This window comes from Anoplophora glabripennis, unplaced genomic scaffold (genome assembly GCF_000390285.2).
Source record: "Anoplophora glabripennis isolate ALB-LARVAE unplaced genomic scaffold, Agla_2.0 scaffold208, whole genome shotgun sequence".
Taxonomy (NCBI): domain Eukaryota; kingdom Metazoa; phylum Arthropoda; class Insecta; order Coleoptera; family Cerambycidae; genus Anoplophora; species Anoplophora glabripennis.
In genome coordinates this window covers 488284-560372 of record NW_019416550.1, presented here as the reverse complement: position 1 = coordinate 560372, position 72089 = coordinate 488284, and the positions used below count along the sequence as shown (strand labels likewise).

The window sequence follows — 72089 nt, the reverse complement described above, 5'->3', positions numbered from 1 at the left end:
TTTTCTAATAAAAAACGTTCTTTTCGTTTTTTAATATTATCTCGCTTATTGTTAGAGATGGACCCAACAAACCATATATGACTGTGCTCGACAGGGAAGGTTGTATCCAAATGTGTAAAAATATACAAGGTGTTCCATTTAAATTAACAAAGTTAACATCCGCGGCCATTTTGTTTGAACTTCATTTGTTTTTCTACTATCATATTCGAAAATTTTATAAAAAATCGTTCAACTTTTGTATTTCACATTTTTTATAACTCTTAAAACAAAAAAGTTAAAAGAGGTAAAATATAGTGAATCACCCTGTACCTAGTTATAAGTCTGTATAGAAATTTTATTATAAGCAGATACCTAATGTTGAAGTAATAAATTAATAGGAAGAACGCTTCTGTATCTTTAAATTAAAGCTTGTTTTTTTTTAAGATTTCTTCGGTTAAATTGCTTATTTACTATTTATTTAATTAAAAGACTGCATGATTAATGATTATTAATAATTATTATTGGAAGAAAACTACGACTCAGAAACATTGAAATAAACATAATAAGTATATTGAAAGTGTTTAATAAAAAAACAAGTTAAAGGTTTTAAGAAGAAAAGAAAGTTTTGTTACTAGAAGTAGATACATAAGTAATTAATAAAAATACTGAATAAATAATAAATGTTAATGATGATTGTTAAGTATAATAGCATGTTTGTATTTCGCATTGCAATACCAAAATTATGACTTTTTTAAGTTTTAGATATTTCACGAGAATTCGAGAATTCCCGGGAATTCCTAGTCGAGAATTCTCGAGACCCGAGAAAAAAAATAGACCGAGAAATCAGAAACCCTAACTGTAACAGTCTAGCTGTATTAACATTGTTTCTTACTCTTCGGTCAATTATTTGATTTTTTCATTTCGTCGCAAGGTCGCCTTCAATCTTGTAAAGGTTGTATGATCTGGAATGAGGCGCTCTGGATACCTTTCTCGATATAACTCTGCAGCTCTTGATTTTTTTTGTGACTCGCCGTAAATCAACTTTTTCTGACGTTGGTATTGAGTAATGACGAAGTACTCTGTGATACTTATGCACTTTAAACAACGAACATTCAATTATTTTCCAAAGACTACTTAATCCTTCTAACGCTAATGTGATTTTTAGGTCTTTATTGTGATACTCTTTAGGACGATATTGCTTAAAACTTTTAAACGGGAAATAACAGAAAAATTTCTCTAATAAAAGTTTATTAGAAAAAAGGGAGGTTTTTAACAGGAAAAAAATTTGGGTATGTTTCTGCAAAAAATATAATTAATGACGTCGTTTCTGTCAAATCCCAAAGATAATACTTTCGATTGAAAATGGAGCTTACCTCATTCCATTTAACACAATGTGTCCCAAATGTTATTTAAATTTTTGGTATCCTCACAGAAGTTTGAGACACCCTATACAATCGTATACTTCTTCATATTTATTAACCGCCATGTTTCTACCTATCAGCTATCAAAAAATCAAAACTATTCCAGTACAAATAAGAGAAATGGCAGAAAATTTAAAAAGTTACCTCAAATTTGAACACTGTTTTCTTACTTTAAAAGATAGATGCATTTTTATCCAAAATCTGACTAAGCTATTGCATTTTGCACTCAGTCTTAACGCAGTTTATATCCACATTACGTTCATATACACGTGCAATTAGACAGAAATTTGTAACTTAACATTTGAAGTTTTTAATTAATTTTATTAAAAGTGATGCAAACAGCATGAAATTGGTTTTATTTGCACAAGCTGTGTGCACTTAAGAAGAGCATTTCAGAAGGTGGGCATAATTCCAAATCGCGAAAATGGAGACTGGCCTTTTTTATACTCGTATCCAGATTTACGGAAGTTTCTATTATTAATTTGTGACTTAGGACCCGATATTTAAAGCTTGGTCAAGAATTTTAGTTTACTTCCCCTTCCACTACTGCCACTAGGTATAATTATTATAATAATGATCTACGCCACGGAAATGTTTTTTTTTTCGGCATCAATGATCTACTGCACACAATATAAATGGCAAGTCATCGTATTCTATTTTTAAACAGAATATTTTAAACGTATCAATGAAGAGTTAATTTAATTTTGTATGCGAATATACAATTTGTAGGTATACATGTATAGCAACGAACTTTGGTTTACCATGAAACAACATGTTACACTTGATGAAGTTTATTGCTAATTAGTTCATTTTTTTATGTAGTGGCGTGTTTGACCATTTTTTTTTATAAATTACCTGCTTCATTAATTACAATAATATTTATTAATAATATATTTTTGCTAATTTTAGGTTATCTTACATTACAAAATTGTTTTTCTTATTTGTTGTTTTTTCCCTCTGTTCTCTTGGCTACTACTGTTGTAATATTTTAATTAATTAGTTAATTACTTACATTAGGCTATACTTTACTGTAAATATCTATCTGATATACTAGGTAAGTGCATCACATCGAGAGATGGAGCTTGCTGTATCTGCTTGAGCACAGCCTAAAGGTTTTCCTACTATTTCAATACCAGTAGAACTAATTATATATTATTAATAATAATTTATGGAAATTTATTTGTTTTCGGATGCTGTTCTTTTTGCGTCCATAAGTATGCACACAAAATCAACAATTTCCACGAAATGTACGCATACAAGTTTTTGCTGTCAGCAATTCTTTTTTAAATTAATAATATATCTTTACCGTGTTTAATAATTTATTATACTTGGCAACTTGGCAACAGCTTCAATGGCATTCTGTTGGTTTTTAGATTTTGAACAGTGAAAACTGATTCCTAAAAAAAATTATTATTGCAATTATTGGCAATATCGCAGGTGTGACTGAAAAGCTCGAAAATTGGGTGTGTCCTGTGTAGCAATACATTTTTACAATGCAATCGGAGCACTTGGCAGTGACCCCGAATAAAGTGGCGAAATGGTCATGACATTAATAAGCGAATACTGCCGGAAGTACTGAGCATTTTTTTAAATTTCATTACCAAGTTTAAGCGTTTAAATGATTTTGAATGGTGTAATATCTTAGACAGTTCTGTTTCTTGCTAATAGTCGTGTTACTATAATATTTGAACATCGATGAATTGGCCGTCCGCTATTTTATTGTTGAAATGTGTAAGGGAAGAGAGTAGAAAAGGTGTCTCATGTCGTGAGTCAATTTTTTTCATTAGCAACATTGTTTTTTTAAACAATTTGGGTCGAAAATCAGTTTTTGCAATATCTTGGAAAAACTATCGATTTTAGAAAAAAGTGTTCAACAGACGAAATATATGCAATAAAAATGCCTACAAAATGCCGCATTAAAATTGGATAAATTGTTTAAAAGTTATTGCAAAAAAAAAACATGAAAAACGTGGAAACAGCATTTTTTTAATTATCCACAACTTGGTTGTTATTTGTTGGAATTTTATAAATATGCCTAAAAGTTGCGAGTTTTATTGTTCTTCAAAACTGTGCGAAAGATGGGCGATGTGGGCCCGATAGTTTTTGCAAAATTCTATTTATTTTTTATCCCGTCAAGGACAAAAATGCATAACTAACCATCTGTCTTTCCGAAAGTTAACAACAAAAAAGGGTTTAGCAAGTAGATTTTTAAAGCTTAAAACCTAACTTAGTATGTTAGCTATACAATCACACTTTTTTTAATTAAATATAATGTAATATAAAATGTGTGATTGTATAGCCAATCAAAAACCACACATTTAAAAAAAATGTTCCTTTTTGGAGCCGAGTTACACTTTTTTTTTCGGACCCCTGGCAATAAATCAAAATTTCATTTAAATACAAAACTAAGTAATGTTAGTTTAAAAATCGGCTCAATAACTTTCGGAGAGACACAAGGTTAATGCTATACATTTTTGCTCTTGACGGGATAAATAAATAGAATTTCGCAAAAACTATTGCGCCCACAGTATAGTTTTGAAGAACAATAAAACTCACAACTTTTAGGCATATTTATAAAATTCCAACAAATAACAACCAAATTATGAATAATTTTAAAAATGCTGTTTTTCCACGTTTTTTGACATTTTTTTGCAATAACTTTTAAACAATTTATCCGGCATTTTGTAAATCGTTTTATTGCGCATGTTTCGTCTATTGAACACGCAAACAAGCAAATGTTTATACTTTTTTCGTAGAAAACGCTACAAATTATATCTAATTTCTAAAAACAATACATTGGCGTTAATGATTCTCAAAAAACTTCAAACTGACATTATTTTTTGTCAAGACCTAATGGTCTTTTAAATGAACTTGTATTAATTTTTCTATTTAATCTGTTACAGAATTTATCCCTGAATCCAACAATATTCCGATTTTTTAATTTCGTAATATTAAATTTAATCTAGAACTTTAAAGGCAAGAAGAAAAAGAAGTTTATACAGGGTGTTTCCCAAAAGAACATACACAGACCATAGATGCTATAGACTTTGGAAGTAGGGTTTCAAGTTTCGAAAAAAATCAATACCTCACTTGTACTTGAACTTAGGGTTCAACAAAGTATTTTAAAGGGTTGATATAGGGGTGATGCACCGTTAAAATGTGAGAGAATTTTTTAACCCGTTGGTGGATTTAAACAATTATTACTTTACTTTATGGGGAATTTAATTCTGAAACTTTTCTTACTCTTGTTAGTTCTCAAAAAGCTTTGTGGTTTTCAACAGAAACTAATAATACGTATTGTAGTTGTGTTATTTAAAAACATCGAAAATTTAAATCTTAACGATAAGGAAAAACGTTGGAATAAGAATAATTTAATAGAAAAACAAACTTAAACAACAGAAATAACATCACAGAAACCTAACACCAATAGCATGTCGACTTTCTCGCTAAATGAAAACTTTCCAGCCATTTTCAAAGCACTCAGTAAACAATTCTTTAAAATTAAATGACTTTATTTTCTTGATCGTTTCGTTTAAATTCATATTCAACTTTCGAATTTTCGATGACTGTAAATACCTACAATACGCATTATTAGTTATTCGTGTTTTTCTTACAATAAAAATAAAAATTATGTCAAAATTATTCATTTTCAAAATTTTTTGGGAAAACGAAAATAATAATTATTATTCATTAAATATTTGAGGACTGGCTACTTTTATTTAAAAATTAGTAGAACCGTACGAATCAAATTGAGCACTCTGTATATATTTCTTAGGATTTGAAAGCATTGGAAAGGAAAAGGTGTAAAAAATCTTTATTCTGGTTGATTTACTACAGATTTAATTTGTCCATAAAAAATACACTAAATTACTTTAATTTTTTCATTGCAATTATTCTGAATGTCAAACTTTTATACGATCGTATTGCTTGACTCAATGTTACATACTATTTAAAAAACATTTTATTTTTCTATTAATTTAATTATATTTTTACTTACGTCTTGGAAAAAATCCATAAAAATATTTGATTTTTTAGACACACAAGTGATCTATTTCGATTTAATTTGGACACTTCATTTATTTTCACTTGTATTTATGTTTCTGATGTTAAAATGCACCACCGACTATTTTACTGCACCATATAAAAATGCTCCCACCCGTTCTTCACAGCGGTAGTTCACCAAACTGGATTCGCTGCCCCTCAGCAAACCATGACGAGCAAATCTTTAAAAAATACAGTACCTGCTCATCAAAGGTATTCATTGACGGACAATCATGAGCTCTCACTATCTTAATAAAAAAAATAATTTTATACAGGCACCAATATCTTTTTGGTGAAAAAAGTATCAGTAGTCGGTAATTTTGTAGTTTAATACAGGGTGTTCCACAGGAAACTACGTCGATCGATATCTAAGAAAGTACTGATCCGAAAAATTTGAAACGTTGGCAACATGTCAATGTCCTTGAGGGGAACATAACTAATATATCTAGAACTTTCCAGCACTTCCGGTTATACCGGAAGTCGATACCAACTTCGTTATTTTAAATGGGACACCCTATATATTATTGCATTTTTAGATTTTGAAATTTGAGGTCACTGTTAAAATATTCCCTATACCTAGGAGTTATAGAATTTGAGATATTAATTATTAAAGAAAAAAATTGGCAGGTACAAGGGTCCGCGAAGATGCTAGTAATTCTTTTCAGGAGCGTGGTATCAAGTGGATTTTTGGTACTTGTAAAGGGAATAGGTAACAATAAGTTATAGTATACCAATAAATTAAAACATTTATTACTAGGTGTTTCATTTTTGCTGTTACATTTTGATAACTTCATACAGCTATAACTTTGTTAACTTAAATGGAACACCTTATATTTTTTACTCTGTCGTATGCAGATTGAAATTAGGGTTGTTCTTAGGGTTGCCGTAGTAGAGATATATGCAATTTTCTATTTTTTTGGACACTTTTTCTCGTATCAGACCTGTTGTCAAATTGGCCATGACTAGAAACACTCCTAAAACAATTGAAATAACTTGACATTTGTCAAGTTAGTTCTAAAATTATTGTTGTGTATGAATAGCATTGGCCGAAAATTTAAATAAAAATGCCTGGGGATCGTTTAAATTATACTAATGACGATTATTTTAATTTGTTTGTTATTTATGGAAAATTTGACAAAGTACTTTCAAGAACATGTAGAGAATTTACTACTTTGTATAAATTAAATTAGCCATCTCCAACAAATATTTATTAATAAATTTTGAGCAAATTAATGATCCCTAAATAAGAATAATAATAGAGATTCAAGTTTGATTAAGTCACAATTTATAGAATGGGGAAAATCAGAAATTAGTGCAATATTCTTTTTTTATTTAATTACGTGTTACTGAAAAAAATGGTATAATTTTTGTGAAAGAAAATATAATTATAAGTTTTTGAACCCCACATTATTTTACTTTTATTATTAAATAAATTCAGTTTTCGATGACAATAAAATCATATTTTTATCGTAAATGTTTTGGTAGTGATAAATAAGGTAAGTACTTAATTACATTGTCTGAAGAAATTATATAATTTTAGTTTTCTCCCTGTTTATTTGGGGTATTTTGCCACGTGTGGGAAAAATTAATTAAACAAATCTTTACCAACGCCAAAACAGTAATTTTTATTTTTGCCTAATCATGAAAAAGTTAGAATTATTGAAGTTAAAAGATTGTGTTTGGGAAAATGGTCATATGGGGTTCAGTCAAAATTTCGGAAAAGGAAAAATAGAGATTGCAAATTAATCTATTCAAAAGTAATAGGTAGTAGAATAGATAGATATAAAAATAAAAATAATAATAAATTAAAGGAATTGAATCTGTAAGATGACTTGCAAAACAGTAGTATTTGGAATTTCTTAATTTTATAGTTTTGTGTCTGTTACAAATTTAGTAGAACATTTTATGGACTATTATCGTATAAATAAGTCAATACCAAAAATCATAGGCCAAGGTTCTCAATAAAAACATTGTTTATATACTGTTGACATAATGGAAATGGAAATAAACTTTGTTATTCTTTGAGAGTCTCGTTTTTTAAGTAATTATTGTACAATGTGATTAAGTTTACTAAATTAGAATCGACTTTTGCTTAATAAAAAATATCAAATTTTCCTATATGTATAATACTTTAAGGAAGGAATCCCTACTATCCCTACTATCATGAAACTTTGTACACATATTCTTGGAGGTATTAGAAGTAACATAGGATACTTTTTATTAAAAAAAGTATTTTTTACGAAAGATTTTCTATATTTATTGTTTTAGGTTAGGTGTCATTTTTGTGGTTAATTCGTGATTTTACCCTTGATCTCTGATACTTATTTAATGGCTTCAATGCGAGCGAAGCCGCTGGTAGAAACGACGAGTAATAACGAACAATCACATCTGTATTATTATTATTATTTTTATTTGTATAGTATAACTAAAATGCTCTGCTAAATTTTAATTTCCAACGACGTAAAGTTTTCTTCCATTTTGGAGATGGGAATTTTCAAAATTAATGAAAAGATAGAGACAGTTTATTTCAAGTTGCAAAAACAATGTAAGTAATATTTTATTTTGTTCACAGATAATATTATTTGAATTATTCTCATCATAATTTCAAAAATAACTACTTATCTTGAAAACGGTGCATCCTCTTATAATAACGAAATTTTAAATGTCTTGAAATACAAAAAATTACGCTCCTGCATGTAAAAAAATTGTGATATAGGTACATCACAGAGAAAAAAAGAAGTAAACCAACATTCAGACGGATTTGGTGACCACCGCTATTCTCCCTAGAATGTATGCAACCACATAATCGACAGATCTAGCAAACAGGAAGGCATTGTCTGTTTTTTAGTTATGTTCAGGAAAGTGCAAAATGATAAAATAGAAGAGAATTTTCCGCATTTTTCACTTTAAATACAGCAACTGCAGTACTAGATTCATTACCAAAAAAAAATTGACTTTGCTCTACAAACTTTTTTCCTGCGCGACTTAATATTCGAGATACAGGGTGTTAAAGTTTACAAAAATATATACATTTTTTCTGCCATATCTTCATAATGCGCTATAAAGAATTGAATGAAATTTACTACAGAGTATTCGTTTAATTAGACCTTTTATTGAATGTAATATTAACCTTGTGACTTTAACCAGTGGTGTGCTACTGGAAGTGCCGCCCTATTTTCCCAAGAAAAATTTGTTTCTGGTTAGTAAGTAATTAAGCAATTAAGTCCTACAACAATTGTTCAAAACGAGGTATCCATGATTACATTTGATATAAGAATCTACTAAATCTCATTAAAAGATCGTCATTAAATATTTTTATTACCTACCTATCAATTGCGGTATTGCATCTTTTTATGATTTTTATGCTACTAAGAGTTAATATTCTCTATTAAAAATTTTTTGTTAAACATCATTGCAAAGAATTAGAAAACTTCTACAGAACTTCATCACGGATTAATAAATAAATACTCCTCAGTGGTAAAATGAAATAAAATACTTTTGAATACATTTTGAAATTATTATTTTTAGTTAGTTGACTTAACAGTAGCCATAGTGTTAAACTGAACGGTTTACAATAATATTTAAATTTTAATTTATAAGAAAATATAAGAAGTATCTACTGCAAAATATTATAATTTTGTATAATTCATTGATCATGTGGTACGGAACACAAATTTAATCAAATATGTGTATTGTATTGCCTATATTACCTTTGCGATAAATATCGTAAAACTTGTAGCAGAACCTTTTTTCCAGTCATACTAACTTTCCGAATCTTTTTGGCGTAAGGGTTTATTTAATTAATTTTTAAATACCTATTTTTCATAGGTGATAAAATATTAAAATAAATAAAAAACTAAAACTAGGTCACAAAATAAGTATCATTTGACAATATTTTATACTTGTAAACATGTTTTGTTAATTTTTCAAATTCTGTTATTCAAAACATTTATAAATAAACGATAATTTTGTTCCAAATTTGTAAATTACATCATACCTATAAAGTGAATTTGGGATTATATTCTTTTGAAAAGGTTGTAACCATTATTTTCGAGAAATGAATTAAAATATTATATTGTTATATTAGGATTAAAAGTGTTAGATACTTGTGCCAGTAAATTTTGTATTTGCTAGGCGAGGCGTAGTTTAGCCGAGCGGATGCAAAATTGTGAAAAATTGCAATTACATCAAATTACTTCTTACCTGATTTTTTTTACCCTTTACCTATATGAAATGTAGCATTCCATAAAACCCCGATAAAGTCATACTTCATTAAAGTAATTTGTAATCTAAAATTAATATTAATTTTAATAAATATTTCCTATTTTTAAAATGTAATACGATTTTTTTACGTGGAATTTGTCTTTGAAAATGAAAATTAGTCAATAATTTACACTGTTGATTATAATAGATAAATAGTCTACCTTTGATTTCCCAAAAAATTATTCCTAAAAAGTCGCAGTAGGTCGTGGATTATCAATTGCATTATGGCATTTGATTCAACAACAACGTCTAGACAATCACTATTTGTAATAAAAAACAATTCGAATATAGATGTAGGTTTTTAGATTCAAGTAAATAAGTTACATACTCGTAAATTAACTTACCCATTTGGTTCTTCATTTTTCGATAAGAAACAAAAATAAAATATTCTAAGGAGAGAGAATATAACTCATCAATCAGTAGCAGATGTTCACCTACTCAACGAAAACTGTGGTTGGGACATAGAAGATAATTTTTAATCGGAGAGTAATCCTAATCAGTTTTACCAAAGGTGACCGAGTTATTCATTATTATTAATAGATAAACTTTATTTATTTACTTAGTAGAGGTAATATTTGATAACTTCAACGCAATTATGTTCAAAATTATTTAAAACTTAAGAAGTTATAACCTTTTGATGTTTCTAATATTTATAAAATGATACAATTACTGTGACTTGATAAATACAGGGTGGTCCCGAGGCAATGGGCCAAAATTCATGGGTAGATTCCCGAAGCAAAAATATTGTGATTTAGCCGAACTTGCCTTAGTCCAAAAGTTGATAGTTAAAGAGATTCAGGGTGTTAAATGTAAAATATTATTTCAGTTTTTTTTTATTTATTCCTTAACAAATGCAAATATCCTCACAAAATTTTGGGGATCTTTGAGTAGAGGAACTGAAATCTGTTCACATTTTGGTTAAAGTTCATAGAGGGCGCTAGCTGCAGTAGATTGACTGTGTTAAAAACGACATAACTTTTTTGTACTTTAAGGTATCTCATCTTTGGTAACAAATTCTTATTTTTCAACTTTTTTTACACAAAAAGGTATACCTTATTAAAGTAGCTATCTCGCACCGTTTTCGAGATATTTGTCTTTGAAACTTCCAATGTTGTTGCATTAAATTACGATTAAGCACCTACAGTATTATTAATTTAGCGGTAAAGTTTCTTAAGTAGGATTTGGACGAAAATCAAATAATTAACGTCTTCCACTTGTCTTATTGCTGTCATTTGAGAAGAACTTTAGCAGCAGGTTTTAAATGCTGCAAAGTCATTTCGCATTAAGGATTTATACTTTAAAATAAGACAATCTTTTAATAAGTTGATAAATGTATTGAAGTTGAAGCTGGACATTTTGAGCAATTATTGTCAAAAAGGCATATTTTTTTACTAATGTTTACTATTCTTGTTAATTCTAAATAAACCCTTGTTTTTGACTTTTCTAAATTATTTTAATTATTTCAACTATTAGCACTGGAAGTTTGAAAGCCAAATATTTCGGAAACCGTGCGAGATAGCTATTTTCATAAAGTCTAAATTTTTTGTGTAAAATAGGTTGGAAAATAAGAATTTGATACCAAAGATGAGATACCTTAAGTACAAAATTACAAAATATACTACAAAATATAAATAAGTACAAAAAAGTTATGTCGTTTCCAACACATTCAATCAATGGCAGCTGGCGCCCTCTGTGAACTATAACCAAAATGTGAACAAATTTTAATTCCTCTATCCAAAGAATCCCAAACCCCAAAATTTGGTGTAGATATTTGCATTTATTAAGAAATAAATGGAAATAAGCTAAAATAATGTTTTACATGTAAACAGGGTGTTAACACCCTGTATCTCTTTAACTATCAACTTTTGGACTAAGGTAAGTTCGGCTAAATCGCAATATTTTTGCTTCGGGAATCTATCCATGGATTTTGGCCCATTACCTCGGGACCACCCTATATATTTTTTATATAAATTGACATGCATTCGTTTAAAGTTTGCTCCAATATAAAAAAGATAATTTAATTGCATTATGGATTTATAGTAGGTGATTATTACATTTTAAACATTTACTAATCGGCTTCACAGTGTGAATTTTAAAATATATATACTTACAGTGAAATAAGAAGATTAATTTGTCTGGAAAAGTACAGTAGATTTGTTCTTATTTGAGATACACAAAAGTTAGACTGAATAAAAAACTGCCTCTAAGATTATTTTGAAAATAATTTATTGGCGGATATATACAGGGTGTTAATTAAGTATGTACAATAAATTCAACAGACGATTATTTGTGTGATTTTAAGACAACAATTTCATATAAACATTGGTCCGCAGATGCTTCGTTTTAGGGTGTTAAACTTCTGTAAAAAAATTGCTATTTCGTAAATACCAATTACCCAATTTTGTTGTAATTTGACAGTGTTACTTGTAGTGTTAAGGGGCTAATTTAACCCTAACTTGATTAGATTTATTAAGTCCAGTGGCGTCTCCAGTGGTACCTAAACTAACTGGTTCTAACTATACTCCTTGCTAAAACAACATTCAAGAACTGCATGATTAAAAAAGTGTGCTATTTATCAGGATTTTCTTGTTAACTGCAGAGGAAGCTATGATACAAAATCAAAGGCTTGTTTTCTTACTGATTTATGAAGATACACAGGATAGGGTGAATAAATACAAACAGGTGTCTTCTTATTTCTGGCCTTCGCAGTGTACCTTAAGGTTCCTCGACTGTTCATTTTATTTACTAATGGTATTAACTGCAATGGACTGTTTTATGCAGATGACTTCAAGGATTTTTTCAAGTATAACTTTCTCAGAGATTATAAAAGATTACAGGTGAAACAACCATATTAATTCCTGGAATGCACAGCATAGAAATTCAATGTTGGTTTAGATTTTTGTTTCAACGTTTCGGTTCCGAGAAATTGACTTCTTTCTTATAGGCGTCACATTAATTTAACTGCACGTTGAATGGAATATTTATTAGCTTTTTGACGATGTACCATAAACGCAGAAAATCAGTAGCCGAAAAGCGTAAGTAAATATAAGATACTGAATGAAATTAGTCAAATGGTTAATCTGATTCGTTGGAAGAAATAAATAATGTAATATTATCAATTTTCAATTTTTTTCAACAACCTAAGATTTGTAATAATTATAAATCTCTTTGTCTCTTTAAATCTAGCAACCAAAATAAATTGTTTTTTCACTCACCAATATTTACATCAATTTAATCCGCCTCTTTGCAAAAGATGCGCATGCCAGAGTATCCTGCAGAAATTATAAGTGAGGTGTTGGAACACTCGAATAGAACGAACAGATCAGCACAGCACCATGTCCTTGTTATCCTAGTGGATCAATGAATTTCAGGAGAGAGAGAACGAGATATCCCCGCGTAAGAGTTTTCCTGATTTCCTCATCTATTCTTTTCCCATTATTTTAACAATATAGGTTCGCTTAGGGAGGAATATTTAATATAATCCATATAATATAACATAATAGAAGGCAAATTAAGTAAATCAACACATACCAAAACAAAATCTAATTAGTCCAGGCGGTATCTGTTTTTCAATTTTTGCTTTAACGGCTTCTAAGTAACACCAGAAATGTTAATTTTTCTATGCAAATAAAAAAAAACGTGGGCTTAATTGTTATTGCAAAAAAAGTATAAAAAAATAGCAAAAAAATTCATTTTTTTTCTTGGATTTCTCGTCGACAATTTAGCAACTATTCATTTTAGACAAAAATGGAAGAGGAAAAAAGTTTTGTAATTAAATTTTGATCAAGAATTAGTTGCAATTCGAAAAAATAATTATTGTTATTGCAAAAATCGGAAAAATCATTTAAGAAATTGCAAAAAATGATAGTTTATTTGTCAATTTTTTTCAGACACTTGAATAATACCTAGGATCTTCATACTTTTCCCAATTAAACTTCTTAGTGTATAGAATCATCACACCAAATTTCATCCAAATCGGTTCTATAGTTTTTACATAATGCCTAATTGTTTTTTAAATTAAAAAATTTTCAAAATCAAATTGCTAAAAATCTAAAGCCTTTGAATACTTGAAAATTTCACCACAAAAAGAAGAGTTCTCATGCTTTAAAATGGTTTCTGAAAAATTCAAATCGGACGATTAGGGGAGCCGTGGTGATTGTTTAAACATTTTCGCAATTTTCACGCTTATAAACAATCGCAATAATTTAATGTTTTTTTCAACTTTTTTTTTTATTTTAAAATATGGTTTGAAAGACTCGGAAAGACGAATATTTAAAAAAAAACTGATGATCCGTCCATTATTTTCGGAGTTATAGCCCATTAAAGTTAACCCTTATTTACAGCAAAAATATAAGGGTATAAGGGCTGTTTTTGAACTAATAGGTTTGTCCTTCCGAGCAAACACACAGCTACTCCGATTTGAATTCTCAAGTTCAAAACTGCGACGCTCGGAAAAATTTCACTTATCTCAGCTTCTAATGGACCAATGTCGATGATTTTTTTAAATCGATGTCTCGCAACTTAAAAAATTCAATTATCATATTTTCAACTATCTTTTATTATTAATTATTGGACTTTTGACATGCCGAGAAACAGTTACTTTAAAAAATGATTAATTTATTATGTCTATTTATTTACTATGTTAATATTCACGACCAAAATTTGTGCATGTTGCACCAGGTAATACTAGTAAGTTTGTTTAAATATTATAAAATTGTTTAAACAATAATTATTTAAATAAACAACTGAAAATTCGTATTAATTTTTAGTTGTACGATAAATTTCTAAAAATCTTTCAAAAAAAAATAAATTGTGAATAATTATAATTATAATTTTTTCGTTTACTTTTAAAATATTTATCTAAAATTTATGTTTTATTTATATAAAGAAATTATAAGAATCTTTTGGATACTTCAATAAACAGTACACTTTTCATGATTTTTCAAATTTCAAACAGTTTATTTTAATACATATATAGATTTCAATTTTTATTTACATTTAATCTAATCTAATTCTTTTACTAGTTGGTGATTTTTCACATGCCTCATCAGTATTATCACAATCTATTTTATCGTCGATTCCCTCGTCCTGCAACTGCAAAATATCATTTTCTAACGACTCTGAAATCTGATTGCCGAGTTCACTTGCACTTTCTTCTGACATGTCTTCTTCAAAATCCATTTCGAACTCTCTACTTCCACTGTTTTGTAAGCATTTTTACACAATTGCCCTTGGCAATGGGTGCAATACTCAGAGTATTTTTGAACTCGAGAATTCAGATCAGAGTAGCTATGTGTTTGCTCCCCCACCATTGATATTTCATTGATTTCACGCGGTCTTGGATATCTTTGAGTGACATTTTAAATGTGACGCCCGTGACTGCAAATTTTGAGAATTTATATCTGGAAAGTACTCGGAATGACAAACCTATTACTTCAATAAACAGCCCTTATGCCCTTATAATTTTGCTGTAAATAAAGGTTAACTTTAACAGGCTATAACTCCGAAAATAATGGGCGGATTATCAGATTTCTTTAAATATTCGTCTTTCCGAGTACTTTCAAACCATATTTTAAAATTAAAAAAAAATTGAAAAAAACATTAAATTATTGCGATTGTTTATAAGCGTAAAAATTGCGAAAATGTCTAAAAAATCACCACGGCTCACCTAATCGTCCGATTTAAATTTTTCAAAAATCATTTTAAAGCTTGCGAGCTCTTCTTTTTGTGGTGAAATTTTCAAGTATTCAAAGACTTTAGAATTTTAGAAATTTGATTTTGAAAATTTTTTAATTTAAAAAAAAAAATAAAACAATTAGGTATTATGTAAAAACTATCGAACCGAATTGGACGAAATTTGGTGTGATGATTCTATGCACTAAGAAGTTTAATTGGGAAAAGTATGAAGATTCTAGGTATTATTCAAGCGTCTGAAAAAATTGACAAATAAACTAGCATTTTTGCAATTTTTTAAATGATTTTTCCGATTTTTGCACTAAGAATAATTATTTTTTCGAATTGCAACTAACTCTATCTTGATCAAAATTTAATTACAAAACATTTTTTCCTCTTCCATTTTTGTCTAAAATGAATAGTTCTTAAGTTGTCGACGAGAAATCCAAGAAAAAAAAATGAATTTTTTTGCTATCTTTTAGGAAGTAACCCCATTTTCCAAAAAATTGGCCGATAAAAAATTACAGCAAGCAAATGATTTGCAATTTTGAGGAAGTTATAGTTTCCAAATGTGTGCGTTTTAGCGTCTATACATATAAAAACAAAATTACCGCTTTGGAAATAGATCAATGCTTTAGCCAGTTGATTCTCAGACTGACCTTGAGGTCATCTTACATCAAAGTTGGTTTGTGGTACGTGCCAACTCTTTATACATTTTAAGCAAATAACATAATGTTTGACTTTTCAATAAATTGTACACCACATAAAAAAATAAAAGGAGCTTAACGAAATGGATCTTTCAGTTTCCTCCTCTGTCAATGACGAAATATTTTCCCAGGTTGCATTTGACATTATTGGAAGATGGACGTTGGGAGGTAATCGCAATTTTCAGTACGTCAGATACATTTTCTTTAAATCATAGTGACAATCTGCGTAGTCATAGTTATAAACTTTGCAAAGTATCACCACTTTCCCCTCGAGAGAGTAGTGTAAGCAGGATGGTGATATGTTCTCCCCGGGATCCCTAGTATGTCATACTGATGGATTTCGGGTAGAAGACGAGTTTTCAGGAGCAGGAATTTATCTGGAAGGCAGCGGCATCCAGGAAAGCCTTTCACTGGGTATGTATGCAAGGAGGAGGTAAGGAATTGTAAGGAAGGTAAGGAATCGTCTCGGGTCCAGGGGACCTGGACAGGGACCTGAACCAATCTTAGGTATCACACGAGGCAGCATTAATAGGGCCCTCAATAAATGGGCCTATCAAACTTTAGGTAAATTGGAGGAGAAATAGAGGATGTAGGCAGGCCCATAGTTTTATACATGGACCTAGCAAATCCATGACGAGATGGCTGCTGAGCCAGTCGAAGAGCCCCAAACCAAATGGTGGGGGTTCTGACAGGCCACTGCAGACTTAGGAGGCATTTAAGCTTAATAGGAATTGAGGAGGACCCTCTATGCCCGAAATGTGGCGAAGGTGAGGACACCCCTATCCACCTTCTGGGACATTGTGCAGCCTTTGGGAGAATAAGACATAAAGTCTTTGGTGCTGAAGAGCTGCAAGGGGTTGAGGTGAGAGACCTTCCATGGACCAAAACCCTGGCGTTCATTAGGGCGTCGGGTAGGTTCGAGGAGGTTCAGAGGCAGAGAGTGGTTAGGTGATGGGACGGCGGGGTAGGCAAAAAGGGCCCACTCGTGGCCTAATTGCCAGGCTGAGGCCGCCCCTTTACTACTACTACTACTACTACTTGCAAAGTATCACATGTCAAAACCTTATTGTGAATAGTGTTTTTGTTGCCTGAAATCATTTGCCTTGTGGTACTGTGAATGCACCCTTCATCAATACATTCAGTATTAGCTTAATTTTTACTTTATCTGCATATTGCGTGCTATTTTGTGTTCCTTATAATTAAATTAGATTAAATAACAACTATGACCATAACAACAATGACAGCTACCAAAATCGACACCCACAATGACATCGATGAGAATAACGACAATCACGAAAACAACGACAACAGCAAAGTGAGATATAGGTATTGCCTGGCATAACTATTAAAGAAATGTTGATGTTTTTCTTCTTAAGCATGCAAAACTTACTTGATACAAGAAACTGTTTAATAAATGCAATTAAAATTTTACATTAATTCAATCAGTCAGGATGATTCAGTTAATATTCCTTACCGGTTCGAATACAAGATAATTGTGATATTCCGCATTTCTCAGCACTTTAGTAATTCGTTGATCCGTAACCTTTGAAATTTTCAATATCGCTTGCGGGTGTTTGTATCTGTAAAAATGAAATCGTATTTTTTGTATAACAGCTCCCATCCTTGTTTAGAAGAATTTGATGCGAAATATTTTTATAAATCCATTAGTGTGATAGTTTAGTGTCTTAGTTTGGTCTTTACACAGTTATGAAATGACCATGGAGCTAAAGGTGGTAAGTGACATCATTATAATACGAGTTAGGCAGTTCAAACACTTGTACACTTTTGTGGCGTAATATTTTGGTGGCGTAACAGTAAGAATGTGACGCAGGGGTTTTCTTGGAATTCTATCACAACAAATATCGTGTGGACTGTACCTAAGTTTGGATTGTGATTGAAAAGTCGGAAGGTAGACGAAACTATCTATGTATACCCAAAAATTAAAGAACCATAAATAAGAAAGTCATTGGACACCACAGAAAATATTCACAATTCAGAGAATAATGAAAAACGCCCCTTAAATACATTGATATACCTATCGACATGTGCTTTTCGTTCTCAAAAGTCAAGCTTGTGACACTTTAACTACTTTCTGTTTATGTTCTCAGGAAATACGTGAAAATTTTCTATTAAAATGATAAATTCATGACACTGAAGTAAAGTTAATTCATTATTTTCAGATTCTACTAACATTCTATATCTACCTGAGTGTTGACTGTAGACCAGAGGTTTCAATGGATGCTAAAATAGAACGTTACGATTTTAATATACAAGAGCCAGGAAGTTTTGACTTTAGGTAAGAAGAAAGTCAGTAAATATAATATTTAAATTTATAATTGTATATGTATATGGATTAAAAAAATAGAAATCTAAAAAACAATAGCATTATCGTAAATAGTAGTACTACACTTTAATTGTAATCAAGCAAATTCAGGGTGTTTGGCCACAATTTGCCATAATTGAAGCAACACGGATTTGAATCAATTTTGTAATTAATATTTTTCATTAGCAACATTGTTTTTTTAAACAATTTGGGTCGAAAATCAGTTTTTGCAATATCTTGGAAAAACTATCGATATTAGAGAAAAGTGTTCAACAGACGAAATATATGCAATAAAAAGGCCTACAAAATGACGCTAGATAGATTAAAATAGGATCAATTGTTTAAAAGTTATTGCAAAAAAATCATGAAAAACGTGGAAACAGCATTTTTTTAATTATCCACAACTTGGTTGTTATTTGTTGGAATTTTATAAATATTGCTAAAAGTTGCGAGATTTATTGTTCTTCAAAACTGTGCGAAAGGTAGGCGATGTGGGCCCGATAGTTTTTGCAAAATTCTATTTATTTTTTATCCCGTCAAGGACAAACATGCATAACTTTAACCTTCTGTCTTTCCGAAAGTTATCAACAAAAAAGGGTTTAGAAAGTCGATTTTTAAAGCTTGCTTAAAACCTAACTTAGTGTGCTACCTATACATTCACACTTTATTTAATTAAATATAATATAATATAAAAAGTGTGATTGTACAGCCAATCAAAAACCACACATTTAAAAAAAAATTTTTCTTTTTGGAGCCGAGTTACACTTTTTTTTTCAAATGGACCCCTGTCAATAAATCAAAATTTCATTTAAATACAAAACTAAGTTATGTTAGTTTAAAAATCGGCTCAATAACTTTCGGAGAGACACAAGGATTAATGCTATACATTTTTGCTCTTGACGGGATAAATAAATAGAATTTTGCAAAAACTTTTGCGCCCACAGTATAGTTTTGAAGAACAATAAAACTCACAACTTTTAGGCATATTGATAAAATTCCAACAAATAACAACCAAGTTATGAATAATTTAAAAAATGCTGTTTTTCCACGTTTTTTGATATTTTTTTGCAATAACTTTTAAACAATTTATCCGGCATTTTGTAAATCTTTTTATTGCGCATGTTTCCTCTATTGAACACTTCTCCAAAATAAATAGTTTTTCCAATATATTGGAAAAACTAATTTTCGACCCAAATTGCTTAAAAAGTAAACTTGAAAAATATTGTACGCCATCTCAACAATGGATGTCGAAGTTATAGAGCTCTTTAGAATACGCAAATTTAATGTCGTAAGACAGTTTTAAGTAAAGAAAACATAAAAACTGATAATAAATTGTTAATTTTTGTCTTTCGAGTTTAAGTAAGTAACAACTTGAATTATTATAAACACGAAATCAGTTCAATAGTGATTTAAATGAGATTTTTAAACAAAATTATTATTCCAATAGGTAATTGATTTTACGATGTATTGTATTTCCGAAATTTTAGCTTGTTCTATTATTTTCAGAACACTGGAAACAGTTTTCTTTTTCCGACAAATTTAACATTATCTTGAAATCAATAAAAAAACAGAATGCCTCTACACAGGGTCTAACATTGGAAAAACATTTGTCTTTGTCTTCGTTATCGAAATACAAGACGCTGAATGAATATCAAGAAAGGAAACATCAAGCGCAAGCAAATGTTTATACTTTTTTCGTAGAAAACGCTACAAATTATATCTAATTTCTAAAAACAATACATTGGCGTTAATGATTCTCAAAAAACTTCAAAGTGACATTATTTTTTGTCAAGACCTAATGGTCTTTTAAATGAACCTGTATTAATTTTTCCATTTAATCTGTTACAGAATTTATCCCTGAATCCAACAATATCCGATTTTTTTATTTCGTAATATTAAATTTATTCTAGAAGTTTAAAGGCAAGAAAAAGAAGAAGTTCATACAGGGCGTTTCGCAAAAGAACCGACACAGACCATAGATGCTATAGACTTTGGAAGTGGGGTTTCAAATTTCGAAAAAAATCAATACCTCACTTGTACTTGATTTGAATCAATTTTGTAATTAATATTTAATGAATATTCTTGTAGCAGTTCTATCTGATTTCCTAGATACTTAAAAGAACCCCTCCGTAGAAAATATTTAAAAAGGAACACGTACCTCAATTGTTTAATATAGTTTCGACAATTCACAGCCCCACCAAAAAAAAATCTAAATTCTGACTAGACCACTACATCCTTATGTTTTCGAGGTCGCTGAATCCGAATCCGAGGTTTGTTTGACCTTGTCAGGTCAGGTTATGTATGTATGTCGGAGGGGGTGGTGGAATTGTCTTCCACCACGACACTTAGGCCTTATTAGGCCCCTTGTACACCCTCCTTCATTACTCGAGTACTTTTCTTCAAACCATCTTATTTACTACACGGATGGCTTGGTGGCAAAGTCTCGTACAGTTTTAATGTATGATAACATGGTCTTGAGTTACAGAGATTTCTTGCTCTGCTCTCATTACCATTTATCGGGGACCACAGCCACGTCTCCGAGCCTGCCTTAGGTCATCCATCCAAATTCCGGCCCACGTCCGTGATGCTTGACTCGGCAGATCGAAATCCACCGGCCAAGACACCCGGCTAGGCGGTCCCCTTCAGGTCAGGTTATAAGCCATATTAAGGTCAAACCGAGAAAAATCTCCTATGGTGGAAAAAATCGAGGTCCGCACCTTTACTGACACTGATATAGTGAATTTGTCTCGGTTTCACCTTGAAATGAGCTTTAACCTACCCTGACAGGGTCAAGGTCATAAAGATACAGTGGTCTAGTCCGTTGCACAGAATTTTTTTTGTGGGGCTGTGATTATTTAAGAAATGTATATTACAGTGTAGCCACAAGTGACGGCTTTCACCACGATGTTAAAGGACGTTTGGACAAAGCAGGTGGTGAAGATGAATCTCTAGTTATAACAGGAACATATTCATACATGGCTCCCGATGGTGTTGTGTATACTATTACCTACGTTGCTGATAAAAACGGATTCCAACCAATCGGTGACCATATACCACAGTTTAAAGCGACAACAACGGCACCCTATAAAATAGAAGAACTGCTAGAAGATTTCTCTATTGGCTGTATTGCATCGCTTTGTGGCACGGGACTAGGTTAAAATTGTCTTCTTAATGACAAAAGCATATAGTATATTATAATTATCTTGACTTTAAACACTTGATCTGAGGTCTTATGTGTTGTTCCTGTCTTTTTGCCAATAAATGTATAAATAAAATGAATAAACAACAATGTTTTAAAAGAGTGCAATTAAAATTGGATTTCCTAGATTCTTAGAGGTGTGGGATGCCGTATATTGCGTAAAAGTTACTTGACTAAGGACGAACACATTATATATGATAGCCAGCGGAATTACCTCAGTCGTGATTACCTTCAACATGAAAATGGTAAGTATTAGAAACCACATAAAAACAGTCTTATATATTTGTGTCTTCCACTTCGTCGAGAAGGGGGTAAAACAAGTTTTTAATAATGGCCACGACAAAAAGAGAATTAGGTATTTATACTTACTTCTTTGATTACAAAGAAAAAAATTGTAATTAAGACAGTAACTGTTGTTATCGTAAATTGACATTGAACCATTTTTAAGCGTATTCGATTCCTAGTAAATTTAATTTATTTTAATTTAATTTAATTAATTAATATAATTAAAAACAAATGCATTCTTTATAAAAGAAAAAATACTTTTTTCGGTAGACCATTGTGATAAGACACTATCAGTTTATTTTATGTGCAAGACATTTAATTCTATCTGTAACACTTGCAATATAAACGATTGTTCAGTTAAAATGTTATGTATGAGTATAGTAAACCATGATCGTAATTAATGCCTCTCTTTGCTTTAAGATATATGTCTTTGGTTAAGTATATTTCTTCTTTTCTTTTGTTTTTTGTTCTTCTGATATTATTGAGGTTTTCATAATTATATTATTTAGTTATTTCAATGTAATTTAGCTCTTTAGGCTAATAAATTGTTGTTATTATTGAAAAAAATATTCTAATACTATTTCAGATAAAAAAAATTAAATAAAAGTTGAAGGGGATAAAAATTCTATTTCTAATCGTTCTAAATAGGATATAGCGTCATGAACAAAAAGGCTTTATTGTATATGTTTTCAGGTAGGTAGGTAGTATTGTCAATTTTTTCAACTGATTTGGATTCAAGCAATGACACTTTTTATCCAGTGGGCTGTATGCCCGGAAAGGTTTCTTATTAACAGATAGTCTTGGAACAAAAAAAAACACAAAATTTTCTGATGTTAGGGAACGTCGTAGGGAAATTAAAAAATATAAATAAATGCTGATACGTTAAAAAAAATATCGAAAAAATACGAAAAATTTTGCGTTAAATTGTTAATCAATTGAAATACCCTTACGATGTTTTGAATTATGTTATTGTGAAGTTCTGTACAACTTGATTTCTTGAAAACTTTTTGAGTGAAAAGTGGTTTTTATAAAAACGCAACAAAAGTTTTTGTTTCCATTTCTAATCAGAGATACCTGCACCATATAATAGAACTACCTACGCTTTATACATGACCCTATATATTTGAAATTAATTTTAAAATATAGATTCTTTTATCTATCCTGATCTTTATTTGACATCCTTTTTTGTTTCTGAAATATTCGTAGTAAGTTATTCTACAGAGACTTTCACACATTTTACCCCATTATTATTTTTGCTTTATTATAGAAAATAATGGCAAAAACCAAGTTTCTGGTGACCTTAAATAAATACATACAGGACACATTTGAATGTTCCGCTTCAGGCAGAGATGCTAATCAAACTTTTATTTTCTATAAATGAAACAGTCTGTGTATTTGTCGTTTTATAAATCCTTTGTTTTTCTGATTATAATGTAATTTGCTTTGATAATTTGCAAACTGGTTTATTCACTGACCCTCCACAACGGATAAAGTCAAGATTGCTATGGAATCGGTGAATTGTTCTTTTATTGTATATTTCTTCGATATCGCAAGGAAATTTCCTAACAACATTTACCATTTTTCTTCCAGATAAAAAATAAAAAAAGGTAAGGGAGGTAGAATAGGATATGAATATCCCTATCCTTTCATTTTCTTTTCAATCTACGAATCAAAATTTTAGAAATTAAAAAGAAAATATCAGAAATTAAGATGTACGAGAAGTTAGTTTTTATAACGATTTTCTAACCGCCGTGTTTTTGCTTTTAGATATTATTTCTTTGTGCCTGTTTGAATAGTGTATATGCTCAACCCCAAAATCCTGTGCAAGTTGAAGTAATTAAGAACAAATTTGAACTCACAGACACAGGAGGCTTTTCGTTTAGGTATGTGGCATTTTTAGCTTTCAGAGTTGCCACGTCATCGGTTTAGATTTCTTGACGTTGCTTCTCATATTTTTTTCTTCTGAAGAGTTGTATGTCTCTCGAAATATCTAAACCGACGACGTAACGTAGCTACCTGTTTTGAAGTTATTCAACTATGTGGAATTTTTATTTAAAGCTATTGTTTTCAGATATTTTTTCCAATATGTATAGAATCAAAATGTTTAAACTTATATATAGTTTTAAGGTTAATTTAAGGAAAAATTTTAGATTGGTATCTGATTAATGTAAAAGATATATAAACTAAACTTAAAATTAAATTAGGACAGGAACATAGAACAACATTCTTCAGTTTTTAAATTTTTGTACTTTTTCTTGTTCTAACTAAAATTATATTTGTTGCATATTTTTTACTGAGTTCCGGGAATTATTTATTTTTTTTTACTATATCATTTAAAATATGCACACATATATTTTGGTATTTAGGTAAAAAAAACTACAATTTTTTGAAAATTTGGCCGATCAAAACGTTGATGCTAATGTGGTACATTTTAATTGCTCTGTGTAAGGTGGTCCTTAAGTACAGAGATAAAGAGGGTTGTACTATACAGGGTGTTAGGAGTTTGACTGTCTTAATTTTAACAGGCGATAGAATACTGTAAAATAAACAAAAAAAAATCGATTAAATTCATATCGAGCAATGTGACAACGGCGCAGCGGTTTATTAACACGAGGTATTAAGGTGTCAAGCAACCACCATTACGCAATTCAGTTGGTATCTGGATTCGACCGTGTCGGAGTGTTTTTTCGTACCACTATTTCCTTTTCTTGAGGGAGGTGTCGTGCGTGCATTGAAAATGGTGGTGGACATTTTGAGCATATGTTGTAGATTATTTTGTACTTGTGGGTTTAAAAATTACTGAATTTTGCTTTTTGATAAGTACCTAAATTATTTTTAATACGTATGATTATTTGGAGGACGTGAATCTTTGGGTACTTTAATTACATATTTTTCAAATTCATAATTTGATTAAATGTCAAGTTCCTGTTTTAAGAGATTCATAATTACTAAAATTCGAGCTAAAATTTAAGCACAACACTTTCTTCGTACTACAGAATCGATGCATTTTACTTTATTTATTTAGAAGCTGGAAAACAATTGTCTTGAAATTTACTAAATGTTTTACAATAATAGTTGTTTACATTTTTTCCGTAGGACAAGTCTGCGACGTGTACACATGGTGTGCATCAGCAGGTTAAGCGCTGTTGTCACGTTGTGATGAAACTCCCCAATATTAATATTCGCTGTACTTTGAAAACAGTTTTCAAAAATTAACAGTTACTGTTAATCTTACGCCCCTGTAATATACAACTTTTTTGTTGTTGTTTTATGTTCTATGATTCAACGGGCTTATTTTACAACTTGCTTTTACGTTTGCCGTACTCACTCAACCCACTAAATTTATAGGAAAATATCAAGTTGATAGCTTTAATATTAACAATGATAAATCATTTCTAATTCGTAAAATATTTGAAACGGTTCAGAGCATCTGTGACGTCATACCGTTCGACTGGCTCGAACCGACGACTCAGTGTGCTACTAGCGATTATATTAAGTTATTACCGTATTTTTGCAGATGTTTAAAACGTACTCTTTTTGTCTGGTGCAAAAAATGGAATCTGTGGGCTTAATAAGTAACTCAAGTAACTCAACCATAAGATAAATGCATTTGTCTCGTGCCATACTATTGTAAGAACGACACAAATAACATTCGTGCGTCACATATGCATAGTTTTCTGCGTTTGGTATTTGTTCTGGCCATTTATTTATCTTAAGTATTTGTTATTAATTATTTTTTGTAAGCAATAAGTAAATTTGTAGTCATTTAAGATTATAGAAATATACATATGACGATCGATTGTAGGACGCAGTTAAGTATCAGGTTGTTGAAAAAAATAGGATTTTTTGCACTTTAAATAGCTATGACGATATTTTCTAAATACGAATAAAAAATATGCTAAATAAACCCATTCAATGCAGTTTCTTTTATCATCTATATGTGAGGTACAAAAAAATATTCTTAAATATCATATAGGTACCACAAATACGCAAGAACTTACATATTAAAGGGGTTAAATTCAATTTTTTTTCTTAAATCGACCCTTTAACTATTTCTTGTCCATTTCTTCGAGAAATATAAGATATCTCTCACAACTATCAAAATTGGTCTACCATGCACGTTGGCAAAATGTTTTTGATTTTCAGTTTTTCTACAAGCGATGGCATCCACCACGAGGCTACGGGTGAAATGAAAAATATTGGCACGCCAGAAGAAGCTCTAGCTGTTAAGGGAGTTTACTCCTATATTGCTCCTGATGGCACTGCATATGAAGTGGAATATACGGCAGATGACAAGGGTTTTCGACCGCATGTTAAAATTCTTCCACCTTCTGTCCTAAGAATTGCTTCAGCATGCGAAGGGTCACTCTGCGGGACAGGGCTGGGTTAAATTTACTTGCCTCAAAAGTTTTCTTTAAGAACATTAAACGTATTATTACAGCAATTATTTAGTTAATTTATTTGATAAATTTAAGAGCACTTACAATATTTATTTATGAAACTGTTACTTATTATACAGGGTGTTAATGAACTTATGTCAAAAAAGAGGTGAAATGGGAGCAAAAACGGAGTTAGCTGATGTCACAAACTTGTATCGGAAGTTTAAGGACATAGAGAAAAAAGCTAATTAAAAATGTGTTTAAAAGTGTGTAACCTGAGGGGTCATTTCTTAAATTATCTATTATAACCAGTATTATAACGTGTCTCGATTTCACAAGAGTTTACTATTTAATTCTCGAAAGGGAGTTTATAATTATCATTACCTTTTAATTAATACGTGGGAACTTAGAAATGTTGTATGCTCAGAGAATGAATTTCAGGCACTTACCCTCTATTGCTTACGTAGAATGTAATCCATTGGCTGGTTATACAGTTGAGAGAAACAAAAGGAAACACCAAAACTTTCAGAAAGGGTTTTAATAACAATAAACAAAACAAACAAACAAAATAACAACACAACGACTCGAACAACATTATTAATTAATTTATTGACACGCGACAGCGAGATTCAGGAAATGCGCGCTTCATAGCAAAATTTGGAAAAACTTTATCTATTATTAAATTTAATTAATTAGCCCGAGACTCCAAACTAAGTCGATTGCTCAATATGGAACCCAAGGAAGAACTGACTTTTTCGAGATCTTTCCTGAATTCCACCTCACTTCGACACGCCCATTTCTTGGGTTCAGAAGTTTCTGTTCTTATCTTATTGGCGGGGAGCTGAATATCGGGACGCTTGGTATAACTATACTATGTTAATAGTTATCTAATTGACTGATTTTACCTTTATCTAAATAATTTTGAGACTAAACTAACAAATAATCCTAGCCTTCCTCTAGTGACTCCGCGTAGCGAATACGGGACGGATTAGTCGATCTCATTTAACCTACTCTTATAGCTTGGGAAATCCGTCAAAAAAACAGCTATTACTCTCTTTTCGAATTCGATTTCGATTTACAATTTGAATTAATTCTACTTTGGAACCTCTACGCTCTTCTCGTGATTTCGCGCGTTGTTAAAAATATGGGTTTCTACGCTGGCGCCTCCCAGACGCAACAGATGACTGTCACATGGCCCCGACTCTAAGCGAACTTGTTAAAAATATTGGTAAATTTCTCCGAAGGACGACGCTACCTACTCTCAACTTTCGATAATTTGTGTGTTGACGAAAATATTTTACTTTCTGAGAACTAATAAATAAATGACTACGCCTCCCGGCTTTTGTTACAACTGTTTCGGAACTGCTGAAATACATTTGTTTTATCGAGGGGAGTACTTACAAAAAATTCTGTAACACTTTTTACGAATTTGTAGGTTTCTTATCAAGCCGGACTGTATTCGAAAGTAAATTTGTCCTACATTGTTGTAGTGATTGCTGTGCTGTTTTTCGAGTGTACTTTTAATAGCCGTATTTTCAAGTTTTCTTTTGAAAAGTGGCATGTATTTAGCAATCGTAAATATTATGATATGTTCATAATTTATGGCGAAGTAAACGAAAATGCCCACTTGCTTATCGAAAATCCACATGAAATACGACAGTTTTCAGTGAACGTGTGGGCCGGTATCGTTAATGGCACTTTAATAGAATTGCCTAGACGCTTAGATGGTGCCTCATATCTAGATTTGCAAAATCGCTTACCAGAGTTATTGGAAGACATGTAATTAAATGTTTGGCAAATATGTGGTTACTACATGACGGAGCCCCCGCTCACTTTTTCGGAGAGTGCTCGACTTTCTAAATATTACTTTTCTGATCGCTGGATAGGCCGCGGCAGCCTAGTTAGATGTCCCCCCGGTCCCCGGATCTCCCCCTTTAGATTTCTTTTTGTGGAGATATGTGAAAAGTGTTGTATTCCACGGAAGTTCGTGACATTGACCAACTGCGACATCGTATTGCTGAAGCTTATAACATGATTCAAGAGGATGTGGCAATGTTGCAACGCGTGCGAGCGAATTGGATACGCTGAAGCAAATGGTGGGTACATCGAAAATCTATGAAAATCAGCAGTTCTCAAAAGGTGGCTCCTTGCAGTGTTGAAGTAAGTCAGATTTTAAAATTATTATTTGATATAAGTTCATTAACACCCATGTAGGTATTTTTTTGGTTAGTAGTAGCTTTTTTCTGACATATCTGACAGGGTATCCATATTGTTGCCATCATTAGTTTTGTATTTTCTGTATTAAAATCGTCATTCATTTTTTTGACTACATCGAAACTCCATACAATAATTTGTTATAACATTACTGGAAGAATTAAAAGAAAAAAACAGTTTACTATTCACATACAAAGTGGATAGAGTTTTATAGTGATGAGATCTACTTGGTGCGATTTTTTTAAAATAGCCAAAACAAAATGTGAAAAGTAAACTTTGCCTAATGAGTGCGGAAATAAGTGAAAAAAATTTATATAGTAGATAATTGAACATTAAAAAATAAGGCGATTTTTTTGCTATGGATCATTGTCGATCATCTGTCGAATTTGAACATCCTATATCTTGGAACAAAAAGTTTCTGGACAGTCTTTTCTTATATGTCCAAAATTAACTATTCAGATTTTAAGTTTGTCCAATTATCTTGAAACACCCTATATAGAAGTATACAACAATTTACTTGTTTGTTTTTGGGCTTCAACTAATCAATATGGGTTTATGTAAGTGATATATTTTTTTTAATTTACCCATTAACTGCTAATAAGAATAATTACCAATTGTATGTGATTTTTTCCTTTGTTTCGATGAATAATGCTTTTATGATTTGACCGTAAGGAATGTGCAATAAAACTGATAAAAAAAATCATGTGTCTCACCACTTTTTCTATATATAAAGCTGCAATGTGTGAGCTGGACAATTCATCGCCAGCATCTACTCTAGAGTACCTATAATTGCGCTAAAAAAATGAACCGTCTTTTTTTGGTAAGAATTTCATATTATGTAATGTGTTTATAGAACAAATATTTCTTCTAGGTTTTGGTCATTACGGCCTGCTTGACTAGCATCTGTGCTCGTCCGGAGAATGCTGCATCGGGGGATCATGATGATTCGGTAGTAGTACGCTCCTCCTCGTAAGTAGAAAAACAATTGTGTATAAAGTGGGCTCGGTAACTCCCGTAACTTTTTATTTATTGAGAAATTTTAACTTTTATTTCTTGAAAGGGTCTCTAGGCCTCGAAAAAACACGCCGTAATTGCGATCATTTTTAGGGTGCGAAAAGGGATTTTCTTAGGGAAAAAAATCTACACTTGTCAACGATGTATTTTATGAGGGAAGAAATTTTTTGTTGGATATGATCTGTCACCACAATTGTAATTGTAAAAGATTGTCTCGGTTATGCTGTTCGACCTTGGAGATTATATTTTGGAATTAAAATCTCCCTACCTCTTCCTAAGTTTGAGGCCACTGGTTAGATTTTGAAGTATTGTACACAATATTTATGCAACTACCATGAAGCAACTCTCCCCATTTCGGATTCTTCATTTCTAACTGTTTTTCATTAAGAAACTAAAAACGGCATTTCACATTTTATTTGCGATTTACTAATTGTTTACAAAAAATTATATTCATTCCTCAGATGTCTGTACTTATAAAAAAATGTATTCTTCATTTCTCGACGAAAAGTTACTCTTTTCGAAAATATTTGCTTGTATGTTATTTATTTGGTGCATAGTTTTCGTTTTTTTTAGTTTTTGCGTATTTTCACAGGCGGCAAAATGCCCAAAAAATAAAGAAAACAAAATTTTGCTGGTTTTGTAGCTTTGGAAAATAGTATTATAACCCAAAAAATTGTACGGTGTACTCAAAAATTCGACGACTCAAACATACCTCTAGACTAAAATGACGTCGAAACTGACGTGACTTTATTTTAAGAGATTCAAAAAATGATATTAACAAAATTTGTTTCTAATATCGACCAAATTAGTTTTACTTTATAAAATTGCCGTATTTCTCTCAATATGAAGCAAAACTTAATCGATAAGCAGAATTTCCCACTTGTGAAGCATTTGAATGTAAAAAATGTTTACATTTAAATTATTCACAATATTGAAGTGAGAAATTCTACTTGATTTTGAACAACCCAGACATTTTTGGAATTATAAGACTATATTTCTAAATTTCAATACAAGCAAATATTTGTATGAAGAATAACTTCTTGTCAAAATATGAAAATTAAAAATTTATACTGGTATAATTAACCAAAGAAGGGGACACGCCATTTTTGCTGTTTTTATTGTAGAATTTGTTCAGTAGCAACGAATTATGCACGATTGTGCTAATTTAATGCCTTTTTGACTGTAAGATAATTCAACCAGATGGTAGATCTACTTTATCTCTTTTACCTACTTATTTCCTGATTTCCTCTATCCCGCTTTAGAGTTTCCGTTGTTATTAGCTTTATTAGTTTAGGTCTTTACTTAATACAACAAATTTATATAAACAACTAAATTTTGTGATTAATTTCCCCATTTTGCTTATTAGGGGTGATGACCACACAGAAGGAGCAACTATAATATTGGTTGCTGTGGATGGAAATACGGAGCAACCCCCTGAGAGAAAATAATACTTTTGTGCATGATTTGAAGGGATACCAATAAAATGATATGACATTTATTTGTTTTTTTTTTGGGTTACTTAAATGTTATAAAATGATTATTGTTCCAACAGCATAGTATTGTCGAATAGTTATTGGATAAATAACCGATAACTAATGCAGAGATGAATCTTATTCGTTTCTGAAGAATTCTTTGTATTCATTTAAAAATATTTGTTGATATAATTAAAACAATGTTTTGTACAATTGAGTAACACGGAATTGTTCATTAGAATATCTTAAAAGAGTACATTGACTTCATTTGATAGACTTTTTAGAAGAATTATTGAATTAGCAGAACACATTTACAACAGAGTAAAGATAAGAGAGATAATAATATAACAATTTTTTTTTAATCAAGCTAATAGAATGTTTAAATTTTCCATAAAATTACATATTTCCAAATTTTACCCTTTTTTATAACTATGTATATTGTATTTATTTCTTAAAATTTTATTATTATTTTATTAAAATTATTTGTCTATAAAAAGTCATCTATACGTTATACATATTGTTTCATTTGATTCTAAATTTCATTTCGATTGTTTTAGAAAATCGTTCCAAAAAACTTGGCAATGTGACAAATACAAATTAAACAATATCTTTTTTCTGAAATCGTTCGGAAATGTGTACTTTTTGGGGCCAATTTCATACCCAACATGATTGCTGCTCTATCACCTAACCACTCCCTTAGAATACATATTAATTAAGTACGATTATAAAAAAAGGGAAATACAAAATATACAAATGAATTCATGCATGAGAAAAATAAGATTTGACCTGTTTTTTCAAAACTAGAAGCAGATTGAATGGCAGAGCGGAACTTATTAAAAATTATGACTTCTGAAATTGAGCAGTACGATGACGTGGGACAGTGTACATACATATCACGAAATCTGGGGGACCGTTCATACCGCCCTTTGTTTATTAATTTATTAAAAATAATATTATATAAGGTATTAAGGAAATAAGTACATACTCAAAATTGAAGAGTATGTAAAACATATTATGATGAAAACCTTAGTAGAGTTTTTGTCAATTTTCATTGCATAACTGCAAAACGGTCTAATATTAAATCGGCCTTGTATTACTATTTATATGCTTAATAATCAGTATAATATACAAATCAAAATTTGCTACAGGGGCCTAAGAAAATGCGGGATTATGGGAAAAAATAAACGAAACAACGTAAAAAGAAAAACAAAACTTTATATAACATACAAAACAGGAATTACTAATTAGGTAGTACAGTCACCGACTATTAACAGCGGTTGGTGGTTTCCAACCCCCAAAGGCTTTCTCTATCTCCATTGCTACTGCTAACGTTAGCCTATCACAGTTTGGCGCTGCAACGACCTTCAACAAACAATTAATATTATTTCTAACAAAGAAACGTAAAAATTAAGTTAAAGAACAGAATTTGCCGGCTGTTTCGTTAAGATGAGACACAATTGGAGAATCAAAAAATCTTATACATAATTTATTTTTGGGATAAAATGAACAACAGTCATTGAGAAATATCCAGTCTATGTACAAACAACATGTACCTACCTGTACGCCGATGGGCAGTCCGTCTCTGGTAAATCTGATGGGACAGTTCGTTACTGGCAAACCTAAAACGTTGAATATATACAGATAACTGGCATCAAGTGTTTTTCTGACCATATCTCCGTGGTAACAAGCTTCCATAGGACTAGTAGGAATTATGAAGACTCCGTCATTACCCAACAGTTTGACGAAATCACTTTTCAGATCCTTTAATGTCCCTTTGATGTTTTCAAATAGCGATCTAGGTAGGTAACCAACGAACCTTCTTAAGACGCCATATAGGACTACGTTGAGGGTGGACTCTGACCTACCAGTTGCGTATTTGAAAAGCTCTTTGTAACTGCCTTCTCCTCGGCCTTCAAAAAGATTGTCGACGTCGTCAATGTCCAAGAGATTCAACGCTGCTATTTCTGGAGCATGTTTCATTAAAGGTAATTTTACCTAAAAAGTTCTTGTTGTTAATGACTTTCCATAACTAGATTCGTTTGAGAATTTTTCAGTGTCCTTTATTTTCTACAATATGCTCTAAAACTTCTTTTTGTAAAAATATTTGATTTTTGTGTAGATATAGTATAGTACGATCGTAAACGATGCAAAGTAGAGCAAAAAATTGTCGGTCTTTTATCAAAGGAAAATCGTGTCATCATTTTTAGGAGGCGTAAGATGAACCGTTTCAAATTTAAAATGAAATTGAATGTAAAATCTGAAATACCGCCGCATTCGCACTGTGTTCTGGTACTAGCTGTAGTCGGCCAGGTGCATCGAGTGTACGAAGTGGTCGGTTATACGTCAAATACTAACCTGGCGAGCTTGATCGTAGAGCAGGGAACAATAAAGAGAGGCGCGTACAGAGGTGAAATGTAGCACATATGTGGAATTTAAATAACGAATTGGATTTATAATAAATTACATTTAAAACAAATAGTTTATGAGAATAAAGGGATTTTTGTAGGAACAGGGTTCCAGACGTGAACTGATCTCTTCATCGCACCCCATTACGATTCTTTTTTTTATAAGGAGAACGAAGTTTCAAAGCAAAAACCTTGTATAACAGATATACTATAAATATTTACAGAATGGAAACAAAATATAAATCCTATTATATGATTCTATCAAATGAAAACACTAACAACAATTCTCTACCAATCTCAACAAAATAAATTATTTTTCTATCAAACAAGAAATGTTAACAAATTATAAACAAAATATAAATTCTATGATTTATGTACTGTACGCCAAACTGCATTTTTCTCATCTTCATTTAATGTTAATTTCTTCTTTCCACCCTCTTTTTTAGGTTTCTTAACGTCTCCTTCAATTTTCTTCTCTCTTAAAATTTTGAAAACAGATAATTCGCTTACTCCAGTATATCTAGAACACATTTCCACCAAACCAGTCTTCAGTTTCATGGGATGATCCTTTTCTAAAGGGTTATAGACATTTAATATTATCGTTTTTTCTCTGTAACTTAATATAGATTATTTTGTAGCCACAGCAATACATCCGGCTCGCGAACATCCAGGCATCGCCTCCATTTCTCCATATAACAACAACAGAGCAATAATAATACAAAAAACTTCACTTCACTAGCACAGAAAATATAATAGCATTCACGATTCACAAACAACAGCCCGAAACACACAAACAGCACACAAATAAAACACTAAAAACACTTTTGCTACGGAGCACAAGAAATATGATTTCACTCACAAACTCTCAAATAATAGCGCGAAACACACATATAGCCCGAAAGAAATATAATTGCACTTATAACAGTTATAACCTCACAAATATCGCGAGCGAGAAACACGCAGCACCAATACAACCGAAACGAAACTAACCACGCCAGGCCGGCACGCGCGCCGCCGCAAAAAACACAAGACACAAGTCATATGAGGGAGAACGAAGGGAGTAATAAATGTATTGTTGTCCTGCCGCCCAATGTGCGAAGGAGATGCCTTTGTTTTTCATTTTGTCCTTCATAAATATATAACTGTTAATCCATAATGCATAAAGAAATTATTCAATTTCCAAAACCCCATATAAAATGTGTTGCACTGATTCCCTTGACAGGCAATGATTTATTACTTTGCATCGTATACGATCGTACTATAGAATGTATGTAGCTTATTTTTAATTATTTATTTTATTTTGTTTGAAAATGCACAGGTTTACACTCAGTTACAGAGCAGAAGTTGCTCGATTTAAATACTTTAAAGTACTACCTTTTTACAGTTGTTGTAGCAGAGAGTGTTGAAATGATCAATGACCTGATGCAGGGCTTCCAAACAGTCATCGCTAACTTTAGTTGTCAAAGAGGATTCGATATCTTCCATGAAAAATACCCTTATGTCTTTAAGATTCACCTGAAAACCAAAATTAAATTTCTTTTCTCTCATCTAGTCTGGGAGATTTCTTATACATTTAAATGTAAATGTTTCATTAAAATGTAGGTATAGAATGAACATAAACATATAATTCAATAACATTTCTGTAAACTTTAAAGACAAAAGTGAATATGCATAAATTAAAATATTAACTTTATTAAGCGTTTATTACTGTTTGAAAAATTTGTGGTAAATACCAATATATTTTTAAAAATTTTTTGCAATTCTGTTTAATTTTTAACAACTTATATTTTAATTTAAAAGATTAAGACTACTTTTGTGATATAACGGATGTTTTTGATTACGGAGATCACGGTTATCGTATAGAAAACAAAGTTTGTCAAAATGAGGACAAAGTTGAAGAATTCAATGACCAATAACATATCGAAGAAGTTATTCATGCAAAATTGAACAACGTTTTTACTTTTTGACTTGAAATGGAAAAACTTGAATTTTCGATAACTTTTTTATCGGGCGAATTTTTATTATTATCATAATACGTCACATAAATACTGTTTATATTTTTGCTTTTTGCTAGAATACAAATTATCCATGTTTATAAAGGCGGGTATCCATTTGTGTCAAATGTCCCGTAACGTAACACCGAACATGTTACGTTACAGCTAGGGGAGACGGAAAATTGTTACATGGTACGTGTAACAAACTTGACACGCCTAACTAATCCGGGACGAACCATCAGTTATCGGTTTTTAGTCGTCGCATCAAAGGGTGTTACGGGTCTATTTTGTCGCCCGGTATAGAGACGAATGTAATGTAGTGATGGCAATATTTAAAACATTACTGCACGAACCAGAAATGAACGGTTTGAGGTTGAAATTAAATACGAAAAAAAAATAAATAAATGGCTTAAGATTTTCTTAAAATAAATAATTAAGTACTTTTAAATTCAGTAAATTTCGGCAATATATTATAATCTTAATAGAAACCTTTAAAATACACTTTTATCGCCGTCGAGTATAGGCAAAAAGATGTTTAGTTTTTCGCACTGAAATAAAATTGACGATTTACTACGAATTCTGTCTTGAAAGATAGCAGTCATTCACGCAGCTTGTGGATTTATGTAAATTAAAGTTAATTAAAAGTGTGTTGCATTTTACTGATTAGTGTATCTATCGCTGATAGATAGCAGTGTTAATCTGGATTTGCAATTGTACTGTGCAACACATAAAAATTGCAAGAAAGGCCGCCCAATATCCAAGGTATCTAAATACATTCTTTTCCATTAATTCTGTCAAGCCATTTATATAACTTTTGTGAGGTGGATTCAATCACCTGCATTAACGTTTATTTCCCTCAACTACGTTCATTTCTAGGCCTTTTTTTTTTTTCCCCGTGTGGCTGCCCTTAATTGCTGGTAATTGCAAAATATACTGTGGAGAGAGAGAGCCCCAATAGTACTGCAGTACAATACGAGCCCCAGGCACGGAGGCGAACGTGCAGGCGACAGACCAGGGCGAAGGTACCAGGACATCCGACCCAGGCGGCGAGGCTTCGCCCGCTTGTAACCTAAAAACACCGGACACAAGGTCTTATTCATTTCTCTACTCATTAATTAGTTAAATTATTGAACTATTATTTTCCCTTAAAGCCTTCTTTGTTCACTTAGTTACGACTGTAAACCTGCCAGTATATATACTAAAAGGGACTTCATTTTGCATATTTACCCTAGAGGTGTCTAGGACCCCGCGTATTTGTTTATGACCACCCCTCTCGGGGGTATTTTGACCTATTGCAGCCATATATTTGACCAATCTGCTATTCTTGGCTATTTCATGTTTTGTTATAACAATTGTTATTTGATAATTACTTATCATTAAAGTAGTTTGATTATTATCATTCTTTTTTTTGCTATAATTTCTTGTAGTTTTATAACATAGCCTTGGTGCAACCGCAGAGATAGAGACTGCACCTCCACGCCCATCTCCCTGAGCTACTGGACTCTCTGCAACCTTTGCACATTTTGCCATTAAGGCTATTGCATCTGGCAGTCTCGCCATTTTTTTTTAGTATGCTACTATACCCAAGAGTGGGTGGACGTAGCAACTTGGCGCCCAACTTTTGATATTTTTTATTTTTATTGCATTGGACGAAATTCTCATTTCTTTCTCATGAAAGTGCTGGTTGGCTGATTGGTCGAATTTATGACATTGGGTAACCAATTTTGAGGTTATATGCTAACTGTATGATTTTATGTAAACTGGTACTGGAGTAGGCTTACGCATGCGTGGACATTAATGTGCCAATTTCATTGGTTTGTTGATTATTTGTAGTAACTGCAGATTATTGGGGAGCTTAACGTTAATTAAACTTGAAATGTTTATTCATCATTTTTTGTAACACTGCAATAAATAACTATAGAAATTAAATATTGCCATGACAATTACATAGGTGCATTGGTATATTTTTGGGATTTCGGGTTCTGAGATACTTTGTGTATTTAATTGTACATAATACATTTTAGTATTTTTATTAGTTATTTAATTTATTAGTATTAACTAGGTTTTTTACGTGATAATCGACTATTAAATTTAGATAAGGTGGTAATTAAAATAAATTTAGAGTTAGTCGAATCCTTGCGGTTTAGATATTTTGTAATTTAATTGGATTAAACTGGTTACATTGTTTTTAAGTTATTGAAAAAAAAATAGGTTATAATTATTATTGACAATTTTGATCTTAGATCGGATTTTTCTTTTGTGTTGAAATACGTTCTATACTCATTTCGTATGTAAAGTAACGGTCCTTTTTTTCTTTTTTTTTTGCTTTTTCTAAGGGTCAGGGTCAGGGTTGTGATAATTGACATCAATCACTACCGATTTTTTTTTAATTTCATTTCCAATATGGAGGTCAATAGATTACTTGGGGACGAGTTAGCATACGAATTGTGCATTAGGAATTTACCGATAGGGAATACTGTTGAGGGAAAACGAAATATTCTAAGGGAAGTTTTCCGAAAGGAGAGATTGAATTTTGCGGCTGCGCCTCAAAGGGTTCCTTTGGACGCTGAAAATGAATTGACGATTTGTTCCCGGAAAATTGAAGAATTAAATTTAGCTATTGTTAACTTTGATCACAATAATAGGCAAAACGACTTCAAGCGAATTTATTCTCGTCTATTGCACATCGCTTTGAGATTGGAAAGAATTTCTTGTCAAGAACAAAGTCAGACAAAGGTAAGGTCTGATCTGGTAGCAAGGTGTGCACAATTGATAGGTAATCTCAATTTGGTTTATGAAGGTCTATCGACGAGCCAAGCAGGCGCGCAAGGAGTTGTCTCACCTGTAGAGGAAATTCCCCACCGTTCAATTCTAGATCAGGACAATCTTCTTATACCAGAAGTGGTTGCACCTCCAAACGTAGCTGCAGGAGTTTCCTATGACTTGGTTGATATTCCCCCTCTTAGGAATGAAGGGACACCTTGTCGAAGAGAAGAGCTACTGTCTAATGGGATGGTTCAGCAATCTCCACAGTCGAGAGTGACTCACCCTTCGCAGTTTGGTCCGGAAAATATTCGTCCAGTAGTCCCTCCAATTGAAGGTACAAGCTCAGTAACGAAACCACGCGTCCGTTTTGATAATGCTGCATCTCCAGTTCCTGGATTATCGAGACAAGTAGACGGAAGATGTTATTCTGGTGATAGTGGTGGACAAACTACTGTTCCGGGGAACGATTTAATTGCCCAATTAGAGGATTTGCAATTTTCTCCAATTCATTCAAGGTTGCCAATCACCGAGTTTCGACCCAGGGTTCCGGAAATCGGACGATGGAACTTACGTTTCAATGGCAGAACCAGTGTGAATGATTTTTTGGAGAGAGTTGAAGAGTTACGCATCTCTAGAGGTGTGACGAAGGAGCAACTACTGAGATCGGCACCTGAACTATTCACCCAAGAGGCTTTAATCTGGTACCGAACAGGATACTTTAAAACATGGGATGAATTAACTGCGCAACTTAAGGACACATTTCAGCCTCATGACTACGAGTACATGCTGTGGGACGAAATTCGCCACAGGACACAAGGGGCTCAAGAGAAGGTTGTCAATTTTGTCTCTGCTATGGAGAATTTGTTCCGAAAACTGTCACAGCTTTCATCAGAAGAAACCAGATTGAACTTGATCAAGCGAAATCTCCTACCCTACATCCAAATGCAATTAGCCACCCATTCCATCTATTCTATATCCGAACTAATCCGTCTCAGTAGAATCGTGGAGGAAACTGAAGGAATAATCCAAAAGTTTGTACCACCTCCAAGCAATCACAGAAGTTTACTAGAACCAGAATTAGGATATAGAAGACCGTGCAACCAACCAACCGCCTCCATCAATACTATCCAAGAGGTCCGGGAACCTCAACCATCGACTTTCCAACCTTCTGCAGTAATTTCAACCATTTCCCCGACACCTAATTTAGGATGTTCAGCTGTTGATCCTCCTTCCTCTTGTTGGAATTATGGAGCAAATACCCACACAAGTTCCGAGCCTGTGATAAACCCCGTAGGAAGTTTTGTTTCCGGTGTGGTTTGGGCAATGTCACAGTGTTGTCATGTCCTCATTGTCAAAAAAACGACAGGAGAGGTCACCATTAGACCGCGAGGGCGACCACGATCCTGCTTTAGTGGCTGATCCTAAGTCTCAATGTATCCTTGACTTTATTCTCGCTCATGCGAGAAATGATACTCGACCATACGTGCATGTCAGTATATATGGCAAAGACGTTTTGGGACTTCTAGATTCTGGTGCTACCAGAACCTTTATAGGAGGACCAGGTTGGGAATGGTTGCAGACCACTCGTACATTAAGTATGGCCGGCATGCAAGAGTGTACGGTAGCTAATGGACAGTCATGCCCAGTTATTGGAGTGGTATCCCTCCCAATAACCTTAAGTGGTCGAACCAGAATTTTTGACGTTTTAGTAGCTCCTACACTCTCTCATGATCTCATACTAGGGATAGATTTTTGGAGAGTAATGCAAATTATACCCGACATGTTTTCGGGCAGCTGGTCATTTCTCAACCCCTCGGAGGTAAATACCCTAAAAGTTGGGGCTATCCACTTTTCAGAGAGTCTTACTTCAGAACAATAGAAGCAACTTGAGCAGATGATAGAGGACACTTTCCAAGCCATGCCCAGTAAATTAGGCTGTACCACTTTGGTGGAGCATATTATTCGTACTGACTCCCCGCCAATAAGGCAGAGACATTATCCTATTTCACCTGCCCTTCAGAGACAAGTTTACGAAGAATTAGATAAAATGTTAGCTGATGGAGTAGTGAAGCCTTCAAATTCTCCGTGGGCTTCACCAATATTACTCATCAAAAAAGAGGACGGACGGTACCGATTTGTTGTAGACTTCCGACAACTCAACAAGGTTACCGCTCGAGATGCATACCCCTTACCCTTCGTAAGTGCTACTCTCGATAAATTAAGGGACGCTCACTACCTCACAACCCTTGATATCAAGGCCGCATATTGGCAGATTCCGCTGTCGGAGGAGTCCAAACCACTCACCGCTTTTGTCATCCCTAATAGGGGACTATTCCAGTTTCGGCGCATGCCTATGGGTCTCCACAATGCTCCTGCCACTTGGCAGCGATTCATCGACAGAGTCATCGGACTTGACCTCGAAAAGTACGTGTTCGTTTACTTGGATGACGTAATTATATGTACCGACAGTTTTGAACGTCATCTCGAAATTCTTAAGGAAGTCATCACTCGCATTACTAATGCAGGATTAACACTTAACCGCGATAAGTGCCACTTTTGTAAACAAGAACTTCGGTATTTAGGCTACGTTGTGGGTGCCTCAGGATTAATGGTGGATCCTGGAAAAGTTGAGGCCATTGTGAAAATTCCCCCACCTCGCAATGTAACGGAGGTGCGACGCCTCATAGGTCTTGCCTCATGGTACCGGAGGTTTGTACCTAATTTCTCTTCCCTTATAGCGCCTCTTTGTGACCTTTTAAAGAAGAATAGAAAATTCATCTGGGATGATGCTTGTAACTCTGCCTTCAGGTCCCTGAAGGATTGTTTGATTTCAGCCCCTATTCTGTCATGCCCGAACTTCGACCTCCCTTTTATTATTCAGACNTGTTTATGACCACCCCTCTCGGGGGTATTTTGACCTATTGCAGCCATATATTTGACCAATCTGCTATTCTTGGCTATTTCATGTTTTGTTATAACAATTGTTATTTGATAATTACTTATCATTAAAGTAGTTTGATTATTATACCTTCTTTTTTTTTTGCTATAATTTCTTGTAGTTTTATAACATAGCCTTGGTGCAACCGCAGAGATAGAGACTGCACCTCCACGCCCATCTCCCTGAGCTACTGGACTCTCTGCAACCTTTGCACATTTTGCCATTAAGGCTATTGCATCTGGCAGTCTCGCCGTTTTTTTTTAGTATGCTACTATACCCAAGAGTGGGTGGACGTAGCAAGGGATGCAACAGTACTTTCTGCCACATGTCGAGACGGGGTTACCCTTTTAGCCGTAACGATGCCTGTTGCACATGTGATTTTGTCTTATTTTTTGTTTCGTCAGTCTTTTGTATGTGGTCTGGGGTCAGTCTGTTTTCTGCAGTGACTAGGAAAAAAAGAAAAAAATCGAAAAGCTTTAAATTCCAGATCTTCACAGGAAAAATTTCTTTAATTTTGATAAATAAAACAGTTTTCGAGAAAATAAGTTTACAGTGTAGAGTGCAATTTATTATAATAATAAATTTATCAACGTCAATCGCATACTTATAATAAATATATACTCAAAATGTCACACATTTTGAGTATTCCCAGAAACAAGTACTTGGACTTTGTTATCATTTTAAAAAAAACTGTACAAGCATGAACAATGACAAACCGTAAGGTCTACGCTCAAAATAATGCGATCGCTGACTGATTGAATAGAATCTCGTGAAATTTATTTGCCAGTGTAAAGGAAATAAAATTGCTGGTTACTACTGTAATCATTTATGAAGGTCTTCACATTTAGACCTAAATCTGAGGAAGCTATAATAGCCAGTGTTATGTATTTAAATACATTTACAGGAAAGTAAATTCGCTTACTGGTTCGTTCAGCATCAGGCAGTCTTTCATCTCTGGTTCAACGATGACCTCCAATAGAAGTTTCAAATCGGTAGCATATCGAGCCATGGGTCCTAACGTGAAAACCGCTTTCCATACTTCCTCGTTTTTACAACTGGGATAATGTCCTATATACGAAACCACTCCTGGAGATGGTTTGTGTCCCCACACCCCGCAGAAGTGCGCTGGTAGCCTTAAGGAGCCTCCAACATCGGATCCTATACCGATGACCGAACAGGCCGATGCCAGGAGACTGGCCTAAAATTGACACATGTGATAGTTTAAAGATTAGAATAGGTCATTGGAAAAGCTAGTGCACACTCATAGCATAATTTGTGTTTCATTGGATGAACTGATTCCATATTTTAGGTTCCAGTGAACAATTAAGGCACTTATCCCTGCACAAAGCGCAAAAATTTTGACACGAGTTTTAGATGATAATGTGGTAGTTTTTTAAGTGATTACAGACTGCACAAAAATTAATTAGAAATTTGTCTCAAAAAACGGTACGAATCGGGGTCGAAATCTGGATTGGGTAACTAACTTTATTTTTAATTTAATTAAAAGTTGATGAACAGAAGCATAGGTCGAAAAAGCCGAACAATTGGATATTGTTGTTTTCAATGCCCGGAAGGTTTTTCAAAAAAACAAAAAAAATTTTTTTTCGAATTTCTTTTTTTCATCAATTTAAACATTATTTGCGGTAAAAATGTGAGAAAAATTATTTATTTTAATCATGATTATGAAATGTTTAAGCTTAAGATTATGGTTTAGGTTTATGGTTTAGGAGAACTGGTTTAAGACCGGAGATATTTGTAGCTCTCGTCAGTATGCCAAACGTGTCGGTAGAAAGGACATTTAGAGACATGGCATATATTTTATAGGTTATATCTCACCACTACTCAAAACATATATATCCAGTTGTTTACCTACCTCACCTCCGGAGGATCCTCCAGGAGTTCTAGTGGTATTGTGAGGGTTTTTCGTTGTCCCTTTAAGTTTATTACCGCTTTCCCAGTTCATACAGAGTTCCGGGATATTGGAGGTCAGTATTGGAATGGCTCCAGCTTCTCTAGCATATTTCACGGTTACCGCATCCGTTTTGGCAGTTATATTGGCCCTAGTTAGCATCCCTGAGGTGATCTTCATGTGGGCAACCTCAATGCTCCCTTTTACTGTGAGAGGTACACCTAGAAGAACACAAAAACATTTTGAAAATGTATATAAATGTAAATAATTAAACTTAATTCTAAAAAATTCCAACTTAAAAAATTACTTGTATATTGCACTGTTTCTAACTTACCTAATAGTGGGTGTTTTTCTTTTAATTCTTCCGTAGATAGAGTCCCAAAAGATATTAATTTGTCTGCATACTTGGCGTCTTCTATTGCTTGCTTAAACCGGTCCTCTATAACTGCATTTATTAATGGATTTACTTCCTCTATTCTTGTGATGTACGCTTTTACAACAGCTTCACTAGACAACTACAGGGACAGAACAAATTCTTTTCACTCATTTAAGACGGTCACTTCTGACAGAGGAAAACTAGATGGCTCCACCAACAAATTATTTCAAAGATGATAATAAATTTAAAGGAACTAAATTTATTGCAAATGAAAAGTTGTAAGGGTTTAGCATTTGTTGGAGCTCTTAATGACATAGTTTGGTTAGAAAATATTCGCTAGTTTACGAGAAATAAAATTTTCTTTGAGATATTGTTTATGGCTAAAAACTTTTTTTTAGATCAAAACGGTTATTCAAAATATGTCATTAGGAAATTTGAGGTTTTCTGAAGGTACCTTAACAAAATTCAAGTCTAGAAAAGGTTTAATATTTAAATGCATCATATTTGAAAATCGTAAGAATTCACCGACATGGAAAACTAAAAATTATTTACACACCCGATTGCAGTTAAAAAATAAAATACGTTTACAACTTTGGACACTCTGTAACAGATGGCGCTCGCCTCGCTTCATTCTGATATCAAAATCCATTTGTTATTCACGGTACGTAAAAGATTTCTAACCTTTAGGTCTTTAGGATTTATGTTTTTTTACATGCGACTTATCTAGTAATTTTGCATTTTTCCAAGTAGTAAATCTTTCATAGTTGTTTGGGTATTTTGCAGTAATTAGTTAGTTATTGATAATAGTTTTTAATAAGTTGATAGTGTAGTGTTTAATATAAACTATTAATTTACCTCGTAAAAATGTCAGGAGTGAGATGTAGTGTTGCTATTTGCAATAATAATAATTTTTATAGTGCTAACCAAGAGAATTTAAAAATTTTATTTTGAAGACTCGAACATTGAACGCGATCTTCAAGCAGAGCTATTAAGTTTATCATCAAGAAAATGACTTAAAGAAAACAGGTTAAATGTTAAATTTCTAATTTAACTAATTGTATTCACTTCAAAAAAGACTAAATTGATTGTTATTGTTGTATAACAAATTGTTGTGATTGTTAGAAAAGCTACTGGAAATTTTCAGTATCTCTCGAAATGTGATTTTAATATTTTTGTATACTTGACATATTTTCTTAAAATTAAATGTTATGTCAAAAGTTCTGTGAGAATAACTTTTCCTCCTCTTCCTTTCATTTTATTCCTCCATTTAACTCCGAACACTGAAAAAAAACTCTTTCAAGGCTAAAAATTACTGTATAGTTTACTTGTAAAAACTTAAGAATTTTTTAATTCGGAACATCAATTGTAAAAGGATAAATACGATAACTGTAGTTGATACGTACAAAAATAAATTATGTTGCAGCCTATTATAAAGATTTAAAGTACTTTGGTAAGTTATTTGAAATTTAACTAAAGACAAAAGCAGATACAATAAGATCATATAAATTATACACAATTTATATTTTGGAGGCAAGATAATATTGTAACATTTTAGACTCAAATTACCTGTTAATTAATCATAATTATAACTGATTAAATTTATTATTTCATGTTAAAAGGAGCGTGGTACAAGAAGTGACAATTTTAAATTTGCCTCTCATTTTCTTTTAGGATATGCAATGAGTCAGGAAGAGATGACGGTTGAACGAAGATAAACTGAGGAATTTGGTGAATTTGGAACGTGGTGACTGTGATTGTTATTCACCTGCCCCATAGACAAAGTTGTCAAATGCAGCGATTTATCGCCATTGTGGCGACATGACACCGTACTCTAATGGCTGCCAAATCTGCGTTGAAATATTTTCTTTGCAGTCCAATTTGTATTTTGTTACTCTTTTATGTCTGATTTTTAAATATTCTTTCAGAATGTTTAGACCTATAAAAATAACTTAATTTTTTAACAAGTTTTATTTAAAACAGACTTTTTGGCTACTGTATTTCCATCTACTGACGACAATAGATAAAATTTATCTGTCAACCCTGCCCATAGAACTTTATGCCCGCCACCGCCAGCCCAAAGAACATTTATTTGCGCCAGCCCGCCCAGATTAGATTCATAAAAAGATAGGTTATGTTATGTTATGCGACATATGACTTCAATCAATATTTTGAAATTTTAGATTGTTTGAACAAATAGAATTGTTAAATACATTTAAATTTACATTCTTAGTAGTTTTTGTTAATAAATAGTTAATACCTATTTGCTTTTAAATTTAAAATGTATACGTTTTAAGTTTTACAAGGTGTTCGGGGCATTTTTTTTTGCAGTGGTCCATTTTTTTACCTGACTGCTAATCTATCAAATCCAAACGTATATGTAGATCACATTATGATAACAATTAAAAAAGTATTGTTGTATTAAAAAATATCTAACGTTAAAAATGGTAACATTGCTATGATAGGCCCTGGCAAGCCAAAAAAAGCACATTTTTGAAAAATTAAAAAATATTATATTTCGATACCTTTTTTCGTTTATTATAAGCCCCTTTACCATTTTCACTTATAAAAGTCCAGGTAACAATTTTCTTTTTTTTCCCCTCTAAATGAGTTATTTTGATCGGTCTAATAAATGTATTACGAGTTGAGTTGAGATTAATTCCACGGTATGCCTGTGACACCTTTTGTTCAAAAGTCATACTTATATTGACTTTATATTATACTACCGCTGTACAGCGAGGTTCTTATACTAGCTATATATTGCAATTTAATAATTTTAAGTGATGCTAGCGCCAAAAAATCCCTGGTGGCAGAAATCGCCGTCTTAACATTTAAACTATTTTGTATGCGAAAAGAGCTTACCTCTTGTTTCCTTATTTTATCGGCTAGCTCACTGGCTGGTAGAAGTAGAATCTCATCTTTGACTGGAGGACATATTTTTGACCTTTTAAATTTCCTGGCTATAAATATGGGTATGTACAGTATGTTAAGTGACTTAAACGCCATCCACATGACCATCCTGATGGTAGCGACTCCAGCAGACATTTTCTGAACATGAACATTCTTTAAAATATTGTCAAAAATTATTTTGGAATTTTTTCTTACTGATAATTTGCATAAAAACAATCAGTCAATATTTCATATTAAGTTTCGAAAACCTTCTCTGTTTTCGTTTTCATTTTTATTAATGTTTTTATCAAAAATGCATTATTACCCAATCAGAAAAATTGTCGTATAGAATCGTTATAATAACAATTTTCATTTTTTGAATAATTTTTGGAGCGAATTTAAAAGTTAGAAAAATTTTGACTTTATAAACAAATACTTCCGTGAAGCGGTTTTGCGAAATGGTAAAATAGAGATTAATAGAGTAATAATGTAGTTTCTATCACAGAACCTTCAAAATTGCATCCAACATTTTCTTTGACTTGGACGAGAGATGGGCGCGAGTGTCATTTAATTTTTTTAGAACTAAATTAACATAATTCTCGTTTTACCAGTTCACATGATTTACGGATTTTAAATAAAGGATACAAATCTTCGCGAGGATAATACGATATATTTGCTATATATAATAATTATATTGTACATAGTTTACACACAATACATTTTTGAACGCGTACGCATCTTTACCCGAATTTGACGCGCAATATCTCCGATGTACGAGGTCTATAGGTTCGCAGTGTGTACCACTGCTAGTCAATTATTGGCGCTGTTGCCACATCTACATAGCCTTTATGCGATCATTAAATATAATTTAAAACTACTTAAATATGACATTTTTATGTTGTTAATTAGTCAATATGTATGCTATGTGCATATGAGTAGATTTATTTGCTATATAGATAATGTCTATCGAAATTTCAATAGAATTTAATTTTTTTAAAAGAAAAGGCTGTCTCTAATACTAATTTTCGAAAAAATCGGCCTATTTTTATTTTATACAAATTAAATTATTCCAAATTAACAATTCGCAATTTTTAAAAGTTATTTACTCAAACACACTGCCGCCATATTGAGCACATGTTTTTAAACGGACAAGTAAGTTATCTTCTTCTAACTTCATCTAGATATTGAAACAACTGCATCTCTAATTGTATGCTTTAATTGATCAATGTTGGAATCTATTAGAATTGTGCGATAAACAATTTGTTTCAGTCGACCCCATAGGAAAAAATCCAGTATTGTCAAATCTGGACACCTAGGAGGCCACTAAACTGGTTCTTGTCTCTCAATCCATTGCTCTGGAAATGTATGGTCTAACCATTGTCTTAACTTCCATCTTGTTGAAAATAAAATGAACGACGGTATTCTAACCGAAGGTTTTCTAACTCACAGTCAAGGAAATTTATTAACATATGTAAGTAACTATCCTCATTACACGAAGTGTTAAAGAAGCATGGCCCTATTATTCCGTAATAAGAAATGGCGCACCACACATTCATTTTAGTAAAGTACTGACGCTCACGTAGTACTTGAAAACGCGGATTAAAATCACTCCAATGTCGTGCATGTTGCGAAGCCACAACACCATTTGTTGAAAAAGTGATTAAGAAAACATGATGATTTTTTCATGAAATCCTCTTTTCATACTGCCAACACACAAACAAAAATAATCCAAACGTTCTACTTCAGCATCGACATCAAAAAATGATTAAAAACTGGCTTGTATCGATGTATTGTATGTGTTTTAATATCTTCTGAATTTGTGACTTTTTAAACAATTGGAGATTTTCAGCTCTTCTTCTTAATGATAATTTGGGGTGTTCCGCTACTGAATGTAATACCAGCAAAGCGATAATAAGCCAGTCCTTAAAATTAATTTAATTTGTATAAAATAAATTTAATGATTACAAATAAATAAAAGTAGGCCGATTTTTTCGAAAATTGGTAGGTATTAGAGACTGCCTTTTGCTTTTGAACAACTTTTCCTAGTAACTTATTTCCACATCTTCATAAATAAGTGCACCTTACTCTTGTACCATTTAAGGTTTTTTCAATTTTATGAATAAGAAAAGTTAAATTTTTCTATCTCAATTTTACTTTAAGAACCAGCAAAACTTTTTATCAAGAGCAACTTTTTTCGTTAAACTGAAAAATAAGAGTTTTCCTATTCAACACCTTTTCGGTATAACTATAATTAAGAAAATAAAATCATAGGTCTTGTTAACAATATTCTATCGCAGAATATATTATTTTATCTGACTAACACCGTTCTTTTTCTCAAGAAACTATACAAACTGTCGGTATTTTCCGTCCCATAGGTATTTTGAATTCTTATATTTTTGAGTAAAAATTAGTAATATCTGAAGTATAAAATTTACTTAATATTTCCAGTAGATATGTACTTACAACATTTAAAAGCTAAATACAGGTGAAAATAACTGCTTCACTGTTTCAAAAAGAAAACTTATTTCTCAGGTTACGACCCGCGCGTTGTATACTGCGTCAACCCACTTTTTTAACTAAACATCTATTATGACACCTATAAAAGCCTTCGCACATGTCGCCTTGACTTTGTGTGGATATACAGTAACCTGATGGTTACCAGTGAGTGAATATTAATTTGTATTCCTATCTAATAAAGCAAAATTGTTTTGGGACTAATGATGTAATACGAGGGCTCTGCAGAAAATAGCCGCACTTTATTCTTTTAAACTTTATTATTAATTTTATACATTATTGGTCCTTGTTGTCGCATTCAAAGTACTCATTTCCCCTAATCACACACTGTCCCAGCGAAGTTTCCATTTCGCAAATCGGTCCCGGATAGCTTTATTTAAAATATGTGACGAATTTGCTTTGAAGTCATCAAACGGTGTCCTTTCAGTACTAATTTTAATTTCGGAAATAAGAAAAAATCGCAAGAAGACAGGTCTGGCAAGTAAGGAGGGTGAGAGAGGACAGAAATCCAAATTTTTGCACAAAATTGAAGAATTGACAAAGCTGAGTGTGTGAGCGCATTATCACAGTGCAGGAGCCTAAGTTTTCCCGCCACAACTCTGGCCCCTTTTTGCCGATTTTTTCACGTAACCTTTGTAAAACGCCCCTATAGTAGGTACACACGGTTCAGTGTTTCACTTTAAGGCAAGGATTCAAAATGCGCAATTCCATTAAAATAGAAAAAAATAATGAGGATCACTTTGATACTGAATCGAGACTGACGTGCTTTCTTGGGGCGTGGTGATTCTTTGCCATTCCATTGCAATGATTGAACTTTAGACTCCATGTCGTAGCCATAATCCGAGTTTTTGTTTCCCATTGTGCTTCTTTGAATGAATGTTTCATCGTCATTGGATTGTTCCAGGAGTTGCCGACAAATATCCACACGATGTTCTTTCTGTTGTTTAGAACAAGCCGTGCTGCGATTCGATGCATGTTCAATTTTTCAGTCAAAGTATGACCGAATTGAGGTGTTAACTGCAATTTCTCTGACAGTAACTCGGCGATTTGCACGCACCAGATATTTCACTTTCTGAAAGTGGAGGTCATCAGATGGAGTCGAAGACCTTCCTGATCAAGGATCATCTTCGGTTGACTGACAACCACTTTTAAATCGTGAAAACCATTCGTAACATTGCGTACTACCCAGAGCATCATCTCCGTAAGCTTGTTTCAAAAGTTAAAACGTTTCCGTGAAAGTTTTCTCCAGCTTCATGTAAAAGACATTGCATCGTTGTTAAAGAAAATCGCACAATTCAAAAATCGTCATTAACATTTAAACACGTTGTACTCAAATAACAATATCACGAAAACTAAATGAGATATTAACAATCCAAGAACATGTGGTTACAAAGGAAATGGTGGTAATTCAAAAAGTTCTGTTATTTTCTGAGCAGGCCTCGTATGTGTACAAGTCTGTCTTATTAAAATAACAGGAAAATTCTAATTCTTAAACTGTATAACCAGCAAATGTAGAGTGTCAAATAGGATGTAACATCATTTCTATCTTGAGAACCGTAATAGACTGAGGGGGTTGTTAAATTGTCTCTTTAAATTTGCGTAATTAATGTGTAATTATTTCCGTGGAGAAATCCATTACGCTTTTGGGAAACTATTTAAAGACCCGAATTTTGGAAAAACACTCAGTGTTAGACCATCCGCCTTATTCGCCTGACCTGGTGCCACGTGACTTTTATCTGTTCCCCAAGGTCAAACCTGCATTAAAAGGAACAAGACTACATACCGATGAAGCTACGAAAGAAAAAGCGGCACAAGCGGCTCAATCTCGTTATTTTGTAGCCACACCTCGTATTGCGATCTATTATCGTTTCGCACTGGACTCACTCATAATCATTTTGAATTGTAGTTTGATATGGAACTCAGACTGTATTATAATCAAGTTACATTAATGTTGCCAAAATCAGCAACTGGTATCGCAACAAAAACTTAAATTTTTGGAAAAAACTATACGTTAATGTTTATTGTACTATTACACACATAATTCGTTTAATGTCAATATTATAATTAACCATTATTTACAATAACAAGAAAATAGATAAATAGAATTGTGTGTACTTAAACATAAGTGATAACATTTAAGTCATGTTAAAATTATACCTTCGCTTTTAACAATCGTTAATGGCAGGCATGCTTTATTTAATACATTTAGGTACATTTTTTTAACGGCTATAAGAATAATTTATAGATAACAGTAAAACATAGAATGCAATATCTGTCCAGGTAACATGAATATAACAAAATAAAATACCTGTTATTAGTAAAAATGAACCCTTGTACGAGTATTGTAAAATACAGATTAAAAATAAATATTTATTAATAATTATATAAATAAAATTATGTCTGGAAGAAAATATACCGAATTCAAGAAACCAAGTTACTAAATACAAATTTACTTCCGTAAAAAGTTGAAACATTAAAATTTTTATTCATAAGTAATTTTTTTGTAAATACGCTAATTTCATATTGGAGCATTTTTGGGGTAACTGTCCACAATCTTACAAATATCTCCAAATTAAATGCATAATGAAATGTAACTTAAAAATGTTGACTTTTTTGGAATGAATGTACATCTAACTGTTTATTATATGACTTCATTTCATCTAATTATGCAATAATTATAAATACCTACTTAGATATTATAATAAGAACAATGATAAATAATACTACGAGTACGTGTTTAAATATAGTTCGTAAGGTTAAATAGAACCTTGAGGCAAGTGTAACTTCCATTGGACATAATTATTAAAAAACTGAATGATTTCAAGACAGGCACGTTTTGTTTACTTATTTCTAGATACACTCCTGTTACTTTTATATTGTACATTGTTGAATTAGAATTTGAATGGCAAATGCAATAAGTAATATACTATGACCTGTGTAAGTACTGTAAGTGATAAATATTAAACTGATTTATTAATGTATTCCATTATATGTTATATGTTATATGTTATATTATATGTTATATGTATTATATGTTTAAAAAAATGTGTCATAAATTGTGTGAGCTAATGATCTACTGTGATGTAATTTCGTTACAGTTTTTTTTTTAAACAAACGACATAGACATAGATATTGAAATGTAGGAGAAAGATGTGTTGGAAAGCCTAAATCTAATAAATTTTTGAAAAAGTTATACAGGGTGTTAACTGCGCTGTTATTTTTAAATAATTTAGGGTACAATTTTTGAGATTAGAATGCCAGACACTTTACGATGAATTTCTGATGTATTTTCTATTGCACACACAGAATAAAACGTTGTTATTAATAAATAATAAAATCGATTTATTTCCTTGATGATCTTTTAAAATATATATCCATCAAATTTTACACAAAAATATGTCTCCATTGTCTACAAAGAACTATCACAATTGCAATTGTAAATGCAATTGCAATTGTACTAGTGTGTTACGGTATATATAAGTCACGCTGGGAAATGTACATGTGACTTATATGACGTAAGATACGAGTGCCATACACAATTTTATCCAACATTTCCATAGAATTTCGTTTTAATAATAAATGAAAGTAACTTAAAATTTCAAGTTGTCAATATCAGAAAAAGGAATTTAACGAAATGAATGTATTTTTAAATATTACAAAGGATGCGAGTGTCAACCTAAATTGTGTAACGTAACCAAGTGTTGTCAGTAAACAAACAATGTTTTTTAAGTTGAAATCACGTTGAAATCCTAAAACCAAGACCGAAAAAATGGAAAATGTGGAAAATCTGAATATGAAATTTTAGAAAAAGCTAATGCGGCTACTGCAGGCATCATGCCGGAGAAATCAAAATCTATATACCTACAACAAAGAACTGAAGGAATTTCAAGATTGGCAAATCAAAGATGGGGTGAAAGGCGTAAATGAAGATGTCTTGCTGGCTTATTTTTTCAATTTAAGAGAGAAATCAGGTCCATCCACATTGTGGACTAAATATTCCATGTTGAAGTCAACTTTGAGAGTTTACAACAACATTGAAATTTCTAAATTCGGAAGAGTAGTGGCATTTCTAAAGTCTAAGCACAAACATTTTCAACCAAAAAAATCCAAGGTTTAGAAAGAGAACAAATTGAACAATTTTTGCGTGAAGTCCTAGACGAGGATCATCTTATGAATAAGGTAGGTTCTACTGAATAGTTTAACTGAGTTATATTTATTAAATTTGTTGTTTTTAGGGATGTTGATATTAGGAGTTTTTGGCGTTTGCCGTTACGAGGAATTGACCCATGTAATCATTGACAATATATGACAAAGGGCGGTATATCCACATCACGATTTCAAATACTAAAACGACGAACAAACCAAGAAGCTTCGTTGTGTTAAATGAAGGATTTTCTGTTAATAAGCTATCAAAAATCCATAATGTTGCGCGATTTTTGGGCTTGAATAATAATTGTACAGGATTATTAAATTATTATTAAATTTATCTTTTTCACTTTCGTACTCAAAAAAAATGATAGGCCAAAGTTGTAGGAACTTTTCTTGTAAATTTGAAACAGTACATAGAAAAACAATTGTATGTTGCATTTCGGAATATGTATTTTTTTGGCAGAACTCTTTATACATTTTTACATATTTGAATAGAGCGCTTTGTTAATATTACAGTGATAGGTTTATCTCTAGTAATAAGCGATATGGACAAAAAAGTAAATTATTTATTGTTAGCATCCTTTTTTGATGGTATCTTCCTTGTTTGCAATGTGTGACAAAATATAGTTAGTCGTTTTTTCTATATAAATTGCTACAGTTGTTGTTGATTATTTTGGGATATACTGACAAAATTCTCTTAAAAAAATAACTGCAATATTGTAAAAATAAAGTTATCATCAGTATTGGTGCTACAGTTGAGGCAACATGGGGAAAATTGTATAATTTTTTAAATTACATTAAGTACTTAAGTATTATTAATATTTATAAAACACAATACAAAATACATAATATATAGTTTGGGCTACAGTGTACTGCACTTTTATGTAAAAACTTGAACTTTAGTCGTTGATATTTCCATTGTTTACAAGTGAATCGATATAAAACGAGTGGTTATTATGTATGCCTATTTTTTCCGATAAACGACTTTATTTTATTAAAACAATACTTTAAAACAAATTTACCTGCTCTTCATAGGTTGTAGATATTACAGTAGTTGGCACTCTCCTATACTGTGTCTTCTGCTGACCTTCTTTACCGTCCATCTTCAATACTTGGAACTCTGTGAAGCGTTACAAACAAACCTTGCTGAACAAATCGCAGATTTATACTGTCTATTACACTACAGGTGAGACAGGTACATGTAATGCACAGAAAAATACTTCAACGGATGTCATTGCATCGTTGAAAACAAACGTACGTTATTGTTCATAAATATATGAAATTATCAGCGTGTAGAAAGCCACCGATATTATTTGAAAAGTGGGTAAACATGTCACTGTTAAGGTACGTTGCTTCCCCAATCAGTGGCGTACCTAGTTGATGAGAATTGGTTTTAAGCACTTAAATAAAGTTACTTTCTGTTTCCATTTTCTTTCACTTACAGAGAAGCAACATTTACTATGAAAATATGAAAATAGCAAAGCCACTTTCGACTTTTTTTTTTTTGGATATAGTATTATATCTACTTAATTTCCATCTTCGAGCTTTTTGAATACATAATTTAAATACGTATCAGTTACTTTTGTAATGCGTTAATCAAATTTTGCATCAACTTTTTTACTGAATCAGAAAGAAAAATTGATTGTTGTACCTTCAGGCATTACTTTTCGCCTCTCAAAGTTTATTTCAGAGACTCAAAGGCATATTATAATCATACAAAGCAAGATTAGACAGATAGGTCTCTATAGAGAACACAAATTATTGTTATTACTGCTTTACTGTTTAAACGGACTTCAAAATTACTTTTCAAGTAGAATATTTATACTTATTTGAATGTTTTGATAAATAAATAAAATTCGGGATCATTTATTGCAGATCTAACTCTTAATTAACATATTTTAATCATTGCAAATTTTAAATATTTTTCTTTCATAATTTGACGCTATTTTTTTAAATATACTTGTACACCTCAATTTGTAGTATTTAGATTGTAATAGTGTTAATAATTGCAGCTGTAATATTATAACACTGATCTATCTTTATTTTTGTTGGCCATTTATTGGCAATTAGACACTAGATAGGTACTTGCGTTGCGACATACTTAGATTACCCCCTAAATTTTCATTCTATGGGCGTCATAGAATTGTATTCTACCTCCTAATGCAGTGATTGTTTTATCGTCTATTTTTGTTTTGTTATTAAAAACCGGGCCCGCTTCCCTGATTGTACTGTTAGTTGATCACTGTGCATGAACATTCTCTGACTCGCAAAACTAAAATTTTACTCATTTGTCATACTAGCATATTTACCTGGTTTGTGTATAAACAGTTGCATACACCAGTATTGAATAACTGGTTGCCTAAGTTATGTTAAATAAAACTGTAATTATAATTATAAGTGTTACATTTAACATGCTTCATTGAATGTTATATCAATTCAAGTTTAATATGTAGTGTAAATTTAATTCTTATAACAATATTTACTGAAAATTTTATACATTTTATTATGCAGAAATATTGTACATCCGGAAATAGCAGTTTGCACAAAAGTTTGCATATGTCAGGATGGCCGAGCGGTCTAAGGCGCTGCGTTCAGGTCGCAGTCCACTCTGTGGGCGTGGGTTCGAATCCCACTTCTGACAATCTTTTTTTAAATAAATTTATCGTTATAATAATATTGCAATGTAATTAAGGTTATGCAGTGAATTAGTATTTGTTGTAAGAAAAGGTAGTGGGAATAAAGGCAAATTATTTAAACACTAATAAATGTACAAACGTATTTCTATATACGTATTCCTATAATATACAAATTGCTTAAAAAATGCTCAATAATTGTTTCAATTGTTAATAAAGTACGATATATTGATTTTTTAAGCTTTGCTATACTGAACGCCCAAAAATAATGTAGCAAGCTTTGGGGGATGAAAAATATATTTGAATGTACATATTACATCAAATTTTGCGAAAAATGTTAAATTTTATATAAATAATGCTGATAAAAAAATTAACTTATCTGTGCCCAGAGATTTACAAGATTATCCTCAAATACCCCAAAAAAAGTATCTACTTTGGTTTTGTTAAAGTAATTTGCCAAAACAAAATTGAATTATGTCACAAATTCCATGACGCAGATGTTTATTTACTATTTTTAAATCTACAGTGTCTCAAAATAACGAAAAAGTAAAAACCATTTGAGAAATATACAAATAAATAATACATTAACATTTTGTTGTTGTTTTGACGAGCTTTTCGTGTTATTTTATTTAATATCTATCTGTCGCATATTACAAAATATTTATGTAGGTCATAGTGCTGTCCTGTTCCTTTTAATTGCGTGTTAGAATAAGTATTAAAATTCTTTTTTTTTTCAAAAGTTTCGACTATAAAAATATTCAGTCTTTCTAAAGGCATAAACAAAATAAGAAGACACCTTAGTTTACGCTTTAATGAGAACATATTTTCAAAATATACAGTGTTTTCAAAATGTTGTAACTTCAGTACAATTGAACGCATTTAAGTATCTTTATTTATTTCAGAAAAGGAAAAATGAACTTCATTTTTTTAAATAATATTTTAAATACAGTGTAACCGTTAAAAGTTGAAAAAACAATGTAAAAATTATTTAGCTGTGGGCGAGGCTCGTTTTAAATAATTTTAAATATAAAAATTCAAAAATGGTTCGATTTTCGAAATGAGTAGATGTTATCTTTTCTTCTAGAAATACTATTGTTAATTAACTGCACTTTTATCGAATTTCCAGAATGCTAATTTAGCATTAATCCATCTACATCAAATATCTTCTGAAATATTTGAATAAATATATATATTTTTTTAATTTCAATAACCTGCAACTCGAAAAAATAATGTTTTCATCTTTTGGTTTATTAATTTTTCGTTTAATATAAAATAATTCAACGAACTAAACTAAAGTTACTACATAGACTTAGAAAACATTCTGTACATTAAGTGAAGCTCTGAAAAGTTCTGTTAACATTGCGACTTAAACTAAATGCTTAACTCTCTGAACCTATAATAGAAGAGAGGAGCATTAGGCTTTCCAGGGAAGTAAAATATCTAGGAGTGATACTGGATAATAAACTTACCTGGAATGCGCACTTGGAAAAAGTGGTGAGTAAAGCCAAGCAGACATTGTGTGTATGCCGTCGCCTTATTGGGAGCACCTGGTGACTGAAACCAAAGATGTCATACTGGTTGTATACATCGATAGTAGGACCTAGGATTCTTTACGGCGCTATGGTATGGTGGCAAAAAACACAACAGACCACAGCGAGGGAAAAACTGAATAGAATTCAGAGATTGGCCTGTTTAGGTATTACGTGGGTGATGGCATCTACTCCGACAGCTGCACTAGAAGTCATGCTAAATCTACCACCGCTGCATATAGTGGTGGAAAGAGAAACGCGGCTAGCAGCATATCGACTCAGGAATAACAACGACTGGAGGGGTAGTTCCTATTCCAGGATTATAGACACATATATGTCGGAATCAACTTTTGGGATGGTTGACAAGATGGTTCCAAGGTTTCACTTTCACAAGCCATTTGAGACTCGAATAGAGGATCAAAGCAAATGGAATGAAAGGTTTAATACCCTGGAAAGGTTTACAGATGGCTCCAAAATGACCAGAGGGACGGGTGTAGAAATATATGGACTCAGACTCAGATGGAGTGTCTACAGTCTGGGGGAGTTCCCTACCGTATTTCAAGCAGAAATTTTCGCGATAATGGCGTGTCTGGCAGAGAATGTACGTAGAGGTTATAAACGTAAACTCATATATATATTCTCTGATAGTCAAACTACAATTAAAGCTTTAGGCGCACACAAGATAAGTTCAAAACTGGTGTGGGATTGTTTACAAATGCTGACTGAACTGGCCACCAACAATACAGTCAGACTGTGTTGGTTGCCAGTTCACAAAAGCATTTGTGGAAATGAGAAAGCGGATGAACTTACTAGGAAGGGATCCGAGACAGAGTTCATTGGCCCGGAGCCCTTCTGTGGCACATCTCCCAGTGTGGTCGGGTGGGCTCTAGGCAAATGGACTGAGACATAACACAGGAAATACTGGACTTCAAGGCCAGGACATAGTCATTCTAAGGAGCTCATGGAGTATCCTTCGAAGGAAAGAGCGAATGATTTACTGAGCTTGAACAGAATCCGGCTTAGGAGAGTGACAGGACTCATAACTGGACACTCTCACTTTAGGAAACATCTACATAAGTTAAAACTTGTAGATAGTCCGGTCTGCCGAGGATGTGAATCGGCGGATGAAGCTTCTCTGCATATCCTGGGCGAGTGCCCGGGGTTTGCAAGTAGCAGAATGGCGCTCCTTGGGTGACCCTATTTGGAACCCAAGGAACTGAGAGAAGTGTCAGCAAGGAAGCTTTTGGACTTTGTAAAAAGGACAAATCTACTTGCTGAATAGGACTAGTAGTGGGACGCACAATAGGCCTAATCAGGCCGCAGTGCTATGGAACCAACTACTAGAAGGAGAAGAGGAAGAAAAAGAAAAAGAAGAAGAAATGCTTAAATTCTTTCCTTACTTTGTTTTAACCTTGATAAATATTAAATATGCAATCAATATGTCGATAAATGTTGTAAGAAAGAGGAGTTTGTAAAAAAAGGAAGAGGAAAGCCTCTAGCTGTTGATTTTTTTCATTCCATTTTACTCAAGATGATACATATTTAATTAACACTGTTTATTAGGCTCAGTTTCGAAGTTACTTTTAGAAAACTTTTTTTAAATATGTATTATTATAAATGTAGATATGTAAAGATTATGAAAATAAAAAATGAAAATTAACAAATTAAATTCGTTGAGAAGTAAGTGTTATTTTAGTTTATTTAGATTTATTCAGAATAACTTGCATTTCAGCCAGAATGGAAATAATCCCCAACCTAGAGAACCTCAGTAAAATTGGCAACAGGGCGGCTCGCTCCTATCAGCGAATCCCTCTGTAATTTACGGAGGCGCTACACTTTGTTGAAACAGAACACGTTTCGTATTATTTCTGCTGCCCTGGTACTGCTGGCGCCGCCTTTCCTTTGTCCCTCGGGAGATCGCGAGAGGTTAGAGCGGGGCTCTTTCTCTCTATTTAGACATTGTTCAGTTCTCCTGCAAAACTGAATCACTGAAAATTCTTTGTGAGATTACTTAATCCAGACTTCATTCGTTAACAGGCAGAATGTTGTAGAGTCGTGAACAGTGGCGGCGCACGCCAGCAAATATTGGAGTAAAACAGATTATCTACATTATATTATATAGCAGCATTTTTGACGGAACAAATCTTATTCACTAGAATCACAAGAAATTCCTAATTCTAAGATGTGATTTTCTTATTTGCACATTTCAGTGAAAAGAATTATTATACAAAAAAAAATTGATCATTTCTTCTAAAACGATGATGTGAAGCGCAGTTTTTCATAAATTACTCATGAAAATAGGGTCATTTAATATTTTTCACAATTTTTCCGTCCAGAAAGAAGTAAAAATATTTTAATTTGAATCGGATGATGCGCACCTTTAGTGCTCGATGAAAAAAATGTTTCTATCTAATTTAAAAAAAAAATAAAAATTCGTGAAAAAATGTTACTAATTTTTTTGGAAAATTAGGAATTAGCAAAAATTAATACTAATTTGTTCCGAAAATTAGTATGTAATATCAAAATACATTTGCAAATTTTTTAGTTTAGTTTAATTAGTTAATTAGTCAAAAAAAAAAATGTTATTTTTTTACGGAACTTAGTAATTACCAATTTTTACCAAAAAATAATAATTAGTCTGAAAATATTACTAATTTTTATTAAAAATTGACAACTGATCAGAAAATGCTTTCGTAACAGAATTATTATTATTTATTAAGTAATGAATGAATTCAAAATAAGAAAAAAATAATAGTTTTAATTACTAATATGTAGGTACTATTATTATATGTATTGGCTCAATTATTTTTTGTAATTATATAACATGGTCTTTTTTATGATTAATAATTTGAGGAGTTCATATTTTATTCATTATTTTTATTATAATTATTAATGAAAAAATTACCTCATTTTTTTTTTAAATTATTGGTTAGAAAAAAAATATAACCAATTTATTTAAAAAATTAGTAAATGACAAAAAGAATGTCTAATTTTTTTGAAAAATTAATAATTAGCGAAAAAATATTTAATTTATTTAAAAAACCAAAGAAATATCAAATTTTTTGAAAAATTAATAATTAGCCCATATACCAGGTGTAACAGGATCATGGTACACCCCCCGTATCTCCGTTAGTTTTAAAGGTAATTGATTGAAATTTGGGGTATTCCATATACATAATAAGCGGCACTTTTTGATCAACAGATGATATTTTTTCCACTTCCGGTTTCGCCGGAAGTGATACCAACTTTCGATTTTCAAATGGAATACCCTGTATATTATTACATTTCTGAAATCTGCATAATTTTTTGAATCCTATGATACCACATAAGTGACATTTCAAACGTCAACATTTTTTATAATTTAATTTTTAGTTTTCCATTTAAGTGTACCATGATGGTTCCGATTTATTCCAATTGACCCGTCTAATGCTGGAAAAATCGAAATCCCGTCAAAAATACTAAATTGCGGTCGGCATAAAGGTTTCTAGCCGCAACGGCATTTTTTCTACATTCCCCATAAATAATTAACATGTCCACTTTCTCATCCCTTGTATAAATGTGCGGCATTTTGAACAAAAATAACAACAAATGTAAAGACTTTTCCAATACACAATAAAAACACCGATAAACCAACAGAATTTATTTGACAGTCTGAAGGAATAATTTCATTGTTTTCAAAGCCACCTTAGTTTCTTAGCATTAAATTAGAACAAAATAATTGTATTTTCTTATTTTCTTTTAGCTGTAATTTTGATTGTATTTATCGCACATTTTATTACCAGGTATGAATTAATTCCTTATTAATAGTACTAATAAATGGTACCACGGTACCAATATGGTTCCATTTGAAAAAATTGAGTTTTACCCCAAAATCGATTACGATGAACTTTATTTGCTCATAAAAAACGCAATTTAGTATTTTTGACGGGATTTCGATTTTTCCAGCATTAGACGGGTCAATTGGAATAAATCGGAACCATCATGGCACACTTAAATGGAAAACTAAAAATTAAATTATAAAAAATTTTGACGTTTGAAATGTCACTTATGTGGTATCATTGGATTCAGAAAATTATGCAGATTTCAGAAATGTAATAATATACAGGGTATTCCATTTGAAAATCGAAAGTTGGTATCACTTCCGGCGAAACCGGAAGTGGAAAAAATATCATCTGTTGATCAAAAAGTGCCGCTTATTATGTATATGGAATATCCCAAATTTCAATCAATTACCTTTAAAACTAATGGAGATACGGGGGGTGTACTATGATCCTGTTACACCTGGTATAGTGTGTTTCACTTAAAGTTGGAACACCACCATATTTAGGATGGCATTGGCCGATTTCTAAAATTATTTTTTTATGTGGTAGTACTAGCATGTCGACAAATAACACCACATCAGTTGAGGAAAGTTATTAGAAATAAGAGGTAACGAATTGAATAGTGCATACCAAATGATGGTGGACTAATAGAAAACAGTAATATTTAAATATTATTTTATTCTGAAACTCACTTCTGGTATAACAATAGTATATTAAACAACAAGGTTTGAAAACGACTCTTTGCACACGAGCGAGACATATCGGTGGACCGAGCCGAAGGCGAGGTCCACAAGTCGAGCGAGTGTGCAAAGAAGTTTTCAAACGAGTTTTTTGCGATACTTTTTATACGACTGCAAACAGAGACCACAAAAATCAAATTTTAATTTAAACCGTTTTTATTACTAAAATTGCCAACGCATTAACAAAATAAATTAAATACAACTTTTAATTTAACTCGTTTTGATTAAGAAAATTGCTAACGCATTAACAAAAGAAACTAATATTTAATATTTATGGTAACATTTGAATATTCCTTCAAGGTTACGCTGGGAAAAGCAGTATTATTGTACACCTTGTTTTCGGTAATAGAGAATATTTTTGCTGTCGTGTGCAGTTTTTCAGCGTGCGGTCGTTGTTTTCTTGTTGTATTCCAGTAGACGATCGTTGTTCTGGTTCTGTGGCAGCAGGAGACACTGAAGACTCTATCTTTTTCGAAACTTCCATTTTATTTCTCAAATGGTCATCCACGTAGCCTTCGGTAACTGTATTGGATTTCCACCCTCCATGGCGTTTGAGGGCAAGCAGATTTGAGCCAGAATTGACTAAAATTGTGGCCGATGAACGCCGAAAACAATGTCCCGTGTAACTTTCTGGATTCCCTAGCATCAGAAACTTGGCAATTTCCCTAGCCATGTTTCCAATTTTGTTGATGACAACGTTTTGGCTTGAACATTTTCCGTTTTGATAGTTTTAAAAAAAACTGCCTGTCTTCAGATTAGGAGGACGAAGAGCACAGTACTTTTTTAATAATGTAAAGGTTTCGTGTAATTGTAAAACACCTTGGTACCTTTGTTTTTGCATTCTTCAGTTTAATCAGCATAGCACTGCCGAAATCTTTGGTGTCTTCTATTTTGAGATAACATAATTCCTCCCTTCGACATGCCCCAGATAGTCCAACTGCCACTACCGCCTTGATAAGTAAATATTTGTCGTCTGATGCTTTCGTCGAAAACCGGCAAAAATCATCTTCTGTGAGGATTTGGGACTTCTTTGGGACGTAGTTTTCGGATTTTCGTTTGATTAGCGCTTGCAACTTTTTATAGCTTCCAAGATCTATGTTGTGATTGGTACTTAACGTTGACTTGAGCATCGGAAAAATCGTCCACAACGTCGAAGATTTATATTTCTTAGATAGTTCTTCAAAATACACCATTACTGCGTTTTCCGAGAAAGTTTGGACATTTTTGGCTAGTTCTGGCGACTAGCCATTTCCATAAATCGGCTTAACTCAGCTTCATACCTGCTTCTGGATTTTGTGGGCAGCAGTTCCGAACATATTTCGCTTGCTTTCTGTAAAATCTCTTCAGAATCACACATTTTCACACCCAAACTTCGGGAAATCAACAATTTTTGAAGTATCTAATCAACAAAATTATGAGCCGTGACGGTTGCTATGAAACTCAGCCAACTTGAAACATTGCATAATTTGGCAACATCAAACAAAAATCACAATCTGGAGACGCGTGTGCAAAGATGACATAACCGTGTGCAAAATGTTTAGCACACGGCGTGTGCAAAATAACGTTTTCAGAGCGTGTTTTCCGTGCGCAAAACCCCCTTTTGCAAGGCAGTCGTATAAAAAAAATATATATAATTTGGCAGTCTTATTGTGAGCACCCTGTGTGATTGAAATCAATGAAACTGCATTCGGTTAATAAAATTATGAAAAAATATATTGAAAATATTTTCCACTGTCAATACAGGACACTGCAATAAGTGAAATTTTCCGAAGTTTGCACCTATTTTGTGAAAATGCTATCCATTTCTTTCATAAAAATTTCTTTTTTCATAAAAAAATGCCTAATATGGTGTTCAATTTTTGAGGGTTATTCTTAATGATAGTACGCCGTAAAAAAGATCACAAGTAAAAAAATATAATATCAAAAAGGAGACCTTTTTGAACACTACTACATAAAAAAAAAATTGGAAATCGGCCATCGCCATCCTAAATACGGAGGTGTTCCGACTTTAAGTGAAACACACTGCCCAATTATTCAAAAAAAATAGTAATTAATGCCGATATCGCTGACAAGAATACTGTATAAATGAATTCTATTCCTAGTTCAAATATATGAAGTAAATATAAAGTTCAATTTTTTAAGAATTAGTAATTTTAGTAAATTAGTAAATTAAATATTTGTGTCATTGATTTGTTTTGAAGATGGAAATAGTTCTTCAAACGAACCCTTTGACTTTGCACTATATTTCCCATCTGAATACATTCACGTGAGTTTTTAATGTCCGGACTTCAACCCGACTGAAATTGGGCCTTCAAGGATAATTCCTGCTACTCCCAGGGAACCCAGCAGGAGCTAAGGAAAGGTAATAGAATTGAATGGGGAGAGAACTTTACTTCGCGGCGACCGGAATGGAAACTTGAGGCAACTCTTGCCTTTTAATCTGATTTTCGGCCATTTTACCTTCTAGATTTATAGTATGGTCAATTTGGTTAGTACTCGAGGTAACGGACAGACATTCTCCTATGTTTGTGAGGTTCCCAGCGTACGATTTTTTTAAACCGTAACAAAATTCTATTTCATTCTTTGTCTTTGAAGGTTTAAACAAGAAATCTCGCCAGTCCTGTTCTCACAATTTCTTCATGAATTTTGTCATTAATAAATTAACGATAATTTTGCGTTACTGTTTTACATGAAAATATTTTTTATACAAAATTTGCTTGCACATTTGTTGCAACAAATATTTTTCTGATGTTTCAACATGTAATACACCCATTGTAAGCCTTAGGATTGTGTATTATTTACAAGTCAAAATATCAGGAAAACATTTCCTGCATGCAATAGGTACAAATTTTATATTTTGTCATCTAAAACATATAACAATTAATTCAAGGTCAAGAAAAATTTTCTTTGACTGTGTAAAAGGGCCATTAGAATAAAATTTTGTACTTGTATTAATTGCAATTTTATTTCGGAAACTTCCTTAAAATATAGAAAAATATAAATACATCTTACGAGACTACAAACTATAAAAATTGGTCGAAATATTAAATGGTTCCTATTAGGCCAACTGTACGGTTCTGACGTACCAAATTAAGGGTATTAAAGCTGGAATTACCTATAGTCTGTTTGGAAATGAAAGAGTGTAATAAAACCCCGAGATAAGAACCGGCCATGGGCGTGGTAATATTTCGTTTCAGGCAATTATCGGGTAACACTAATGCTAACAAAAATGACAGGGATTGGAAAATCGACTATCTACAGACTTTTAAAGGAAACAAAAAATGGACAAGATAAACTGTAAATCCCCCAAAATCATCTACAGGGAGGTCAAAAGTCGTTATAGATGATTTCTTCAAAAATGTCATTCGCAGAAAAGTACACTCATTTTATTTTAAAAAAGAAATACCAACACTAAACAAAATTTTAAGTGAACTTTCAGAGAACAACGATTTGCCAAAAATCAGTAGAAGCAAATTATGGGCCGTCTTACGAGAGTTGAATTTTTGCTGGGAAAAGCAGAACAGGAAGTCAGTTCTTATCGATAAAGATGAAATTATTTGTTGGCGAAGATCCTACTTAAGATCAATTAGAAAATTCCGTGATGAAGAGAGGAATATTTATTATCTAGACGAAACTTGGATCAACGAGGGATATACTGTAACAAAAGTATGGCAAGATAAAAATGTAAAAAGTTTTCGACAAGCATTTTTGGATGGACTTTCAACAGGGTTCAAGGCACCTTCAGATAAAGGGTGAAGATTAATAGTGACACATATAGGTAGTGCCAGTGGTTTTGTAGATGGCGGTTTACTTTTATTTGAATCTAAAAATACAGGTGACTATCACGAAGACATGAACGCAGATGTTTTCGAAGAGTATTTTACACAGATGTTGGATCTTATTCCTCCGCGGTCTGTAATTCTCATGGATAATGCCAGTTACCATTCACGGCAGACCGAGCGGACGCCTACGATTGCTTGGAGGAAAGCCGATATAATTCAATGGTTATCCGGGAAAAACATTTCTTTTGAAACAAATATGGTGAAAAAGGAACTTTTGACACTTGTCAATCTTAATAAAGATCAGAAAAAATATGTTATCGATGAAATGGCAACAAATCTCTAAATAACGGTACTACGGTTACCACCTTATCACTGTGAACTTAACCCAACCGAATTAGTCTGGGCGCAGGTAAAAGGAGATGTAGCGCGAAATAAAATAAACGTTTAAATTAAGTGACGTGAAAATTTTGTTAAAAAATTCCTTGGAACGAGTAACTGCAGATAACTGGCAAAGATGTATACATCATGTACAAAAAGAAGAGGAGAAAATGTGGGAACTCGATAATTTAATTGACGTTACTGTGGAACCTATCGTTATCAATCTAGGAGACGAAGATAATTCATCAGAATATTCAAAGGATGAATTTTAATATACCTACTTTTTTATTTTCTTAATTGTACATTTATACAACACTACATTTACTCACCATAATTTGAATTTTCAAAATACATATATTTTTGTGTGAAATAAAAGTCTATTCATTAAATTTAAATAAATATTTTGATAATAATATTGAATAATTTTATTTGAATTACTAACAACCCTCTTAACCCGCTTATGATGCTTAAAGTAGCCTCATGTTTTGAAATGCTGTTTTTATATTGTTTACTTATAAGAGAAATGGACCGAGAAATTGAAGCGGCATAGACAAAGATGGATGGTCGGGGATTAAATTTTAGCTACCTGCTACAATTTAGTACAGTCCGATCGCACAAAGTTTTTTTAAAAGTACACCTCATCTATACCGAAAAACCATAATATAAAAATATTGAATATAAGCACTAGTACTACATTTATTTACGATTTGCATACGTAATGAGCTTTTATTACTCTCTTTCATTTCTAAACAGACTATAGCACCCCCACCCGTCACGGTAGTTATAGGTCCGTAATTTAGGTAAAGGGAATGTACACTATCGACAGTCAGCCTGTAACGAATCTTCAAGATAACTCTTATTTAGAATAAATTGTTAACTAGTAATCAGTGCAGTTTGTTCTTTATTTAAACCATTTGAACATTCGACCTACGGGTCAAACACCAACCAATAGATATTTTTTGGCAGATTTAAATATTACAGCAAATTTTACGTATTACCTTTTGAAAAATACTTAGTAAATGAAAACTCAAGTGATTTCCCTAGTAAAGTCGTGAACAATTTTTTTTAACAATAAAAACTGCAAAAAGTACATTTTTTTGTGTTTTTTTTTATAATATCTCGAAAAATAATGATGAAATTGTCTTGCCCTCTGTAGGACTTTTGTAGAGAATAAAAAAACCTATAAAATGGTTTTTTGTGCTACCCGTTCGGTTAATTTTTTACAGAGAAAATCCGGAAAAACCTCTAATATAGACCTTTTTTCAAAAATTTGGAACTCAGTCAAATTTGAAGCTGGAAAAACAATCTTGCGGAAAATGACAGATAATAATATGCATTTTAATCGTGCGCAAGATTGCATTATAAAAAATTAGGGTCTTTTTTTGCACATCGTGGCGATTTATTAAAAATGGTCCGATTTAAATTCGGAAAACGGCATCTGAAAGTAGACGACAAAATCTCCGGATATTGGCCTAGGTGATGGGAAATATGCTAAAAATGCCCTTGAAAGTCGCCCGAAACGATCGAAGGTACTCTCGAGTCGCGTAGCGGTAGTGGGGGAAGCAGTGACGTAGAACTTACGTGCTTTCCTGAAACGTCAAAGTGACAACTATAAATCAAAGAAGTCAAAATTTTTGTCAAATAAACAATTATTTGAAACGTTTATTACTCAAGCACCAGATAATATACAGGTTGGGCCAAAAGTACCGGAATGGCAGGATATCGGGGAATATTAAAGGGTTAGGGTAAATGTTCAGGATTTTCTCTGGCTATCCGATGGTGACCTTGAATTTGACCTGGACCATGACCTTCAAGGTCACGAGATTTTTTTTAAATAGGACCCCGGAAATGTAGACAGCGGAAAATTTTTTACGTTAGGATATGACCTTGAAAAGGCCAGGAAGGTCAAGATCATGGTCAAATATAAAAACGACAAAGTGGCTAAACAGTACCGAAATGGCAGAATAACCCGCCAGGAACAATGTTCTCCACAACAGTTCTAGGTTTCTTGACGGGTACTAAACCGATGACCTTGGATTGACCTCCGCCCTGACCTCAAATTCCTTATCCTTCGGCCATTTCAAGACTACCCATGGCCGTCTATTACTCTCGGTGACCACTGTTGATCTACAATGACCGCCTTTTACCTTTGGTGACCACTAATAACCAACAGTGACAGTGCCTTTAGTGACTTCTAAAAATCGTCCGTGGCCATAGTTGACCTTGAAATTTCAAGGTCAAATCCGAACGTATCCGGGTCCAAAATTATGGGGTCTCATTTAAAAAAATTCTCTTGAACCTTGAAGGTCATAGTCCAGGTCAAACTCAAGGTTACCATCGATTAACCAGGGAAAAATCCTAAACCCCTAGTCTTTACGTTTACCCTACTCCTTGAATATTCCCAGATATCTTGCCATTTCGCCACTTTTGACCCACCCTGTATACTTAATGAATAAGATACGTGAAGAGGTGAAAATTTTAAAATATTTGGATATTAGTTAATCCTTTTTAGGTTGCTTTAATATTTGGTGTTGCTGGTGCATGTCGCCGTGATAACTATGTATCAATTAAATTTGAACGATGTAGATGATTTAGGATCAAAGCTTTTGATTAAAATACCGGATATTATACGAAAAAACCGAGATCATTTGTCATAAACGAACATTATATGCCGCTGTATAGAAAATATGTTGCATGCAATTTTCCTTTTCTTTTTGGTAAATTGATACATATTAAATTGTGTAGTGTTGCCCAAAACCTTTCTCGTCTACCTCAGAGCGTTTGCAAGCTAGCAATGTTAACACATTATTCTTATACAATTTTTAACAATATCCATATTCTTATGATCATTTGTTTTTTAAAATTAGTTCACAAAGCAGCAATGTCGACGTAGACAATGCAATTGTCTACGCGTAGAAAATGATCTAGATGAAGACTTAATTTGGAAGAGTCGACAATGTAGACAATGTCGATAATGTCAACAATTAAGAAACTCTCAAAACTAGAAAAAGGTGTGGTAGGTATGTACCTCAAAAAAAGAATTTCGTAAGGCTGTAACTCGTGATTCTTGCAAAAAAAGAAAAATTGAAAATTTGGAATTTGGAAAAGTACCTACCTATCACAACCATCTATAAAAAAAATGTATGAACCGAGTACAAAAGATCAAACAATATCTGCCGAGAATTCACGAGAAAAAAAAAGTGTGTCTCGCTTGATGCTCCTCGATAGTTTTAGGTCAGGTCAGATTGACCAACATTTTTTTTTCTATAAAATCTCTAAATAAAGATATGTCGCATATATTCTTTAATGAAAATTTTTATCATTTTTAAAGTCAGCAACAATTTGGAATATCTGATTAAGTTTTAAGAACACTTTGTGTAGATATTTTAGTTTAGTTAGAACACGTTAATTTTATTTTTTCTAAAGGTGTTAGAGTTACAGAAATTAATAGAAAAAAATTTTATTAAATATTTCTACTAATTTATAATATAGGTACCCTTTCAAAATAATTTTTGTTTCAATCCTAGATCATATTATGTAAATATATAAGATCTAAGATTTTAATACAGATCATATAGAGCTGAGCTTTTCAATAAACGATAAATGGTAACATATTTCTGTAAATATTTGCAGAGGCACAAGATAATGTTTTTTATTGCATTTTCTCAAACTAAATATTATGTGTATTTATTGGTATATGTACCTCTATACATATATGAGTATTATATATATTCCCTAGTTTTCACTTAATGAGGTCACGAATGGAGACTAAAATTTTAAAATTAAATAAACTGTTTTTTACTGACTGTCTTAATTTATATATTTATATAATTTTTTTTATAATAATTTTTGTTTTAAAAAATATAAAAAAATATATATTAAGTATACAAAAATGAAAGTTTTCACTTTCATTTCGATTGAAAGAAAATACCCCATTATAAAAATACATAATTAAATTAAATTAAACTTTATTCTTTAAAATTGTTTAACAAGTGTATAATAACATAATCATCAACATTATTGGTAGTTAAAAAAATAACGAGAAATAAATAATGTATTCAAAACTTAAAAAAAATAGGTTGCAGTCAGAAGATTGGTTGAAGGTTTAATTTATAGAACATTTTGTATTATTTAATTGTCAAGCTTTCAAGTCTTTTAACTTGAGATTAAATTATAAAACTGTGAAATTTTAACCAATTTAAAAATTATTCTAAAATTAACACATAATTGTCAAGAATGTCAAGTCACCATAAATTGTCAAATGTTTGTATAAAAGAATTGATTTACTTAGCAGGACTGAATAATATTAAGCGTTAGCTACCAAGAAAATTTTAATTCAAACACAGTGTATTCTTTAAGCAAACCCTCAACCAACTTTCTGACTTCAACCCTAAATTAACTTGATATTTTTTTGGTCAATTTCTATGTCTATGTTCTATGTTTACGTCCGCTCATTTTATGTTTATGTAAAAACAGCCAAACAGAAAAAGTTGAGTGATGAATTGAGTACAGCACAAAATAGATCATACGTAAATGTAACGCAAATATAATATAGGTTAGATTAAACTGAAATTAGAGCGCAAACTCCGCTTTGTCTACATTGTCTACATAGTCTACGTTGTTTACATAATCTACGCGAAGTCTACACGTAGACGTCGACAATTAAAGTCGACGCGTAAACGCCCATCCCTGTCACAAAGATTAGTTTAGGAAAAACCTACAAATTATGATTTAATTCGAGTCCATTACATGCTACTAAAAATAAAGTCATCCCATATTCCCCCAACCTCGCTTAGAGACTTCAAGGAGGCAATAACATATTTATAATATTCCTCGGTAAATTATAGTCAGCGAAAGCCCCATAACAATATTGTCGTACATATGGAGATGGGATTTGGAGAAGTTTCCATAATTTAATATTTTACGACGTCTAAATCGTACTATCCTCCATTATACATTCTAGGTAGGAATGATATCCTGCCGTATAATTTCGCAATTCGTTGTCGAGCGATGAGTTCTGTCACGACTTTATTATGCGCTCTCATTTTTAGCACATCGTTTTTTGGCCCCTCGGTTCTCGCCATCTTTATAATTTCAGACGGATCCTTATTTGTTTGGATGTTTTGATGCGTTCTTGAAAACACGTATAGGACCGTCTCGCGTTTTTTAAAATATTCTACATGCCGTCATTTTCCAATATTCCTTCCTTTTGTAAAAGGCGGAAATGTACGAAACGTGTTTTATTTCGATTTTTGTAGTCACCTAGTCACCCTCAAAAAGAGGAGTATACAGGGTGGACCGAATTTTTGCAGGAAACTTCGAGGAACTTAAAATAATATGTGTTTGACTTATAAACATTGGTCTGGAATAGCACCGCTTTAAAGATATAGAGTGTTGAAGTTGTTAAAAAAATTGAATTTTTTGATTATGTCTCAGGAATCTATTAATCGATCTCAATAAAATTTGGTATAGATAAATCTATGATAGTAGACCTTGCTTTCCCTAAAATATGAGCTCTAAAGGTACAGCCAATGGTGTACAACTGGGCAGGGGTCATGTCCTTTTTTATATTTTTTACAAAAAAACTTGCGTCACTGCATTTTTTACAAGTTATTGTAGCGGATTTATATTCTACTGCACAAAATACGTAAAAAAGATAACTTGAATTTTTCCCTAAGATTCTCCGTTTTCAAGTTATTCATATCAATACAATTCCCTTTTGCAGACATTTCTAACCTTATAATATTACAAGTATATTTATGTTTATGCTTAAAAGTAAGTGGAATTTGTAAGCACATCAAAAAAATTCTTTATACACGTTTCCACACCACCTGTGAGGTAGAGTTCCTTACACGTTTTAGTTTCCCCTGGAAGTCTAACCCACTATCTTTACAAATAAGAACAACTTAAATCAAAATAATAATAAATGTATATTTACCAAAGGCATATTTGGTCACAAGAAAATTCTCATGACGAACAAGATCTTTTCAACACGAATTTTCTGTGAACGTGTGGCTCGGAATAATTCGCAATGAAGTTTGTGGACCTTTCTTCTTGCCACCCCAGTCATTTCTAAACTTTCTAGAAAACCATCTATTTGAATTATTAAAAGGATGTTCCATTAAATATACGACAAAATAGCTGGATACAATGGATAGTACTCCTGCGCATTCTGGGAGAATAATATAAGAATGGCTTAATGAAAATTATATAGGGCGATGGATAGGTAGAAAACCAAATGCCAATGTCAATGATGGTGCAGAGGGCCCAGTGTCCTGGCCAGCCAGATTGCAATATCT

General features: G+C 32.3%; 4 protein-coding genes and 1 non-coding gene across 8 annotated transcripts in view; 3 read left to right on the top strand and 2 right to left on the bottom strand.

The window, feature by feature from the left end:
• The window catches only part of LOC108908654 (fatty-acid amide hydrolase 2-A), a 33647-nt gene extending 23506 nt beyond the window's left edge, over positions 1 to 10141 (bottom strand). The window contains exon 1 of one of the 3 annotated variants that reach the window (XM_018712763.2): positions 10049 to 10141. In XM_018712763.2, coding sequence (XP_018568279.1) covers positions 10049 to 10064 — 16 coding nt within the window. In that variant the 5' untranslated portion in view covers positions 10065 to 10141. Of the gene's footprint in view, positions 1 to 5397; positions 5573 to 9644; positions 9726 to 10048 lie in introns of those variants that run through there. The other 2 variants (XM_018712765.2, XM_018712764.2) reach the window with 2 other exon arrangements.
• A 7655-nt stretch (positions 10142 to 17796) lies between these two features.
• LOC108908649 (cuticle protein CP14.6-like) lies at positions 17797 to 21578 on the top strand. The gene is made up of 3 exons (XM_018712752.1): positions 17797 to 17817; positions 18265 to 18380; positions 21283 to 21578. Exons 1-3 carry the CDS (start codon positions 17797 to 17799, stop codon positions 21563 to 21565), a joined length of 420 nt encoding a protein of 139 aa, XP_018568268.1. The 3' UTR covers positions 21566 to 21578.
• Positions 21579 to 21697: 119 nt separating this feature from the next.
• LOC108908650 (flexible cuticle protein 12-like) lies at positions 21698 to 26385 on the top strand. Its single transcript, XM_018712753.1, has 3 exons — positions 21698 to 21851; positions 23659 to 23774; positions 26038 to 26385. The coding sequence occupies exons 1-3, from the start codon at positions 21801 to 21803 to the stop codon at positions 26279 to 26281; spliced, it is 411 nt and encodes a 136-aa protein (XP_018568269.1). The 5' UTR covers positions 21698 to 21800; the 3' UTR covers positions 26282 to 26385.
• A 5780-nt stretch (positions 26386 to 32165) lies between these two features.
• On the bottom strand, positions 32166 to 54214 carry LOC108908655 (fatty-acid amide hydrolase 2). Of its 2 annotated transcripts, none has more exons than XM_018712767.1 (8): positions 53930 to 54214; positions 46218 to 46403; positions 43317 to 43497; positions 42947 to 43203; positions 41996 to 42271; positions 34750 to 34890; positions 32528 to 32965; positions 32166 to 32332 (listed from the first exon to the last, which is right to left on the bottom strand). In XM_018712767.1, the coding sequence occupies exons 1-8, from the start codon at positions 54008 to 54010 to the stop codon at positions 32228 to 32230; spliced, it is 1665 nt and encodes a 554-aa protein (XP_018568283.1). In that variant the 5' UTR covers positions 54011 to 54214; the 3' UTR covers positions 32166 to 32227. The 2 variants fall into 2 exon arrangements, with proteins under 2 accessions (XP_018568283.1, XP_018568284.1); XM_018712768.1 differs by lacking the exon at positions 53930 to 54214 and adding an exon at positions 48708 to 48829.
• A 1251-nt stretch (positions 54215 to 55465) lies between these two features.
• Positions 55466 to 55548, top strand: Trnal-cag. The gene has a single exon. It is a non-coding gene; the product is annotated as a tRNA-Leu (tRNA).
• Positions 55549 to 72089: the final 16541 nt, after the last annotated feature.

Coding starts and splice junctions, on each gene's coding strand:
- LOC108908649 (XM_018712752.1), top strand. CDS start 17,797: ATGACCATGGAGCTAAAGGTG. Junction 17,818..18,264: donor TGACCATGGAGCTAAAGGTG/GTAAGTGACATC, acceptor CATTATTTTCAG/ATTCTACTAACATTCTATAT. Junction 18,381..21,282: donor CCAGGAAGTTTTGACTTTAG/GTAAGAAGAAAG, acceptor TGTATATTACAG/TGTAGCCACAAGTGACGGCT.
- LOC108908650 (XM_018712753.1), top strand. CDS start 21,801: ATGATAGCCAGCGGAATTACCTCAGTCGTGATTACCTTCAACATGAAA. Junction 21,852..23,658: donor TTACCTTCAACATGAAAATG/GTAAGTATTAGA, acceptor TTTTGCTTTTAG/ATATTATTTCTTTGTGCCTG. Junction 23,775..26,037: donor ACAGGAGGCTTTTCGTTTAG/GTATGTGGCATT, acceptor TTTGATTTTCAG/TTTTTCTACAAGCGATGGCA.
- LOC108908655 (XM_018712767.1), bottom strand. CDS start 54,010: ATGGACGGTAAAGAAGGTCAGCAGAAGACACAGTATAGGAGAGTGCCA. Junction 42,272..42,946: donor GAGGATCCTCCGGAGGTGAG/GTAGGTAAACAA, acceptor TGTCAATTTTAG/GCCAGTCTCCTGGCATCGGC. Junction 32,333..32,527: donor GACTGCCCATCGGCGTACAG/GTAGGTACATGT, acceptor TGTTTGTTGAAG/GTCGTTGCAGCGCCAAACTG.